Source organism: Scomber japonicus, chromosome 17 (assembly GCF_027409825.1).
Source record: "Scomber japonicus isolate fScoJap1 chromosome 17, fScoJap1.pri, whole genome shotgun sequence".
Taxonomy (NCBI): Eukaryota; Metazoa; Chordata; class Actinopteri; order Scombriformes; family Scombridae; genus Scomber; species Scomber japonicus.
The window spans coordinates 23,096,430-23,159,327 of record NC_070594.1 but is presented as its reverse complement, the minus strand read 5'-3'; the positions used below and the strand labels follow the sequence as shown (position 1 = coordinate 23,159,327).

Here is a 62,898-nt window from a genome sequence, read left to right as displayed (position 1 = left end):
TGTATTTTTATTTGTTACGTCTTTTTCTTTTCTTTTCTTTCTTTTAACCTGCATGTTTGTTCTTGTCTTTTGCATATATTTAAAACAAAAAAAAGTAGATGCTTTAAAGAAGAAGAAAAAACAAAAAAGGAACCACTCAAGTTTTATTTCTTCAGTACAACCTGGAAACTGTAATATGTTTGTGCCAGTGCCCTAAAAGATCCTGTCCTGTTTGTTTTTTTTTGTTTTTTTTTAATTTTCTGTTTTGTCCCCCCCTCCGAGCTTCCTGTGTGTTTGCGAAGAATCGGTCTTCTAAAGCCTTACTACACCCCCTCCCCACCCCATACCCCCTCCAGGACTGGCGTTCAGGTTTCCACGGTGGCTGACTGACCTCTCTTCCTTGTTGTATCAAGGCTCGCCTTCTTTTTTCTGCTGTTAAGAACGATGATGTATTTGCTGTGAGTGTGTGTGTGCCTGTGTGTGTGCCTGTGTGTGCGTGTGTGTGTTATATCGTTTCCAGACCTGGATCTAATACCATTTAAAACCCTGTTAAATACCATCATGTGGGATTGATTTATGTTTGCTAGCACAACAGCACCCCCCCCCCCCATCCTTAAAACCCAAATGGCAATCCAGGCAGGCAGAAGCAATCAGTCGTAACAAAGTCTTTGATGGGATTTTGAATGCTATTTGCTCCCAGATCTGTGTTGTATATTGTATATGATACACACTTTTGGACTCATATGTAAATTTGCATTAATTGCTGACTAACAGCGAAATAATATTCTATTTAATTCCTTCTCTCTTGGCTGTGGGATCCTAGATGTTTAACTGCATGGATGTACTGTATCTCTGCAGAGTCAACTAGCAGCTGTGTGATTTTTACACAAAAATAAAAACGGCACAATATTTTAAACACTGACTTTTTTCCTGTTTGTTTGGTAACTGGGTTCATATTTCTCAAATGTCTCAGAATTACACTAAAGGATGTTGAAAAGAGGATCAATCTTTCAGAGCAACAAATTATCACATGATTAATGATCAAAACAACATACTTCATACAGTTCCTCTACTGTATATACTGTACTATGAAAATGAAGTTCTTTATGGAGCTGTTTTACCACCACTCATAATTTATTTTAGTATTTTTCTTTGCATACTGTAGAAACATATATGTGATAAATGTGAAAATGTTAAGTCTGCATTGGAGATTAAGGTATTATGCTAATACATGAATACAGTCTAATACTGTATATTCATACAAAGAAAACCAAACCTGAGCAGGGAGGAAATCCATAGGTCAAAGGTCTCCAATTAATGGCCAGTTTTTTCATTGTTCTTCAATGAAAATACAAGCATGTATTTTTTAAATATTTTGTTATTGTATTTCTGTTAATTTAACAATATAATTGATAAAACTGTATCTGACAGTAAATGTCCTTTAATACATTAGTGAGGACCAACAGAATTAGAGCAATTTATTACAAATTTAGCAATTTTGCACCATCAGACTAGAGATTTAATACATCTTTATGACAAAAGTTTTGCTGGAGATCCACAGGTTGCGCTTTGCCTACCACTGTCATAGATAATAAGGTGAATTTAGTACTAAAATGGCAAATGGCAAGTGCAGGCATCGATGGTCCATGGTGGGTTTTTCCCAAAAAATGTGTGCTAGCTTTATTCTTATTTTTGCTCCTGAGAAATGGGCTTTGAAATCTTAACCATGTGTGTGCCTTTCAAGAAGCATCATCTGCCAATAGGCTATCTTTCATACATTAGCAGAACTTTGTAAATCATTACTGTTATTATGGGTTACTGTTTGTAGTCAAAAAAGACAATCATCATCATCATCATCATCCATTTGAAATAATATCTATAACACAAGACAGTGCGCAGAGAGAATCGGTAGGAATACTTTTTGAAGCACTATATTTGTTTATCATTCCAAAACAGGTCTCAGATGATCATCTAGAATCTTCTCAATGTAGGAGACCTCTGGACCTCTCTTAAATTAAAGAGCATTTTTAGCTCAAAAGAAACATGATAAACAGCTTTTAGTCACACATTGCCAGTCAATTTTTACTTTGGTCATCATACTTTTAGTGGTCTGATAAATACAGGTCTTGGCCACAAAGTATATAAATGCATATATGAAAAATGATTCATTCATCAAGGGTGTTAATCACTTCTAAATACACAAATTCAGAGTAATAGTCAATAGAAAGACATAGAATAGACAGATTATGTTTGAGCAGTTTTATTAATCTCTATGTATTACTTCATTGCAGGGCTGTTGTACAAAGGGGCTCAAAGCAATCCTGAACTTGTCCAACTCTGTTGGACAAAGAAACCTTAAAACATTTTCACTTATCCCAACTTTAATCAGTGATTTTTAACCCAGTTAATGAACCACTTCCACCAACTCAAATAATTATTATCAGAGATCTGCAGAAGGGTCAATCAGGTGATTAAAGTAAGTGAAACAGCCAAAATAAACTTGCTCTAACTTTAGTTTCCTATAAATCTTTGCAACAAATCAAATCTTTATTGAATTGTGATGAAGTTTAATCTGCATGTTCTGTGTTAGTTACATCAATGTTTTTTAAACTCAAGCATTCTTAATGCTTTAACCCTTTTGTGCCCAGCTTACATATGATATGAGACCTACAAGTGGTATAAAGTACTACAGACATGAGTACATCTACTAAATATCTTCTCTTACAGCAGGACGAAGAGCTCTAATGTAACAATATAAATCTCTGAGGTTAAACTGTAAAAGCAGGACTTGGAGAGGGTTTACAACAGAATCAGTGGGTTGGCTTTGGGGTTTCCGGGTTTGTTTTAATGTAGATGAATCAAGAACATTCTCTTGTCAGCTGACTGGGTGGAGGTTGGGCTGCAAATCCAACTTTATTTGACCACACTGGGGAAAAAAACAAACCAACATATGGAGATCAGAATTAGCAAAGGATGCTCATCAGTAGACGCTAGACACATAAACCAACGACATGAAAACATATACTGGTAAAATATATTGGTTAAATCTTTACAAATGCTTAAATTAGCTGCTGGACACTCACACGCTGGTTTCCTTGTAGCGGTCCAGAGCCTTCTGGGCCACCACCTCTGAGAATTTGGGGTCGGTCCAGGGAATGTCACCTGACACGCTGAAGTCCATGGGTGGTGAGTCGAAGAGCTGCACGGATACTTTGGTGTCTCCTGGCGTTGTTTCCTCACCAGTCTGCGCGTCGTCCTTGCCAATCACCTACATTACAGAAAAGAAAGGTTCAGCTGGACTTCCTAGACAGCTATAGTCAACATATGTGTATTTACATATCCTGTATACATGCAGATATAGTGGGCAGGTAATAGCTTGTACAACTCCATGAAACCATGAAATCCAATTTGCAAGTTGGTGGTCAGGCTAGAAGTAAGGTTCAAGGTTTCTTTTATTGTCTCCAAACAGAAAAAATGGCCTTGGATTAAAGAAATTGGTCCATAGAAAAGAAGAACCAGTGTGTAGGATTTAATGGGATCTAGTGGTGAGGTTGTAGATTGCAACCAATGAATACTCCTCCCCAACTTCTCCACTTCCAAGCTTGCAGGAGGACCTAAGGTGGTTGAGAAACTGTTCTGGGCTACCATAGAAACATGGCAACATGGTGGGCTCCATGCAAGAGGACCATTCCCAATGTAGATATAAAATGCTCATTCTAAGGCAAGAATGACCATGATACTCTGATTTTGGTCCAGTACAGATTCTCCAAACCAAAACTTTAACAGAGTGACTGAAAAGGATAAAGAATAGAACGACTGCTTTGGAGCTAAACTGAATGTACAGATTCAGACGGCCTACAGTACATACTGTCTGAACTTGGAAGATGTTGTCCTTTGAGTTGGTGTTGTTGGCCAGAGACGACACCCAGCCGAACTGCGTGTTGAACAGGTCCAGCATGGAGGAGGTGTTGAACATCTGCTCCTCGAACCTCTTCAGGAGGGTGTTGTACTGATGGGTGAAGCGCTCAGCCATGGCCAGTGCCTCCTCCAGGTTCTCCTTCAGGGGGCCCTCTAGAGGTTTCTTACCGGAGCAATCTGTGTAGAAAATAGGCAGAGGACAAACGTATGTCATCCTGGAGCTCAAGCAGGCTTAGGAAAACTGTTCAGTGCTAAAATGGGCTTAAATGGGCAATTCCTAAACTCTGATAGAACTTGCAGTTGCTTGTTTTATTGCAGGATCTTTGACCAAAGAAAACTTTTCACTGTAGTGTGTGAGGAACTTTAAAATCTGATAACAGCTGATAATGTTCTAGGAACAAGATTTGAGGTTTTGATGTTCTCACCAAGAAAAGCACTTCAGGTTTGCCAAAATATTAAACTATTTTTAGTCATAGCTAAAGCTAGCAGTGTGGCTCTGTAAGGGGCAATGTTGGTCTATCGGTTAGTCCAATCATAAACACAACAATAATGGGTTGGATTGCTATAAAATATTGCTCAGACATTCATGATGCTCAAGAGGATGAATCCTTATGACATGCCCTGACTTTTCCTCTAGCACCATCATCAGGTCAAAATTTTAATTTATCCAGCACTTGTGTTTACAATGAGATAACTACAGAACATTTAAATTCCATAACTTTGTGTTCAGTTCCAATTAGCAAATGTTATCAAGCTAACATGCTAAACTAACATAATGAACATAGTAACATTAGATATGCTATCAGAGCATTTGAGCATTGTTGTCGTGAGCATGTTAGCGTGACTGTATGTCAAACCAACCACTCAAAACTGTTATTTTACCAAAACTCAGTCCTTACAGGAGTTCACACAGTTTGTTGTGATTATTGCTGCCAAAAATAATTGCAAACATCACTTGAGTGTTTGAATTGTTTGGATAGGTTTATGGTCTTTTTTGTTGGCAGGTGAGAATTACCAGTCTTAGACCTGAATGTGATCCTGTATCCTTGCTGTGATGGCCTAAATTACCACGACACAAAATGCACCAAGTGGTGGAAATCTTAAGAGGTCTGTTGATCAAAGTTATACTGATTTAGTATAAATGCAAGCTCTTGCAAATATGGTGGAGACTGCTTGAATTTGCCTGCATACATATTTTAGGATTTAAATATAGATGCTTGTAACTCCAATAACCTGGGAGCTATGAGCCTCTCTTTCCAAATGTCTCTCTGTCTATTCAGAGCACTGTCCTGTTTGTTCATTGCAGAGGAACAAAAGCATCACCAAAGGAGGAGATTACATATTTAAATTGCCCTCTCGCTCTCTCTCTGCATCCCCTGGCCATTCATTTGAAGCCTGTCCTGTTTTCAGCATCATCACAGATCCTAATTGTGTTAATAAAAACATCTCTAGGTCATCACACAGCTCTTCATCTCTAGTTTCCTGCCAGAGGAAGCTGGATGAAATGACATGGCCAAATGTGTTATGACATCTTATATTCCTATTCCTACATTACTTATTGTGTTGCATTGTTCTGTTTATTTTTGCTGCATATATGTTATACATATGTTACAACTTTTGTAGTTTGTAATTGAAGTCTATACCATCATCATGACTATCATTACACCTTTATTGTATCCTGTTCATATTTTAATTGATTTCTAGCTGAGTTTTGGTCACAATAGAAACACTTCACCAGAGTCATCGTACCAATATGTTGGATCTCTTTGCACTTCTCACACTCCCCACGGAACTTGATGCAGCCGGCTGAGTTGCGGCGAATCTCTCTGCAGGTCATCTTGCCGTTGCCAAAAGGTTTGGTGATGATGACGTCCTCATTCACACTGCCATCTGCGACAAGATACACACGCACACACACACACACACACACACACACACAGTTTATAACATGTCTTTTTCCAAATCATAACTTTATGTTTATTTTAAGTCTTCATTTATGGTTTGAAAGTAACTGACCCTTGTCTTGAAGTCTAGAAGCAAAACAGATTTGTGTATCAGAACTTTCCTCTTCCATTAATCATCTCACAACCCCTCAGATTTATCTCGTGATCCTTTGGAGGGACCCCTACGTTGGGAACCACTAGATTACACTAGCGTACTGTATATAAAGTAGTTCAAACTAGCTCCACCTCCAGCTGTTCATAAAGATGAACGTTTATTAAATCAAATTTGAGGATTTTGATTAATTTTTAGCATTATTTTATTTTCTGTTCTCATAAGTCTTTAATAATTATTTTTACTTGTATTTAAATGTCTGATAATGTGTTTCCTTTGCATTTTTTTAAAATATGTGTTGTTGTTGTTGTTGTTGTTGTTGCAGTTTTATGTAAAGCACCTGGAATTACCTCGTTGTTGAAATGTGCTATACAAATAATTTTTTATATTTCTGTATTGGTTCTTTTACTCAAGCAAAGAATCTGAATATTCCTTTTTCTACCACTGGTTGTGATTGAGGTAGAAGATGTTAGAAAACGTACTATCATTAGGGATTGTGTCAGCGTCAAGGTCCATCATGGAACCCATGGAGCCGAAGAAGTTCCTGCCCATGCCCATCATGGGTGCGAACAAATTTTGGAAGCCATGGAAAGGCTCATGGAAGACTGTGCGGATGCTTCTTCTCCGGCGATTGTAGGGGCTGAAGAGACTAAAGAAACTTGAAGGGCTGTAGTGTACGCTATCAGCCACCTGAGGAGCACAAAGGACACAGAAACATGGCTGTTAGTGGTATCAATATCACTTTTTTTGACTCATAGATTGTGATTCAAGTTTATTCCAGAAATTTGACCATATCATTGACTTGATCAGACCTTTCTATTCATATATATATATCTGTAAGTGATCTAGCATGTTAATGATGGCTTAAACCTGCAGTATTTATTTGTTTTTAGGCACTTTAAGGCTGTTGTCATTCTTTCTCTCTTGAAAAATTGATCTTGATATAAAGGATTGGGGACATATCATTTAGTGTCTGTTTTCTCATCACTTTATCTCAAGATCAGTTAAGTATTACTGACTAAAATCAATAAATCACAGTAACTATGTATGTCTAGTGTTTATTCCTTCAGTCTCCAGGTGAACAGTACCTTCATACTGTCTGAAAATATGCTCTCCACTCCGTCGGCCATCTCTGTGTATTTCGACTCCAGGTCCGTGAATTCTTTGCTTTGTCGTTGTCCTTCCTGCTCCAGGTCGCCTATCTTCTCCCCGTTGATCCAGATGGAGAAGGGAGAGGTTCGGTTCAGCACGTCCTCCAACTACAGAGAAAGGCAGAATTTGGTATTTTCATTTCTAAATGTCAATCCACTGATGATAAATATTCATACTTTGCTCTTTCTTTGCTTACTGCCGCATCAGGAGGGTGAAGAAGATGAAGAGGATGAATAGGGACAAGAGGGGGTTTTAGAGGGAGTAATCTGTGTTTCATTTTGAGTCTTGCAGCCTCATTAAAGTCCTTGGGAGTAGAAAAAAAATCCCCCCTAGAGATGTAGATATAGTTAACTCCCTGCTTTGCAGAGAGGCACATTGGGTTCACACTCTCATTGCAATTGAACCCTTTGTCCTCAAAGAAGAGCTAAATCTGTCATGCTTCCTCTAATGTATGATATACAGTTGCTGCAGAACATGCCCCTTTTGATTTGTAGTAACTCAAAGATATAAACACATTCTTGTTTTTCTGTCTTGTTTTTTTCTGTATGGGTGTGGCACCTGGATATCTGGTAATCCTCGCCCCTACATCCATTATCAATAATGTTGAAGTCCTGATCCACCTTCTACCCATTGACAAATGTGCACCTGTCTTTGTCTGACTGTGTTTGCACATTTTTAAATCTATAATTATAATGCCAATACTTAAAAGACACTAGACAGTAAGTAAGGCAGTAAAGGCAGTATGTGCTCTTTGCAATAAAAAATAAGAATACTATATATCTTTTATAAGGTTTTGTTATACTACCATTAATATAGAGATGCAGGCATCATACTTTATAAAGATACAGTATACATATAAACATTTTAAAGTTTTTTTCTAACTTTAACCCACTTCTGAGACCAAATCTACACCTTGGTTGCATTTTATTGTTGTAAGGACAGAACACTGAATCTTTCTTTTCAGTGCAAAGTTTAAGATACCGATACATCATTTCATTGTATGTTTGTGTGATCTTTAAACAAATATCACAACATGCATTACAGTCCCTTCAGTTGAATGGATACTGTAACTGCATTACATCCATTATATCAGATGACAATGACAAGTACAAATCTGGATTATAATAAAATCTCCAATAGCCAGCATCACATTTAATCCAGTGTGTGTACATGTGAGTGTCTGACCTGGCGTCCCACCAGTCCAGATCCGCTGCTGCATGTCCTTGAGTAGTACTTGATGCAGGTGTTCTTCAGACAGGGCTTACACTCCTCCCACAGAGCCTTCATGGTGTCGTTACAAACCTCCTCCTCCTGCTCCAGCTTGGCCTCCATCTCCTGAGCAGCACGCATCGAATCCTGCAGCCAGACAGAGACGAGGATTAAAAAGGGAAATCGTCATAAACTGATCATTGTTTTCATTGTTGTGCAGCCTGGTCTCAAGAGATCAGTGATACAGTGTTGATTTTTGTTGATTAAGAAGGAGATATTTTGCCTCTATTTGTGTCAATGATGATAATGAGGAGATCACATGATACAAAATAACACCCTTATCAGTTTGCTATGTACAGAGAAAACACATCATGTTGCACAGGATGGATATGTAATACACTTTTTAAAAAATAGGGATGCAAGTAATGATTATTTCTATTGTTGGTTAATTATTTCATCCATAAAATGACAGATAAATGTGAACACTTTGGTTATAAGTCAAAGGAGACATCTTCAAATGTCCTATTTTGTCTGACCAACAGTACAAAACCCAAAGATATACTGTAATGGAAAATGTATGTAAACTCTAACTTCGTAAAAAAGAGAGTCACAAGATACACTTTCTGCTTGTCATGAAAATTGTTTTTCTAACTCTGTATGCAACCAAACTGCAGAACTGTATGTCTTATTTCTGCAACTATGTATCTCCTGCTTTCATTGCCAGTAACTTGTGTTTTAGTGTTTGCTAACCAAGATATACATTCCATTAGCTTGAGGTGATCATGCGCTGTCCTTGAGCGCTGATTAGGTTGACGTCTCCCTGTCATGCACGAGACGAACAAGGAATAATGGGATGATTCTTAGAGCGGGAAGGAGGCGGGGGGCTGGGGGGGGGGGGGGGGGGGCTGGGGGGGTAGCCTGAATGTATTAAAAGTGTTGCTTATCTTAGGTTCAGCGGACTTCCCTGTACAATTCCTTGTGTGCTGTATCACTGAACTCCCTCTTACAAGAATAAATCATTAAAAAAGCTGTGAACTACTGAAGCCGTTACTGAACTCATGTTTTTCCTCTCTTACCATGAATTAAGTAAATCTCCATAACAATACACTTTAATATTATATATAACAAAGTAAAGCATTAAATTACATTACATTTACATAACTCTCATGTCTCTACCTCTTTCTGCTGCCTGGTTTTCTCCAGAGCGTCCAGAAACTTCTTGTGGTCTTCTGAAGATTTCTGCATCACAGCCTTCATCTCCTTCACCCCATTAATGGCATTTTCAATCTGTTCATCCAGATATTTCTCTCCCAGCTCTGAAATCCCTGTGAAGGACAAACATATAACATGGATTTTCTGTTCAAACGTGAATGCAAAATACAATGTCATGTATTGCTCCTGTGTTTCTTATACAAAGTAAGAAGTATTAGCTCATTTTTTGACAGAGTAGGCTGACTCTAGCTTAACTTTTAAAGGGTGTTTTCACAGTTTTCTGATGCTTCAAATACACAGAGACATGCAGTGAATCTTACGGGTGAGATCCTCTTTCGATGGGGGGAGGATACAGTTGACTGAGGCCAGAACGAAAGCAAACACAGTCAAAGACTTTGGCCCCTTCTTCTTCATCATCATCATCATCATTAACATCCTCTCTGACTTTTACTGGGCCAGCAGGCAATGACAAGAAATCCCTGGAGAAATGAAAGACAAGGTTAAATCTGTGTTGTAATGTTGTTGTAATGCATCTTAATATCCACTAGATGGCGACACAAACTGTACAGAAGACAGGCAGAGAGCTACGCAGTAAAAAAAATGAGCACACTTGCTCAGCAGGTATCCACCCTCCCACAGCATAACATAAAAATAACCACACTAATCAATATATATAAATTATTCAAAGCCTCTTCAATGCATCATGTCCCTCATCTCCAGTTTCAATCTTTAAAACAGAAAGTGGGGACATCATCACCAAATTGACCTTGGATTTTTTTTTTTTTTTTTTGGTGTGACTTTGACCGATGGTGCCTTTCAAAAGCATTACATAAAGGGAACAGCAGGCCCTTTCTCTGTTTAAACATTTCTCTGACGTGTGCTTGGTCAGCTGCCCATGTATTCAACAATGTCAGATTCAACAAAGGCCGACTGTAGCTCCTGATTTTTTTTCTCTCCTTTCTTCTTCACACATAGAAGATATACAGTGATAGAGTGATGAGTGACATGGAGAGAAAGTCATCAGGCAGACATCAGCCTCCTCTTCCTTCTGCGCAGCTCCTGTCGTGCAGCATAAAGCTCTTTCTCTGTTAGTCTAATCTCTGTTGATTATTTCCGCAGCCACCTTTAATCCTCCATTTTCTTCTAAACACAGAACAGATTTTTTTAAATGAACTGATCTACCATTTTGAAGCAGAGTAATGACACTTTTACATGCATAAGAGAGCTGGTCACTTTATATTATACTACAGACTAAACATATTAGGATCTAAGTGTTTGTTACACATCTGATGCCAAAATCAATGACATTAATCTGCGTGAGCTTCAAGAGCATTAGTGAGGTTGGCCACAGATGTTCTGTGATAATGTCTGACTCTTTGTAGGTCACCCCAGTTTTTCCCCAAGAAACCACATCTTCATGGACCTTGCTTTGTCATATTTAAAGAAGAAAGACTCCAAAGTGTTTCCACAAACTTGTAACCACATTACTGTCATGCACTGGTTGACATGTTCCTTCACCACGAAGATTATGATCAAGGTAGTTTGTTTTCAGTCTCAGGAGAGTAGTTTCACTAGCTTGTTGTTGTGCTGCACGTCACTTTCATATTAAGTCCAGATATTGTGATATGTAGCACCACAAGCAAGTGAAAATCCGACAGGTGTGTCCACTTATTTTTGCCCACATCATGTAAGTTGAGTTGCAGTAAGTAAGCATGACCCTGTCCTCTATGCAATAGAGATATGTGGTGCTCATTAAACAAATAAACGGCATGTGATCTTATGCGAGTTTAGATGAGAGAAATCATTTGTTCATATCATGCAGTTAATTCTGTGCTGCTCGGTGCTCACCCACCATCTCTTGTTCCTATGGAAACCAGCACAGAGTTTTTGCATCATATCTTCTTGTATAAATATAACCAATACGTTTGACAGTCATTTCTCATTCAAACCCTCCAAACATACAATTCAATTCAATTCAATTCACACATAAACATTAAATCAGCTTGTTGCAGCTTTTGATTGAAGCTTTATGATGATTATGATGAGTCCAAATCTTTATTGCTACAATGTTGGGCTCTCCACCAGAATAAAATGACATCCGGTGACCTTTGACATAAAATTAATATCATGTATCATGCAGCACACTGAATGCTAAAGCGATACAGAACCAGAGAAACACTCGACTATCATCTAAAGCTACGTGGATGTTTTTGCTTAGCATGTAATCAGATAAATTCAGTGTACTGATGTTCCAGCCTCCCTAAATCTTCATGCATTCCATTAATCTGATGTAAAAAAAAAACAGAGGAACAAACAAAATTATCTGACCAACTGTTCCAAACCCAGCAGGAACCAGCGTCCACCTGGGAGCCAACAAAGCTCCCCACTTTCCTCTCTCTATATGAGCTCATATGTTCACGAGTTTCATGCCGCCAGAGCAGAAAACTGCAGCCCCAAACACAATGAGGTCATTATTCAAGCGACAGTAAACCTCTCACTTAATGGAAGGTTCGTAAACAGGAAATAACTGCTTCCGGATAGGCGTTTTTAATGGAAAAAAGAAAGGAATGGGTAAGTTTTGATGTGGAGAAAGTGGAAAGAACGAGCAATACCAACAGACAGATCCGTGTAGAGTGAAACAGAGAGAGAGAGAGAGAGAGAGAGAGAGAGAGAGAGAGAGAGAGTTTGAGTTAAATGTTAAACAAACGAAAACAGAAGAAAAAGGGGAAATAATTTACGATGCAGAGTCTGCGCGACATTACTTGCAGAAAAACAGCCACAGGGATCCTGGTTACACAACTGAAAGAATGCAAACCGAACAACAGTCCAGATGTTGCCATACAAGCATCAAGAAAGTTCAGTAGGCTTCATAAATTCAAATAACACTTTACACTCTGGACATCTGTCCACTTGCTATACATAAAGGAGCATTATTCATGCTTTTTTTTAATCCACAGTATTTTGAGTCCATGTAAAAGCTGCAATGATTAGTTGATTAATCAATATCTTGGTTATTGGCAACCACTTTCAATTACCTAATCATTTTGAGCAATTTTTTTAAAGAAAGAAAATATACAAATGATCTGATTCCAGCTTTTCAAATGTGAATATTTTTCTTTTCTTTAGTCTTCTGTGCCAATAAACTGAATCTCAATATTGTAGGAAGGGACCAAAGAAGACTTTTTAGTTGCATCTTAAACTTTGGAAATCAGTGTTTGACATTTTTCACCATTTAGGTCACATTAAAGACTAAGTGACTAATCAACTAATCAAGGAAATAATTCAAATGTGAATCAATAAAGAAAATAATCATTAGTTGCATAATATTACTTGAACATTTGAGTTTTACTATTTATTATTTTATGCTATATCATGTTATTCTCTTACATTTCTACATTGTATATCCCATAGCACTGTATCATTACTGTATAGTGTGTTTATATTGCATATCCTATTTATTATTCATACTTACATCTCTATAACTACACATATTGTCCAGACATCGTGGCTGCTGGAGTTGCACTACTGGATCTCTTACATATATGAAGCTTCTCTAAATTCTTCTTATTTATGTTCATTTTATTTCCTTGTTTTTTGTCTATTTTCTTGCCTCTTAGCCTGTCTCTGTGCTGCTTTAATCTGTGGATCAATAAAGTCTTCTCCTTTTGAGCTGGCATGTCTGACACACCTGCTTGTCTCTGCTTTTGATGAATTCCCTTTATGATTCTGTCTCATTCTCTCGCACCAAACGACTTCCCCGGTGCTAGAACAAGAAGGAACAATTAAGTAATCTGGATCATCCCGGTTCCATTTACAACAAATAGGACAGTGGCGCGTGTGGCCTCATTTTGGCTGTTCGGGGGATTTTTGCACCCAAAGGATTCACTTGTCATGCAGTCAGGCTGAAATTAGAATCACTTTTACAACAGAAAATGCACCAAATCTAACTGAAAATCTAGTTTGGGGATAGTCAATATCACCAAATAATCAATGTGCAGTTGAATCTGAATGATTATTACATATGAATTGAATTTTAAAAAGTATCCTCCCTTCATCCACTAATCACTGTCACTTCCATTATGTTTCTATTCTTATTTTGATTTAAAAGTATTGCTTTCTTTATTACTATGCCTTTATTACTGTTTGTATTACTGTCTATAATGCCTAAAACATATTAAAGTGAACCAACCACAATATGATGTCATCCACCCTAATCCAGTTGTTTTGATCCAAAGCTGGAGGTCACACCCATGAGTGAGCAAAAGCAGCAGTCAGCTATGAAGTCAGCATTTCTGCATGATGCACTTCACCCATGCCCTTTTCAGTAAGTGTGTAGGTGTGTGTGTGCATAGGAGCACTTTGCCATGACCTTCTTAGGAGTTGTTATACTCATATTCTGTTTTTTGATACTATGATCATACTAGTTTTAATGCCATTTTTTAAGATGTCTTTTGCATCTGTATCACTGTGATGTCTTATGTTCAAATCTGGATGCTGCACAACACATTTGAATAAATAAAGAAAACTTGAACCTTGACAATAAACATCTGTAGAGATAATTTAAACTCATTTTACAGCCTAATATTATTTAATGAATTGCATGACATTTCATATCAGAACCTAAAAAAAGCAACCAATATGATGCTCTGTATTCTATTTACTAGGTTATAATAAGACTGTTTTCATAGCAGCCTGCAGAAAAAGACTCAGTTTTCTTTAAAAGCATCAACCCAGCTGCAGAGTCAAAAAAACAAACAAACAGAGCCCCCCTAGCAGTGACTCACCTCTTTGTGTTTCCGGAGGCTCCAGACAGTCTGAGGCTGCTTCAGCTCTGCGCTGCAGCTTGTATTTATACCAGCGGATGACCGGGACGGTGCAGACATGTGATTCACTGAGCAAGCATGCCGCGCGCTGCAGCCGCTGTCAAGCTGCTGCAAGACACTTCCTGTAGCTTCCTGCAAAATAAAAGCAGCATCAGACGTGCTTTCTTATATACAGTCTATGTTTCAGACGTGTTTTTTTTCCTTCTTAAAAGTTTTAAGATGAAAGCTGTCCTGTAGGTGGAAGTGGGCAGTTTGATTTCGTTTTATACAGATTCAGATCCTATATAGTAAAAGTATATTTAAAAAAAATGCTCCATTATGAATAACAGTCTGAAATCAAAATGTGCTTAAAAGTATCAAAAGTAAAAGTACTCATGCAGACTAAAAGTTTTGGAGTGTTATAATATATAATGTTTGTTTTTATCACTAACAAATTCATATATATATTTTAATATTATTGATGAGGAGCCAAATTTAAGAATGAATGAATAAATGAATGAATCTATTTGATGATTTAAAAAACACACATAACACTGCACTGCAGTCTTTACACACACTGACAGAAAGATAAAAACATAATAAACAGTGAAGGTGTATTTCCATCTTCTAGTCTAACATTTAACATCACAAGATTAAAGCAAACAGCAAGAAGACAGCTGGCAGAGGATCATATAATCAACATATAAATAGCTGATGGCTGAGTAGCTGCTTTATGTCAACCTGCTCCTGTTTTCTTGGTCATAAAAGGTTAGTATTAAAATGAATATGCTACACGGTACTTTGCAACTATTTTTTTAAGGCCTCTCAATTTTAAGAGTTTTCCACTATACTGCTACAATCTACTCTACATCGGTAGTTTAATGATCCCTATATATTTATATAATATATTATTTTATATTATATGTTTAATTATATGTTTTCTATAATAATGATGATAATAACAACAATTTCCATAGCACCTTTCATACAAATCTTGTAACAAATTTTAAAAAATGAAAATGAGAAACAATTTAAACTTAGAAATAGAAATATATTATTTTATGTTAAATCGTTATCTGAAAAGTAATTAGTAACTAAAAAGGGGGAAAATAAATGTCAAGTACAAAGCAGCAGAGAATGGAAAAACTCAAATGAAGTACAAATACCACTGATGTGTACTTAAGTACAGTATGGGTACATGTAGATACATTCAACTAGTTTTGCATAATATCATTGTGTTTTCTCATGTGTTATATAACAAAAAAGTAAAAAAAAAAACTATTAAATGCAGGATCATTTAAGTTACTTAGAGGCAAATGGATCTTTTGAAGAAAAACCTTGGAAAAATTCCCATGTGATATAATGCTGACAGATAAAACCTAAGAATAATGAATAAGACTTGCTTAAAAAATAGCCTCCGGGATCTTTATGCAATTGAAAAAGGCAAACAATTTAAAATAAATATTTGTCGATGCATTACATATGTATTAATTCTCATTTTATAACATCTCCACATCTCAAGTCATGTTTTAGCCTTTGTATGAAATAAATAATATAATAATATAAAGGGTCAGTCTGTGGTCCACACATATATAATTTACAATAAGTATAGTAATAATACCCATGATACATTATTGTGGTATTTTCATCATTAATAAATCTCTGACATTCATTTCACTGGTTTAATGTAACTGTTTTGCTCCATATAAAGCCAGCAATACAGTTTTTATGTTCCTCTATGATGAACTGATGTTAGTGTTCACTCCTATGCTGCACCTTCATTTTGCTTTATTTTGAAGTCAGAGTCCAGTTTCCTGTCCTTTGCTAAACTCTACCTGACATTGACAGTTTGAGCCTGAGGACTTTTCCAGAAGTTTTGTAATTTATTGGCAGCTACACTCAGAGCTGCTGAGCTGAAAGACAAACACTTGATTCATCCTGTGACTCAACATTTACTAACTTCACTTTCATACATCTGTATCTGCATATTATCAAACCAGATCAGTAAGTACCATTTAAAAACAGCAACACCTTCCTGAACTGAAAGTGAGGATTAAGCAAATCATTCAGGTATTTCATAATAAATCCATCAGTTCAGTCTTATGCAAGTGTGTGAGTTTTGTGCTTCAGTGCCTCCAAACACTGAAACTCATCAAACCTTTATGAATGAGTTGCAAAACAGACAATGTTTGCATTCACTGTTAATGCATTATTTGAGCTGTTACAGCATTATTTTATATAATGTTTTTATATGCAGAGTTTGCTAAGATATACTTTTCTCTTCTAATCATTTAAAGTAATTCAAATGGAATTCTGAAATAAAAAGTTAAATGAATACAATACAATACAAATACAATCCAGTTCTCACAGCTGGTGTGAAATGTTTATTTGCAGCAAACAGAACATTAGAATTGGACGCCAAGGCTCCAGACCTCATCACCCCCTGCAGCACAAAGATATTGGAAAGTGATGAGTAAATATCTTCTCTTCTAGTCAGACCCTGCTGCTGGATGCTGAGGCTGAATGAGCAGGCAGAATACTGTGGTGCACAGCAGCAGCAGCAGCAGCAGCAGCAGGAGCCCTGGTGTAACAGAGGAAGAGATGGGAAATTTTATAGCTTAAACTTGGGAGCCCTTTCCGGGAATCATGAAATAGGCCGGTCACGTGGAGCAGTGCAGCTCAAGTTGACTGCCTGAGTTCCTTTTTTAAAATCTCATATATAGTCACATTAAAAGTAGATGCATGTTTCTTAGCTTTTTTTTAAAGCAATTTTTGGATTTCTACAGACGTACTGTATTTCACTGCAGACATTATCTCACTGAGCAGAACGAGCACAGGTGTCATTAATAACATTAACGATCTTCCTTCTCTTCTACATTTATGTGTCCCAATGCACTATACCACAGAGCATCGTTAATGTTATTAATGACACCTGCTGTGAATACAGGTCTATTGCTTGCAGGTATCTGGAGAACAGTGTGGACAGGAGGTTGTGGGAGTTATTGAAAAAAAATGGTCATTAAGGAGCAGTTGCTGTCCAATGAAAAGCATGTATTTCTAAATCTGGTGATTATAAATGTTTCTGATGAACTGTAGAATGAAGTTGAAGAAGAAAATTCTCCTCCTTCTTAAGCAAAAATAAGCTACTAAAAAACATTATTACATAGCTGAGTATATGACAGATGGTTTTTACAGTCAGTGTAATGCAGAACTGACTCCTCTCCAAGTCTAAACAGCTCAGCGGTCACTGGCCTGTTCTGACTGAATATCCGCCTGCGCTAACATGTAGCTTCCAGTAAGTGTAAGTAAGGAGGCTTTTGGGAAGTCAAAAACAGCAGTGGGAAGAAAACCAAATTTTACAATGACTAATCGTGCACTTTTAAAAAACACAGACATAAACACAGAAAAACACCCACATAACAAGACTAGGTAATGTGAATTGAGTGAAACCGCTGTCAAATCAAATGTCAAAGCAATCAAAAAGTATTTGCAATAAATAATGTGAGAGATGTGTCATCGTAGAGGATGGATGTTTCCTGTAAATCACACGTTCATACACTCACACACAAATTCCTTAGTTCTGTGTCAGCAGCGCCTGTCTCTCTGCTTAAAAGTTCACCTACAGATAATATCTGCACTACATGCTGGTATAGCATACAAATATCTACATAATGTCTATGTTTATTTCACAACATGCATCCAAGTTTATAAAGAATAGACCAGGAGTGTCAAACGTACGGCTTGCAGGCCAGAACCGGCACGCCAAAGGGTCCAATTTGGCCCACTGGATAATTTTGCAAAGTAAGATACCAGGTTTCAGTCTTCATGTAAAATACTGTTTGTTCATGAGGTTTCTTCAACCTGAGCCAATTAATACATATTGTGGTCATATTTAAAACATTAATATATTGAACATCAATCAGTTGCTTCTTTGCAAAATAATCTACAAAAAACTGAGACATAATATCACTGAAACTGCACTTTAGCATCTCAAGCTGTTCTGTTTTGTAAATAGATGGCTTATTATAGTCTTAAGTTATATTACATATCATATATATTATATATTATTTACAGGTTATTTATACAATGGTTTTTGCTTTTCCGGCCCACTTGAGATCTAATTGGGCTATATGGGGAGAAATCTTGTAGCCGAGTGGTTACAGTGCCTGCCATACACCCACAATGTCCCTGGTTCCACTCTGGCATGGGACCTTTGTTGTTCTCTCTCCCCCTTGTTTCATGTTGGCTTCTCCACCATCGACTGTGCATTAAAGGCAAAAAAAATATATATAATAATATATTTTTAAAAAGTGGCCCTTGAACTGAAATGATTTGGAGAGCTCTGGTATAAACCTTTAAACTCTACAATTACAAAACTGTTATACACATGCATGTTCGACAGAAAGAGATTTAAAAACTGAGACCTTGAAAAATGTTAAATTTCACTTCACAGAGCTCACTCATTAAAAACAAATAAACACAAAGCTTATATTTAAAGGTTATTTTTAGTTGTTTGTCTAAAAACTGTTCTACTGAATCTGGTACTGGATGGTGTTTTTGAACTCTGTTATCCATCCGTGCAAAAGCAGAAAGTGACACTAGGTGGCAGGAACTCCATTCTTATAAACTCTTGTCCCTTGAGGTCTTAACACAGGGCTTCTTACTTAACTGTGTACTGTACACTCACCGAGCACTTTTCAATGTAACTCAATGGAAATAAGCTTCATCAGTTGTGTAACCAGTATTTTTCCAGTGCAAATATGATACATTTTTTAGTGCTTCAGAAAGTTATCCACTACTTTTTTTTTGTGCTTTTAACAATTTTCCAGTACTGGAGACTGCTTGGTTTACATCGTCACACTGAATCTAAATACATAAACATAAGTGACCACAACATCTGTGTAGAGATGATGAGGATGTGGGAAATACTGCTGTTAAAAATGTGAATGAGACTTTAAAAAAGAAAAAAAAAAAAAAGTCCTTTGTACTCCTTCCAATATGGCCCCCGTGTGTGAAATTCCATCCAGTCGTGACACAGCGTCCCTCGTTAACGCTGATCCGGCTGTTGGCGTGACAGCAGTTTTATCCCATTTCATCTATTAAACAAAGGTTCTGTCCGTTCAAACACAGCACGGAAATATAACAGTTTTTAAATCATGGTGATTGTGTGGTGTGGAGTGACGCCAGGCAGATATTCAACCGCATTCAGAGCCAGATGTTCAGCTCTTATGTTGTTTCTAGAACTTTGTGTCTGTCATTCATTCCCCTTTTCCTTCTTCACTGTCTCTATTTCTGGAGTCTTGTTCCGGATGGAGCTTCATCAAACCAAGATGGATGTTGTTGCAAAAGAGCAAATTGTATTCAGAAGGCAGTCCAGAAGACAGGATTCTTGGCGATTCTTGCAGTGTTTGTCCTCTACACTGATTTACAGCCTCACTGCAGTGTGAGCCAAGGTCACACAAACACTGGCTCACGCACAACATTATGTACACACAACATGAGAATCACTCACCACATACAGAACATGCAATGCAAACTGTTAAAAGATAGAAGAAATGTACTGATATTTGTACAAGTATAGGAATGAAGTGACAGGAACACAGTGCATGCACTATTTCATCCAATATGAGTGTGCCAGATTGTCAACATTCCTCAGAATAACCTGTGGTTATTTTTTCCCACAGTGTTATTTTTTAACAGAACTGAAATCAAGTATTTTTTGGGGGTGGGCTGCTGCTGCTTTATATTTTACTGTTTGGACATTTTACAGATTCAAAACCTCAGAGTTGAATGATTTTGTTTTCAGTAAGTAAGTCAAGCCAGACCAAGCTGTCACAAAGTGAAGTCTCAAAGAATCATCTTCATCAGTATTTTCAAAACAACTGATCAAATGAGTATGTGACATGATGGAATGTAACATAATACAATGACTCATGTTTGTTGCTTGTGTACAATTTTAGGATACTTGAGTATTTCCTTTTTATGCTACTTTATACTACTGCATTAGGTTTATTTTACAGCTATAGTTACTTGTTGATGGTAAGAATAAAACAAGACACATTAAATCTACTTTGATTCAATGTTGTAAGACAATAACGCATGAAACATACCAAGGAAGGTGAATGCTTAAATATACCAATGATGGAGTATTATTATTTATAGTATTTCTTTCTGTTTTTTTTATGTAAAAGTAAAAGAGCTCAAAACCTTTTCCACAACTGGCTATGCATAATGTGAAAATGGATACTTATAGTAGTGACTTACAGAGTTATCACCTGACTTTGAAGTTCCTTTCAGCTTTAAAGAGCGTTTAGTGTCATTCAGCTCATTGTTTTGGTCATTTTACTGTTTCGTACAATTTCACCACTGAAAAGTCTTTTTTGGCTGCAGCTGGCAGCTGTTTTCAGTGAAGAAGCTTTAAAAAAAGAAAAAGAAAAACCACTGTAAACTACCAGCCCAGCACCAAATGACAGCTGCTAGTTACCTGGTGAAGACCAAAACAGAGCCAGAAGCACCATGAATATTGGACTTAGATTTGTCAGGAGGTCAGGACTCCAAATGAATGTTGCTCTATGTCTCCTGGGGTTATAAAGAGGCAGCTGTGTACTAACTTGCTTGCCATATCAACTTAAAAGGTAATAATATGTCAGTACTGTGTTCACATCTTGTTTGCAATGTACACAATGTTTTTGCAGGTTTTGGTTTGGTTTGAGTCCAAATCTTGAATCTCAAGTCTTTACATGTCTGGCTCTTTAACGTGAGCTACGGGCAGCCAATCACATCGACTACTACTGCCTTTGTTTCAGTTAGACAATGACATATGTGTGTTGAAAAAATTCTACATGGCAGCAACTTATGTAAGCTAGGTTTCAACATCACACAGGCCAACAATGCACATCTGGATCTAAACCTCGCTGGCCTGAAGGTATGTTCAGCTTGTGTTGCTCAGTGTTGACAATTTACCAGCAACACATCCAGTGTGTGACTAATTATATATTGCGTGACCCGCTGCAAACTTGTGTTCTGATCCAGTTTCTCTGTGTGTGTGTGTATAGGCATCCTGTGCCAAGCTGCTCTGGCATTCATTCGGCCAACTCGGTGAAGTGAAACCACGTAGCTCTGCAGCGAGTCCTCACCCGATGGCATGAATGTCAACACACACACAGTCACATGCAAAGAGAAACCACCGAATAGCTTTCCACACAAAATATAATTATCACCAGGTTTAAAGGGTTGGTTTGGGTTTTTTGAAGTGGGGTTATATGAGGTTCTTATCAAAAGTCAGTGTATGATGCAGATCAGCTGTGACCCAAACAGCTGATCTGCAAGCAGTGTAGGATGTAAGTTATAGAAAATGTATTCTAAATATAGCATACACTATAGATTTTTTTTTTTTTTTTTAGATGGGCCTTGTTTTAGGAGGCTAAAATACCCTTTGCTACTACAGTAGTACATTGTGTAGCTTGCCTGCTTCTCCAAACTGGGCAAGTGTTGAATTCTGACTACTGTAGGTAATACATTATGGATATCTACCATATACAGCCCTACCTCAAAAATTCCAAACTAACCCTAATTGGTCCCACTGAAGGTACTGAATGGCCCACTGCTGACAGGCTACACATGGACTTCAAACATTTAGATGACTGGTATCAATTTTGGGGAATTTTGTTTGTGATGGCGTGTTGAGCCACATAGATATGCGAGTATGGGCTTAAATGTGCATGAATTATGTTCATTATGAAATGATGTAATCAAAGGCCTAATAATTGGGGTTAATCTTTGACTCCTTGTGGTTGACTGGTTTGCATGCATAGTAAAGCATGGTCACACTCCAGGGCAACTTGTCAGGTTCATTATCCATCATAAAACATTTGTGTTACTACACACAATATTCTGGTGTGAGGTAGGTCAACACATGGGGTTGGCTATGCAGAGCTACTTGTGGTATGCATGGTAGTGAGATGTTCACTACCCTGTCTTAAAGCTATAACATGGAGTATGCGAGTATTCCTTTTCTAGCATTCAGCCAGTAGCATATGTTGTGACCACCAAGTGGAGGCCATTTCCATGTTGTGCCATGTGTGGATGTCCATAATCCCACACTGATGCTGTAGGGACCAATTTTTTCCCCACGGGGATAAAATCTTAGTCAGATGTCTCAATTTTCCACTACTGTGTAGCCTAGTGGTCATACCAGGTATTGTGTGAATTTGCACCCCATGCAAGCCTTTTAGTAGTAACTTAAGATTTATGAAAACATTTTATAGAATTAAGTCATGAAACTGGTTTTTGCCTGGAGTAGACTACACACCTATAACAATTTGTAAATGGGTCCTGTAAGGGTGAAACTGGCCTAAAGTTTCTAAAGGTCAATAATGAGAAAGGAAGGTGACCACTACTACAGAGTTTGTCACTATAAGATTGCTTGACTAGATTTAGTACATCATCAATTCTGGCACTGTTATACTCAACATGCCAAACATGACCACTGCAGTTGTTGTGTAGAGCTGTGTACCCTATATTAAGCCAGAGATATTTAAATTTTGCACAACAAGACAGGTTTCTTAAAGCCATCTTGGCCACTCATTTTGTAATATGCCTTCTGGAAAGCCAATAGTCTGAAGCTGGAGTATTTGAAAAAAGATCTTTATTGCTTTGTTCATGTTGATGAGATCCACCACTAGTATCTACGGCCCTGAAACACAAGAGCAAAATTAGTACAAGTAACTGGATTTCATATCCTTGTCTGACAACTTGAAACTTCCAGCTTACCTTGCCCAGGTTGTGTTGGCCAGGTGCTGCCACACCTTTTCCATGAGGAGCCTTCACAGGTTCAAATATCTGGGGGACTGCTGAGGTCTCCTGTGCAGGGTAGTATCTTCTGTAGTGAGCATCTTCCCAGTTGTCATGCCCCTGCTCGTAGCTCGCACTAAAGTCAGTGTACGTGCCTGGAGGATACTGGCCTGTTATGAACATGTAGTCATAGTAAGGGTAAGGGCCCCAGTGACCAGCCATGCTGGGCCCTGGCTGAGGTTGGCTGGTGAAGGCTAGTCCAGCAGATGCTTGCATAGGAGCAACTCCTGCACCAGAAGAAGGATAGAAGCCTTGGTCCTCAGTCTCCGTCTCATAGTTACCATGCTCAAAGGCTTCCTCAAGATTAGACAGCTCTCCTGCCTGGTACGCAGGATAAACGGGTGGGCTCACATTCACAGGTCCACTGGAACCAACACCATAAGCACCAGCTGACCTTCCCTCACCGGCAGAGAAGGAGGTGAGAGGTGCAACAGCCCAGTTCATGTCTGAACAGAGAAGATAGTGAGCAGCAGTTTCCCCATCACAGATTTAACACATTAAGAGCCACAAGATTTGTTACCTCCTGCATAAGGTTGCAGTGCAGCGCCAGCTCCTACTCCTGCATAAGGTTGTAGTGCAGCTCCAGCTCCTACTCCAGCTCCTGCTCCTACTCCTACTCCTACTCCTGCTCCTGAGTGTGCTGAACTGCCAGCACCTGAAGAATGACCCCAGTGTCCAAACAGAGCAGGACCAGAAGAGGAACCAGAGCTTAAATGTGCTTCTGGTGCTCTCTGAACCCCAACACTAGGGGCAGCAGCATTGTTGGTGTGGGAAGCACTGGGATTAAAGCCTGGGTACAAAAAAAAAAAAATTAGGAGAGTTCAACTGAAAACATGCAACAGTTTCCTGTAGTGTATACTGTAGCAATAGCTTACCTTCCTTAACAGGGAGGCAGCATATATCCACAATCAGCAAAGCAAAGAGGGAAGCCCTGTGATAGGTTAAAAAAGACAACCCATCAACAAATACTTCTCAAACATTCAGGAGACTTGTTGAAAAGACAGCTACTTACCCTGAGAAGAACCGAGCAGTCATCATGTTGAAGGCCAAGAGTAAAGAAACTGTCAAATGTGAAGGGTTATAAATGTTGCCAAAGACCAGCAACGACCAATCAGAGCCTAACGAGTTAATGGTGGACAGCTGCTGGTGAATGACTCTCAGTCTGATGTGGAGAAACCTTAAGATCTATTGTGGAAATCAGATGTATTAATTAAACTTAAGAAACTAAGGAGTAAGAATGAATTGAAATTATTCTCAGAATGTGACAGTAGGTATGACAGTAGGTAATGGGATACCTCAGGAGAGTTATTCCAATTTTAGTTTTGATAATGACAAATGGCATATATGAATCAGGTGATACATCAATGGGACGATCTTTCTTTGCTGATGACGGAGCATTGTGGCAGCTGAGTTAACAAAAAGCCATTGATATAGTTGAGTCATGGTCAACAAATTGGGGATTTAGGTTTTCTGTGGAAAAGTTTCAGAAAGTTCTTCTTCTTCTTCTTTACACAAAGGAACATAGCAGAGGTTCAAATTTAAATGATTTGGTAAAAGTTTAGAAAGAGTAAAGGTTGTTAAGTTCTTGAGAATTCGGTTTGATTCCACAACATGAGGAATACCTGCTACACACACAAAGACACACACACACAAGTTTTCACTGGAGAGTACAACTTTCGCGAGTGCACACAAACAACAAGAGGCAAGCTTGAGTGCAGGAAATCCCTGTGAGCAGCAAAAGTCTGAGTGCAAGCACACAGTTGGAGCACAAGCAAAGCAAATTTAAGCGAAGCAGTGGTTACTTGAGTTTGAGGGCAAAGTTTTGAGAGACAATATTACAGTTAAGTCTTTCAATAAATAATGCTCTCAAATCGATATACCACACTCTCGAATTAAGATTGGGAAAAACCTCCATAAGTGCAGACCATTTGGCACCATTGGTAACTTTACTGTTTAACATTTTCAGCCACACACACACACACACACACACACACACACACACACAGAAACACAGATACACACTCTCCAAACTGGGGGTGTGTCGACTGTCAACTACTGTAGGTAATACACTGACTATGGATAACTACCTCATACAACCCTACCTCAAAAATTCCAAACTAACCCTAATTGGTCCCATTGAAGTTACTGAATGACCCGTGGCTGACATACACACACATACACACATACACATGGACTTCAAACATTTGGATGACTCTGGTATCAATTTTGGGGAATTTTGTTTTCTGTGAGTGTGTGTTGAGCCACATGGATGCGTGAGTATGGGCTTAAATATGCATGAACTATGTTGATTATTATCATGATCAAAGACCAGCTGACTCACATTTGTCATTAAAAGCACCTAATGAACTCCTTGTTTCTATGTATTATAGCTTCCAGAGCGGCAATAACCTTTACTTTTCTAATTAAAGAAAAGAGAGGAGTGAAGGATGTAGCCTCAAAAGGGCCTTATTCACGCTTGGTTACGGTTGCTATGGTGATGCAATACAAAACAATTTGGCAGCTCTGAAATGTCCTGATACAAGTAATCACTGCAAATAATGTCCTGAGGGATATTAGAACTTTTGGTAATTTAAAGTGTTTATTGATATAGTTTTTCTTGATTGGTTGACCATGATGTCAGCATGATGTATTTATAAAGTTGTGCCTGTGTGATGATTTTACTTCATCATGTTAGCCATTTGCCTGAGGAAGAAGGACCTTTTGTACCACTTGAAGTTTTACTACATGCAGGGTTTACTGTATGAGGAGACTCAGCAGTTATTAATGAAACATATGCTAATGTTTTATAGACCTGTAATGAGTCATTTGTGAGAAAAAATCCCTTTGACTGTTGTGTATAGTCCTCCAGCTTTAGGCTCAAGGGGATAAACTCATTAAACTTTCATTAATCCTTATTTGCCTTGTTGTCTTTATTATGTTCTATCACTACTCCATGATTTGATGTATGATCCATTAACCATTTATAAAGCCAGACATTATAGCATATAAAGTCTTGTGAAGTATCCTTATTAGAACGTGGTATTATGGGTGTTTACTGTAGATAGAGCAAATACAACAACATTGACTATCTGACAAGGGATGAATGAATCTGGGCAGGTGTGTATGCTAGTGTGGATATTATGATAATGAACAGCAGATTGGGATGGTTTGTGAAGGAGGAGCACATGGGCAGCATCAGATGACTGGGATAGGTGGAGGGTCTGGGGGCGTCTGGTGGGCGGGTCTGGAAAGTTCTTAATAAACGAACAGGCCAGATTGGCAGCAGCTGGACACTGGGACAGAGGGCCAGACTGAACAATAACAAGAGGACAGAGAGAATCTTTGTGACAGAATCAACCTTGTTTTCATAACTGCTGTTTCCTACGTCAGAAATGATCTCTGAACTCCAGCTTGTGAGCCAACATGGAAGATAAATGTTTAAAGTGCCTGGAAAAATAAAAATGTGAGAATCTAAAATTTCATGACCCTTGGCCATCTCCGCATCAAAAGATCCAGATCCACCAATCAATAGACCGTCTAACTTTTGACATTTATTATTGTGCATGCTCATTCACTGGCATGGCTTACTGGAACAATTAATGGAAAGGAGCCATCATTAATGTTATTATTTACATCTGTGCTTTTCCTGCTTTGTCAACTCTACAATCTATTGGCCATGTGGTGAGACTGTTTTATTAACTCAATGATGTGTTTGATATGAATTAAATGAGTCATAAATGAGAAATTTTCAAACAAATGACATAGAAGAAACTATAAAGTTATGCTGATACCAACAACAAGCAAAACAGATTTTAAGCACAAGTATACTTTTACTTTTTAATATGAAGTAGTTCAACTGGAGAAATAGTCTGTTTTTAAAGCCTACCCACAAACACATATATGTGGTCACATTGCACATGTACATGCATGTCCATACATATACTTTTACATCTACTTGCCGACACATGTGGTCATGCATACATATACAGTATAGATCTCAACATACAATGGTATTTAAAACTCTTATTTAGTACATCATAACCATATCCAGGTGTCACAGCGAGTGCAGGAGAGGAAATATAGGAGCTGAAAATCCACAATGCCAGACAGCCGCTGGAGCTGCTTCGTCAGCTGGACGGCCGGATGCGTGTGTTGGTGCAAGAGTTACACCTGCTGTAAGTCTCAGACACTGGTAGTCGAGGTTAGCGGGAGCACTGAGGAGAGTGCAAACTGGTGCCAGCTAGGGATTATAGCTTTGACATGTGTCTGTGTGTGTTTGTGTGTAGGTGTGTGTTCACAGAAAACTATTTCCTGTCTTGCAGGCCAAGGCCACAGATATTCAAGGTGCTCACTCCACGATGTTAAAACATTTGTTAGCAATTAGCCTCAGCCACAAAACTGACTATCAACAAAACACATGGACCTTCCCTCCCTCTCTCTACCCCTCCCTTTTCTTGTTTTTTTCTCATCCTGTCCCTTTCCCAGTCCCTCCCTCATTTTCCAGTTTCTTTGTTCCCCTCCCATCTGTCTCTCTCCCTCTCTCTCACTTTCTTTCTTACCACCCTTCTTCCTTTTCTTCATCCCTCCTTGCTCCATTTCTCTCTCACTCCCTCCCTTCTCTAGAGTTGGACATGGTTTCCGTCTGAGGAGGTTTATTTTCCTCAGGCTATGGAAAGGAGTGGGATGATGCCAGAGAGCTGCAGGCAGACACAAACACAGGTTAAAAACTTTGACTAGTTTTCAGCACAAGAAGATTTTAATTCATCTAGAAATTAGTCTGTCTTCTGAAGTTGCAGAAGTGCAGCTTTTGCTCATACAGGCTGGTAACAAATGCAGCTGGATCCTGCATTCATGAGCTGAGCTGAGGTGCTGCTCCTCTCTCTTCCTTTGCTTTTCAGATCTGTGGAAGTAAGACATTTTGGGACTTTTTTCATTTTGGAGATTTGCAGACAACTGGGAAATGAATGCTGACACCTCAAACACAAATTGCTGACTACTTTAGCTGTTACTGGGGGGAAAAGGTGAAGAAGACTGCAACATCACCACCATCATTACTGCAACAATCAAGCTGAGCATCAGCAAACTGGACAAGTTGTTCATACAGAATACTTGAGCAAGGAATCATGAAAGGTAAAGTGAGTTTCTCTTTTTTCAGTGTTATTTCATCCGTAGCACCAGCACATTTCCTACTACATCTTCCTTCTCACCAAAACCTCAAAAACAATTTAAGAGTGTATACAGGAACAGTATCTGTCATGGTGGCATGCAGTCAGGCACCTGCACAGGGTACCAGAGACCACATATGCTTCTCATCTGCGTTCTGCACCAAAACTTGGCAGCGTGGATCCTGAGAAAGCGTTGGTTTGTTGTTCTTGGATGTGAAACTTTGATCAGTCAGCTTTAAATCTCTATATATGTGTGTCTGTGTATGTCAATGTGTGTGCATGTGTATCTATGTGTGCACACCACAGCCCGTTTAATAAAACATAAAATGTTCTCTAGCCCTGCCAATCTGCCATAGATTGACTTAATACCCCCGTTAAAAAAAGGTTGGGGGTGAAAACATAACATTTGAATTTGAGCGTTCTCATAACATGGCATGAAACGAGAGCTGTCGGTGACTTTGAAGAGGGGCAGGGGCTCTTACATGGTTTCCGGGCTTACTGTAGAGTGTGCAGAGCTGCAGAGGTATGAGGAGTGAAAGGCTGACAGAGATGGGGGGGCAGGGGGTCGTACAGTGGGAAAGAGGGGGATAATAGAGAGGAAATGAGAGGGAGGAGGAAGAAATCCCACATTTGGGATAATAGCTTGAAAATATGTTAAGAAGTGACATGATGTATTTATTACCAACGGTAATTAGAATAGGATGGATTGATTTACTTCTTTGTGTTTATTGTAAACTGCCTTGCATTCATTGCTGTGGTGCTAAACTGCTGCCTTTCCTGCAGACACTATGGCATCTATGTGATTTCATCAAGATCTTGATCTTTGATTTGTTTTGATAACCCTCTGGCACCTCGGTGGCGTTTCTTACTGTGGCCATTGTAATATGTTAGTGACTATCACTGCTCATGTTATGTTTTATCTACTGTTTCTTCCAAATTAGAGGAGTTTTCTGAGAGTTTTATCTTTTCATACTGATGGGGATAATGCTTAATTCTACCATCCAGTGGTACTTACAACTAGGCCTAATCCTACAAGGGTCAGTTTATGGTTGATCAGAAGTAGTTCATATGATGTGTTGTCCAACCATGTCAGAAACTGAAATTGTTTACAGTTCTGAAAGGTCACAATTGACAGCAGAGTGAGAAACCAGTCACCACAGAGAAATGGCAGATGTGATATCATTCATTATGGCTGCATATTTTCAGATAGGGACAGGCTCATTGGAAAGGTACTCATTGAGTTGCTCTCAATTCTACAGATGAAAAGTGAAAGAAATAGTTGTGTGAAAAGGAGATCAAGAGAGAGAAACTGGCCAATCACTGAAGCGTGTGGGTGTAAATGTGGAATAGTCAGTTCTGGCCCTACACAGCCTCTTCTAGTCCAATGTTAAACAGGTGTGAAGGAGAGGGGGTTTCTGAAGCTATTCGACTACCCAAAAAGCAGTTCTGATGGAGTATTCTGGCCCTTTAACCCAGGCTGTCTTTGGATCATGAATTATGTCAACAGAAGCAGTGGCCAAGAAAGATTTAAGTCATCATTTTATTTACATCAAAACTGTGTGCCCTAATTACAAAGTGCTGTAGTTTACTTAATTTTAGTCTAAATAAACATGATTTTGGATGTGCTTGTAAAGTGTGTTTAAAGTAGCCTAATAATTCAACAGTTTGTGCAATATGCTTATTAACTCCCTGTCCAAGAGTTATACAGTTAGATACCACAATCGATGTCATGTTGGTACACTAAATGTAGGGCTAGCACATGACTCGCTTAATTAAGCCTAACATACAGACTGAGCAAAGGGAAGTCTGGCTCTCTCCAAAGTTCAGAATATGACTCCATTTAATCTGTTCTTTATTTATTCCATTCACAAACTGAAATGCTGTTACTGAGAGGTTTACTTTCTGATTTTTGTATGGACTAAATGCTTTTTACCCTTTGAACAACACCAGCCTAGATGTTTCTCCCTGCATCCAATCTTAATGCTAAGCTAAGCTAACCGTCTCCTTGCAGTAGCTTCATTCTTAGCACACAAAATGATATCAATCTTCTCATCTTGATCTTGCCAAAAGTGAATAATGAGAACGTGTATAACAAATCAACACAAAAACCAGACCATTACATTTACAGTAGCTAGCAACTCAATTTAGTGTATTATTACAATTAGTGACATTTACGTTATGTTGTAATTGTATTTCAGTAGCCTGATATGGTTTCTAATCACTGATGGAAAATCTGGATTTGTACCATGTTTCACATTGATGACTGTGTTTGGATTTTACCAGTGTTACATTACGAATGAAGGGAAATCACAGTAAACTTAGCAATAAAAACTCCAACCCAAATCACCATGTTGTCTTTTCTCTTGAAAGGTCTGGGGGAGTGAAGCTGGTTTGAGCCACGAGGCGATACAGCAAATTAACTCCAAAAACATATACAGTTTACTTCTCAGCCAAACAGTACAGGAGGTCTGTTAATGTGGTTTCCAGTCTCGCAGAGAATGAGTCCAACCAGCCTGATCAGAACAAAACATGCTGCCTCATACATTCCTACCAGGGCCGGCGCTCACAGGGGGGACTGGGAAGATGAGAGACAGGTGTACAGTTGGCAAAAGAGAAGGAAAAACTGAGCAAAGAAGAGAAGGAAAGGCAGATTTTGTTTGTTTCAAAACAATTTCTGCGGAACTGTTCCCGAAAAATATCTGTTTGAACTGCACAGCTAGCTGGTGCAACTGGCTAACATAAGGGTTTACTAAGTGGAGATTTAACATCTTTCAATTGAAATTGGTTGTTACTAAATATTAACAGCTACTACCTGTCTGGTGTATCTGTTGTGTAAGATAGCTGAATCAACCAACTGACAAAACTAACATTAACTTGCTAATATTGAACCAGTTAAGACCAAAGATTAAACAAGGCAACATGTAATATGTTCATAATATCTGACCTGAAACTTGAAAAAAACAAGCTGAGCAGCCCTCAATTAAAGCATTAGAACCTAGGATATTGTACACACCCTTTGGCCTCACAACCCCATAAACCTAACCACCTCTGTGTCTCAGCTTTGCTGTCCCAAGCAATTTAGTCCTGAGAAAACATGATGTGTTTATGGCTTTGTGACTGTAAAAATCTCCAGTTTCAGTGCTGAACCACAATAAAAGAACATTCTCTTGTAATGGCTCGACTATAACTTCAGCTTTGCAATCTGCAGCAACACATACCAGGCGTTTATAGTTTTGTGAGGAGACCACACATTCCAGTCACAGGGCACCTAAATGACTTGGATGTCAGCAGAGGTTTGCAAAGAGATTCATTTGGCTTTATGAGTTATGGTCAAGACCTCCACTCTGATCTGGAGAAGAGCCCATCTTTTGACTCCTGGTTCCATTTAAGGCTGCGATTTTCTAAAATTTCTTGAGGGGGATTTTGTGGTTAGAATAATTTAACTCAAGCTAAGTGAAGGAAAGGTACAAGTATACACTGTTGTTTCTATGCAGCTTCATTTGGAGTAGATCTCTATTTGCATGTTAAGTCACATCATGTAGTGATGTGGTGAAGTTAGAGGACACTCAGGGTATGCTACTCACCAAGGATAATATTTTGCAAAACCTGGCGAAAGCAAAGTCCAGATGAGGAATGAAGGGTGGAGGAGGGTGGGGAATGGGTTTGGAAAGTCCAAAGCCCCCTGAGAGGAACCACCACTGAGGAACCACAAACACGGAGTGGCACTGTCGGTTTGCTGACTCAAGAAAAGGCCTGGCGCCATGCTCACAAACACCAAAGGTTCAATGGTTGATTGACTCCATGTGGATGAAGACTAACATCCTGAAAATATTATTTTGAATTTTAGAATGTTTATCTTCAAACTGTGCTTTCACTCACCCATAACTGTGTGGATAACTTTATGATATCCAAATTCACCTGCAGATATATTCTTACGGAACTGGTTAGAAACCATCAGGAATATGTTTTAAAAGCTCTGTAAAGTGGCCTGTAACGCATATCTCTCATGTCCTGTACGTGTGCTGTTTTAAGTTGCTGCTAGCCTTGCTATTTTCAAAAGTGTAGAGGTTAGCCACTGTACAGCATCTGGACCTGAGGAACATGTACAGTAACACAGAGAATAATAACTGGGAAATCACACTGACAGCTAAATTCCACCGGATCCAGATCCGCTCCGGAACGGCTGCGCTGCGCTGCGTTCCGGCTCCGTCCTCCGTCAAAACCATAGACTGTATAAAAGAAATGGACGTAACATCCATGACGTCACCCATTGGTTTGTGGACTGCTGATCGGAAGCCAATAGTTTCGAATCTAGGAAGCGCCATTTTGAAAATTTTAGGTGCATGCAAAACAAAAACACAGATTCTACTTATATGGGCATGAGGCGGGGCCATGGGCGGAGCAGGAAGGTTGCGATTGGTTGCGAGGGCTGGATCTAGAGGACATTGGTCAATCAACCTGTCAATCAGGACGTAGCCACACCCTAATGCAAACCATGCTTTATCGTCAAATATAAAATCAGGGAGGCCAAATTTCAATCATACCGCATTGAAGAAGGATTTAAACTAGCGATTGAGACCATAAACACATTTTGAAAACGTTAACTGAGGTTAGAAATCAAGTGAGAAGTTGGTGAATTCTCCATTGACTTGTATAGAGATGGAAGTCCTTTTGACACCAAAACGGTCGCCCTCTGGTGGCCTTTTGATAGAATGCAGTTCTAAGTTACTTCCAAGTTGGCTTCATTTCAGAGGACCAGAACTCCCCGCCTGGTCAAAACCCACTGCCTCCGTCTGTGCTGCGGCTCCGGCAGGCAGTGAGAGCAGTGAGGACCCACGAGATCTCCCGAATTCACAGATAATTGTGCAATATAGTGGCATGTACTTTCTATAGATAACCACAAAACCAACACATCCATTCGGAGGAGTAGTAGGGGTGCTGACATGTTGATCTGCCTTGTCGTTTTCAAGGTAAAGTGCTGGGAAATATGATCCACCGTGAACACAGTGTATTTTATTTTGAAACCGGACATTTTTATTTTGTATTTGTGCTTGACTTCCTGTCCCCCCACGATCTGCGCAGTGCTGAATTGCTGCGCCGTGATCCGGCATCCGGCAAAAATAGAAGCTCTGCATATGTGCTCCGGAGGCCTCTGGACTGTTGGAGCCGTTCCACAGCCGGTGGAAGTACACACATTGACTAGAATGGAAACGGATCGGATCCGCTGCCGTGCCAGAGCGGAGCCGGACCGCAGACGCATCCGGTGGAATTTAGCTGTAACATTCACAGAAAACTCAGAAAACTTCTACATGGAAGTTTAAGAAGATAATGTTGTCTTTTAAGGCTGAGCTAATTGTCTTGTGTAGGAACATTGTAGCCTGCTGTTTAAACCATTTCATACAGTAGCTTTTAAAGGCTCACTAAGGTGCAAAGTTTGTGTATCTGTATCATCAACCTTGAGAGATTGATGTATTGGTAAATGTTTAGTTTTAGTAGATTTTATTTCAAGACATTTTTCAAGCGTCTGCTGCCAATACACACCCTTACACTATATTTGCTTCTTGTCAAAGGTAAGTGAATACTTCTTGGACTGTCTGGCTGTGTATTCAAAGTGCAATCAAACCATCAGAGCATTTGAATGTATTTCTCAGTTTTCCTTCAACTCGGTTAACCTCAATTTATGTGGTTTTATTTACAGTACCATCACATACAGTATTGCACCTAACTGTCCATTGTTAGACCTTGTTTTATGATATGTATAATGTTATTTAGTTTCTTTATGCTGCAGGTTTATTTCTGAAACAAACTGAAGACAGTTTAGTTCAAATCAGGTTTTTCTTGTACCTTCAGGGTTGTTTATTTACCAAACCATGGAACTCTCTTGTACATGTAGGACATGACCTTTGCTGACATCAAGGACATGCTTACATTAGGATCGGTCAGACTCATTATTCAACAAATCTAAGCATTTACTTTGTGATTTTTATACTAAGGCATGATAGCTATATTGCCTTACCACTCCAGTATAAACAGGAATTATGGCGATGTAGGAAATAGCAAGCCTGAAAGTAAGGGAATAAAGGTCAGGGTGGTGGATGGGTGTAGCACATCTGACTTTCATACAGGGGATCAGACCTGACATTAATGTTGGATGTTGGCATTTTTATTAACTGTAACCAAATTTTAGAGCAAGAAGTTAAGTTAATACTGCCACTGAACTTAATCCTAACCCCTGATTTATTGTGTTTTTGTGGTCAAAAGGATAATTAATTATCCAACATTTAAAAAAAATTGAAGCAAAGATGAAAGAAATTTATTTTTTACACATAAACATTTCTTACCACATGTTGTGGAGGTCTTGACCCTCAGATTGGAAATTATAAATAATGATTAATGATTGATATTGACACCTAGAAGAAGTTTTCTGCCTGTTTGTTTAGTGAAAGCTGAACAGAGACATCCAAACCTTTTGGACTGAGGAGGAGTTATTTGATCCCACCCTTTTATAGAAAACAAAGCTTATTATCTTTTAAACAGCTCATGTAGGATTAATGCAGAATGCTTGTTTAAGCTGGGGTAAAAATCCTGCACTGTACCAATTTTTTGACCAGTGAGGTTGTTGAAGTATGATTCACTTGATTTCCAAGCACATCAATCAAAGTGTAAATTTAACAAAGAAACTGTTTGTCTACTGATTCACACTTTTTTTAGTGGTACCACAGTGTCTGTGTCATGACCTGTCTACTTACAAAACTGTGTGTGACCTGGTACGGCTGTGCTGTGTTGCTCTGCTGTCAGCTTAGTTCTGCTCTGTGTGTGTTGGACAGGTCGGCTTCCTCACTAACGAGGCAGACATGAGGGTTTTTCCACAGAGAGCAAGGAAACCATGAGGAGAGAAAAGAACAACAAACATGAGGAGGGAAAAACAGAGAGGGAGATGAAACAGGCTAGAAGAGAAGGAGATGGATGATCAGGGCAATTAATCAATGGGTGGAACCAATGAGTAGACAGATACTTGAGGGTTGATACAGATTGTAAAATTTTGATTTAAGCTTCCAGTAGTAAATAATGTGCTGACACTCAAACCTCAAATATGACCATTTTCATGCTTCAGAAATCCAAAAAATTATAAGAATTTTGTTTTTTCCACTAAAAATGTATCTTAATCAGGGTGGGGTAGTGTGTGAAACAGAATTGGATCAGTATGAAAACATTCCTCTGAAACTGAGTATAATGATGGTCCATAATGTTAGAACACCTACTATACTCCTGTACAACTCTACTACTACAGCTTTTGAAGTCATGTGTTTACAAGAAAATACTGTTGTTGGGCAATTGACACAAAATTGATACTTGTTCCCTTTTAAAAATGGTGAATAATTGTGTGTGTGTGTGTGTACCAATTGATTTTATTGGCCTTCAGTAGCAGTGGAACAGATTAGAATCATCTTATTAAGTTGTTGTGGTGAACATGTTAACAAGCAGTTAACCATTTACACATCAAGCAGGTATAGAGCAACATTTGCATTTGAGTCAGTTTGTATTCCCCTTGACATTGTTTTAGTCTCCTTCTATTCCAGGGGGAGCAAATATTTGGAGTTTTAGCTTTTACATGCTCCACAAGCCCTATTGTGTTGGCCACATTGCATACAGTTGGTATTGTCAGCTTTTTTTTTTTTTTTTTTTGCTGAAAATAGCTCTGCTGGAAATAGGTAGAGTACTGAGTCTGAGCCAAAACAGTAAAGCTGCAGGCCATAAAACCAAAATGATAAGTTGAGAGACACTTAAATGTTGGGGAACCACAAAGTTGAGTGATAATCCTCTGTGTGCACAGCGGTGAGTGACCCTTTTCACATTATACATAGTCATTTGATCTGTTGGATAATCTAAAATAGATTTGAGCAGCTTTCAGGCCAAGAGCAATACAGTAGGCCACTGTATACAACCAATAATAAATGTTGGTTTCTATTCCATGCCCACAATCCTCCTAACCATAACATCACCAAGTTTTTAAGGTGGCAGATGAAAGAAATAACCTTACATCATAGTCAAATGCAATAATGTGCTCCTTGTAATCTGTGAGCCAGCTGGTTAATGTTCTAATAATTCTAATAAACGACCACTTCTGGCTCAACATATGAACAAACCAACACTCCAGTTTGTGCAGGTGAGGTCTGGGTTTTTAGTTCTTTGGATATGGTCGTCTCCACCTCTCCTTCGGTTTTTCCTCTCCCTCCTCTCTCCTTCCTCCATCATTATATCAGCCTCAGTGTCCACCCAGACCTGACCTCAGCTGTTCCACTGCTACTTCACATAAACATTCACCTCATCATTGCTTTTGCAAGCCAAGCGTGTTGCTTTGGTCTCTCAAGACTTTTAATTCACTTGTGGAAAGCCTAATATTAAAATCTTAAACTTCCTTCTCAATGTTACTCTTGTTTGTGTTACCACCTATTCCCTTATGGTATTTGCACTGCCATTTGCTTCTCTCAGTCAATGAATGGAGGTAAGGTGTTCACTGGAGAAAGAGGAGCACTTCCTGCTACTCTCAGCAGCAGGAATGGAGAAAAGAGCAGTTGCTGGATGGATGGATGGATCACAAGCCACATATGGTGATGCATGTATAAAGTAGTTGATGCCAATCAGCTGATACCTACATTAACGCTATGTCCCATTGAATGCAAAAGGGAGAACTCTAGAAACCTTTCAGAGTCACATTTTCAGCTTAGAGTGCTGAGTATTAGTACATAAACTTTTGGTGCAATATTACTTTAAAACGCACCACATCTGTCTAGAGTAAGTCAACATATTTTGCGCATTGTCATTTCCACAATCGGAAACATCACAAAGTCAAACATGTTTATAATGTGACTGCATACATTATATTATGTAGCAGGGTTTCAGCAGTTTGACAACTCAGTCTGAAACTCTTTGCTCCTTTGGCTGCATCAACATCGGAGCATGGTAGAGTGTCCAACTGTCTCTCTTCAGCTAGTCAGCGACCTGCCAAACTCTCTTTTTCCTGTGTATGAGTGTTTGTGTCTTTTCCAGCTCTTTCCCCTCAGTGACAGCCTCCTCTGCAGCTCCACTCAATGTTTTAGTTTCCTGACATTCAGTGTCACGCCCGCACCGCCTCTGGTGTGGGGTTGGGTAGCACTTTGGGTGGTGACGTGCGGTATATGGCCCACATGTAATTGCTGTTACATACAGTTATTAAAACATAAAGCTGAAGTCTGGGATTTTATAGTAAACTGGCCTTGTGTGGTTTATTAGACTCTGTGGTTATAATCTGTGGAGGTTGCTTGCATGCTTCTTACTTTAGCCAGAGTATGTGGTGACAGCCTCCACAGACACACAATACTCCCCCTCAGAATTAACACACAAAACCAACATCTCTTCTCATGCTTTGTATACCACTATGGGACTGTTTCTCCTGAGTGTGCAACAGCTCAGAGAAAATATTTGAGCAGAGCAAAAACATGCAGTTTAGTTGAGCTATGCTAAGCATGAACATGCTGAGTACAATAGAGGGAGACTCTGGAGGATTGTGGGGCAGCTGGTTTGAATGATTTATGACAGCATTAATAAAACTTGTTGGTGGCTCCAGAAGAATTGGTTTAAGTCAGCTTTATTTCTGAAAATGTCTTCTTTATGTCACTTTGTTTCTTTTCCAGACAACTATGGAGGATACGAGAACCAGCTTTTCAAAGGTAATAGTCAAACTGTTCTATTCAGTATACATGATGTATTTCACATGATAAATATTGCACTGTCTATTGAATTCAAAGTCTGTCCTTTTCTCTACACACAAATTCTAACCATGTACAGGCTTGATTTTAAATATTAAAGATTCGTCTAAATTGGGTTCAAAGAAAAACTTAATGAGGCTGTTTATGCTTTCAAGGGGCTTCATCTTAATGTACGTACAAACCTGCAACTTGAGTTCATGATGAATTAGTGTTTTTCAGTTTTTTCCATGATCCTTAAAAAGAAGATCACACAACACTAAAAACTCCTGTTACTTGGTCAGTAGTGAACAGTAAAACATGTTTTCAGTATCTCTTTCTTCCTCGTTTTGTATTTCAGAGGAGGATCTCACTGGCGAGGAGGAGGATATACCTTCATTCAGAGGTGAAGGTCACATGCACACCCACACAAGTCTTAACAACAACAAAACAAACATGGAAATCTGTTTTGTTTTTTTAAGTGTGTGTGTGTGTGTCTGTGTGTACATCTGCCAATGACAACATTGTTATTTGTTAATTCCACATCTGCTCCATGTCTCACCACATTTAGCCTCTCAGTTTTAACCCTTTTACTTACTGCAAGTATAGTACTTAAATGATAATTCCAGTTTAATACAACTCATGTCTTACTTATCCAGATAGATTGTAAACAAAACAACAATATAACACTCACTGCACATAATATGTCATAGTGTAACAAAGAGTCAGTCTGTAAACTGTGAGGGATGTTTACAGTGGACAGTACTGGTAATAATTTTACCCTAGGCCTTTGTTTTCTCTTTCAAATTAGTCCAGGTCATTAGTCCAATTAAGTGATCAGGTTGCCCCATTAGCCCTCTTTTAAGTAATTTTGTTGCATTCCCAACACTCAGCCATTATCTTGGTGAGTGCAATTATTATAAACAGAAATTACAAACCAGAATTGTCAATGCATTACAAAATTGATTATTTTTAATTTGTGGTATTGCAACTGACAGTAAGTACATGATGTGAATACTTCTTCATCCTCTGGTAACAATTATCTGCATCAGTGTTTAGTAAGTCACTCACATTTTCTCATTGTGTGCATCCATCCATTCACTGTGTGTCCAGGTCGTAACAGAGGTGGCTGTGTGAAGTGCCAGCCGAGCCACTCACTCCAGCTGGCTGTCAAAGTCCTCTATGGATTTGTTGCATTTCTCATCATCACCATTGCAGTGCTGGCATCACTTGGTGAGCTGTTTAATTTTAAACCAGCAATCTTTGTACTTATTGGGCAACCAAGGCTAGTTTATCTCTGGTATTTAGCGTGCAGTAAAGTCAAACGTGGGCTGTTACCACCAACTGAGCAAAACACATTAGTTTAAAATGAAAAAAACAAAAACAAAAAACTCTAGATATTATCTCCACCTCTGAAGGCATTCCAACCCTTAAAAGCAGTCGTTCCCAACAGTGACCCTGTGATTTGTCAGATATTCTCACTGATGAAAGCTGACATAATGTATTAAGAAAATGGAGAAGTAGGCTCGTCGTGGGAAAATGTTAGACTTTACTTTGTGTGTATTTGTCTTAATAAAACACAGCACATTTAACTCCCGTACATTAAATAGGTCCTGTGTGCCATGTTTTACCTGACTACTTCTCCATGCCGACAGATGCTGTTCACATTAACATCACTCTTTATTGGGTTTGAAAGCTATAAATCTTATTCTTTTACAACCGTTCAGGTGTCTCAGAGGAGACTTGGTAGAGTGATGCAAAATCCCACAACACACACACGTGCACACACACACGCACAGGGTTGCCTTCACATACATGTACAGAAAGGTAATAAAGTCTCGTTAAAGTCATACTGTAAACTGTGTGTGGGGATTTCATTAACGTTTTATATGTGCTGGAAACATGTAGACCTACTGTACATGTGAAATTACCACCAGCAGTTGGCTTCAGTTGTACGTTATGACACTTTAGGAATCGTTACAGACACAGTTCTGTAGAAATTGCAGTTTAACTGACATTACTAGCTAGCTTCAGTCACCATTTTGTCCATTCATGACCATTAAACAAAGACAACCTCCATTAAAATGTCCTATCCTATGCCCCCTTTTCTGTAGGTAGCTATTTTAAGTCTAATATCTGAATATTTGAAATATTAATTTTTTTCAGTTTTTCTGTGATAGGTTGAGTGCAATAGCTATTGCATTAAGCTACATGTCTGACGCTAATGTGTCGCTAACATGTATCTGTTTAATTAAAATTGGCCTAACTGTTACTGCTATTTTATTGACTTTGAATGGGGCTTGGCCAATGTTGTTTTTTTATGGTGGTAGCTGTTTGTTTTTTCCTGACAAGAGAAACAATTTATAGTAGCTAGCATGAACTTTAACAGCCAGTTTGATATTATGCTAGCAGGTAACTCTAATTACTTTACTTTTCAATTTTGCAGAACCTTAAGTCTGGTTAATTGTTGTTTGTGGTATTTCTTATTGCAATTTGGGTAACACTCATGTATGGATTAAGAGCTGGATGGCAACATCACTCAGTCTTGAAGCCAATTTTTCCTGGTGGTCACTCGCGGCAGACCACCATTATAAAACAAATTGAATAAAACTGTTGACAGGAGAACCTTGACCTGCAAGCAAGGTTCTTTCTATTATGAATTTTTCATGTAGGTTTTATTTTACTGAGTATTTCAACAATCTGTGAAAAAAAGATATGCCACAAATTATATTCTGGGAGAAACATAAACATAAACATTTTTCCTTCAGTATTTTGAGCGCTAACAAAGACAACTGAGAAACCAAATGACTAAATCAGCATTAACAAACTTTCATCTTGCCCGAATGTGTGCTTACACAAATATAAGACTACAATACAAGCAGAAACACAACCCAGCTGTGCAACCCCAAAGCACTAAAAAACTTCAATATCAACAGAAAACATATTGTACTTGGCTGGAACTCCCAACTGTGCATGCACACAAGGAAAAACAGACACCAGTAACCTTTGATTTTCCATCCCCTGCTGAACAGCTGTTTTATAATAAATAATAAATTAATCTGTTTAGTAAAAAACAAACTACAGCACATTTTGTAGCACTGTCCTTTATAAGAAGAAACAAATATTTCTTTGGGGAAATAAATATTTTCAAGTAATGTGGTATAATGGTCTGTAGTGGCAAATTAACACATAATCTCTTATAAAGTATTTTATGGAATTCATTCATTCAAATACTTGTATTGCTACTTTTAGCATCATTGCACAGAATCTTGCAAAAGCCATTAGTCATGCTTAGCATCACTGTCACAGGAGCTAATACAGCAGAGCAGATGGTATGTGCAAATCGCATGTGGAAACATTTATAAATGCAAACAGACCTACATTAATCCCCTGAGTCAGGAACTAGAATGCAGAAAAAGTCTGCAAATACAAACCATACAAAGTTACACTCACAAATGTACCCTCAACCACACAAAAACCTCACACTCACAAACTTGTTGCTCTCTTGAGAAATATGTTGGGAGGGGGCAGGACCTGGCCAGCTGGTTAAACCATTTGTTAACTAATGAAAACTTTATATGTTTTCTTATCAGGGCTTAAATTACAGCATCCTGTTTTTACTCCTTAAAATACTTCCTATTTCCTGTTAAGAGCAAAGAACTGCAGATGTCAAACCTTTCTTTATCTATTCCTCCACATTCAGAACCATCCTTTCTTGGTATTTTCGCTCATTGAGTGCCACTATTAGTGGTAGTGTTCAGTGCTGTTTTTCATTTACATTAGCATTTTTCTGCATTTATAGGTTAATATAATTTTTTAAATTTCTTTTAATTTCAGGTTATGTTTCCATAACTTTATATTTTCTGTGTCTGCAGTATTCAGGAAGGTTGACAACCTGGCTGACGAGGAGTCTGTCTACCACAAGAAGATCATCACTGTTCAGCAAGGAATAGATGGTAAAATAGCTGCTGGACTCAGAGAATATCAGTTTTTATACTGAGTCAGCATTGATTTTATACAACACTTACAAATATAACACAGACAAAAAATAAATGTATACATTTCTTTAATTAATCACTCAAAACAAACACATAAAAATTGAATTTACTGTGCGACTGTTATGAGGAATTTCATCATGCATTCTTTAAATATATGACAATTGTAAGAAACATAATACATTGATTAATTTATTGCACCAAACAATCTAAAGTAGCTGTTTGTTGGTACTGCAAAGACTAATCAAAAACAACAACATCAAAAAAAGCAAACTGCATAGACCCTTGAGATTTATCATATTCATTTGACAAAATTGTGTTATTTGGCAGCTTTTGATTGTTTTGCTAGTTGCAATAGAAATGAACGCTTCACTAAATGCAACTGAAACAGACTCAGAAGGTAAAAATCAAGAAGGGTCTCCGATTCAGTGTGGATTGATACACTTAATAAAATGGAAGTGTATCTGTTACATTAGAAAACATTTTCGATGTGAATTGGCCATGGCATCTCTCTCCCACCATTTAACAGGTGCTGTAGACAGGACTATCATGTCCTCATTACAGACAGCTGCTCTGATGATTTCCCTCTTTCCTGTGCATAAGCACCAACACCACCTGTTGTTTGGTTGGAATTGAGGTGTGGAGCTCAGTCAGCACCACTATGGCTATTCTTTTCACAGCACACACAGAACAGACATCTACTGGACCATGAGGAGATATTTACTTTGACAAAGTAACAATATTTCTCCAGAATCACTGACTCTATCTTTAAAGCTCTAAAATTGTTTTGTCAATTAGAAACATACTGCATAAAGTACGTATCAGGTTTTTAAGACCATTCTTGAAGTATGAAATAGATGATGGAGTGTGATGTCAGAGGAATTCAGAAGATATTTTTCTCTCTCTCTAACATATGGTAGCCAGAGGTTTTGCAGTATAACATATACAGTATATGTTTTTTGAATACTGCCTCACAACCTTATGTCCCCTCTCTTTCTTATCTTTCTCTGTCTTCCAGATCTGAGCTCTACCTCTAACTGTTCAGGCTGTCTGGATGCAACTCTGTACAGTGAGGAGATCAGCAGGCTGAAGAGAGAGTTTGAAGACATCCAGAGAATGATACTGGGACAGGAGCAGGTACAATGGATCACTATTAAGTTGTTGTCACTCAATGTATAATTATGTCATACAAATCGCCACATTGGAGAAGCTTAAATTAAATATAATTAAATATTTTTTAAATCTTCTGCTGAAATGAAAATTGATGACTCATTTTAAATACTAACTGCAAGACTCACTTTTTATGAAAACAGTGTCACGTGACATGTTTTTCTTTTTTATTATCATCCCATTAATAGAAAAAAATACATGGATACTCTGTCGCTCCTCTTTGATCCCCCAGGTCCTGGACCAGGCCTCTCAGACCCAGACCACTCAAAAAGCCACCAGCACCCGGCTGACTCGCGACATGCAAAACCACCTAATGTCAATCAAACTTCTCAACCAGTCGCTGGTTAGATACCTGGGTCAGGTGGAGGGGTGGAAGGATGTGATCGAGGAAACTGACGAAAAGTTGAAGACTCTGATGGAAGATCAGTATGACATCAAAGCTACCACACAGCAAGTCAACACCACAGTGGCGCTTAGGTGAGTAAGGGGAGAGATATTTGGACAGATAACATAGCTCTCTGAAATGAGTATTTGATACTGAAAACCTGATATTAGCAGAATTATTCTTCAGATTTATTTTGTTTGGAAGGTAAAGATGCTTTTTGGAAAAGTCATAATATAAATAAACTGTAAGAATGTAAGAAATCTAAAAGCAAAGCATTATATTTCCAAAATCTTTAATTGGAAAAGTGCAGAAGGTATTATCAGAAACAGCACATCTGGTGGACAAGTATACCAGCACAAACATTCACATCATGTGTTCCTGACCTTTTAATGAAGTGGACAAAGTGGGAACTTCAATGGCTGACAATAGGCAAGAAGCCAGAGTCTGTCATAATTGCCATTTTGGGACAAGCCTCATGAGCAAATCTTTGTTTATGTTGCCAAACCACGGTAAGAATAGGAACCAGGTTTTCCCATTTGAAAAAGACACAGCTGTGACTTTAAACAAAGAATATGACTGATGGATTTTATTATCCTTACTGTTATGAAATGCAACTAGAAATTTGAATTGGGTGCTAAAATTGTTAGATGCCTTTTTATTTTTGCAATGTGTAGCACATTTCTGAACAAGAAAAATCTATTTCCTCTTTACAACCAAGCAGGCAGGTAGGTAAATTAAGCCACTGTACCTCACATCTCCTTTCTGCTCTCCAGCACAATGTGGATAGATGCCCTGCAGATGAAAGCAGATGAGGAAACTCTTGTCCTCCAGAAGCTGACCAGTGACTGGCAGAACTACACCCAAGTTCTGAATGTGATGAAATCCAATGCAAGTAACACCGTGCAAAACATGCGCTTTCTCCAAAACAACATTGTCGCAGATCACCAGAGAATAGCCATGTCCACTGAAGTGTTCTACGACCTCACTCAGCAGGTATGTTTAGACCTATAAATTCATGAACAGGTTGGGTTCAGGATCTGGATGCAAGTTCAATATTTTTCTGTCTAGATAAGTACTATGAAGAGATTTTATAGCGTGAAGGGAAACACTGATAAAAAAAACAAACAAACCCACACACAACTTTATGAACTATGCACGCTGGTTGAGAATTAAAAATGTCTATAAGTCATGTGTAATCTTGTACTCGTGCACTGGTTTGGGGACCAATTTGAACTTTGATAGTGACAACATGTTTTTGGAAGGTGAGGACACTTTTAAAAAAATTATTATTAGATTCAGGTTTGAACTGGGGAAAGGGTCAGAATTAATTATGATGGTTAGGGACTAGCATGTCAGTGGGTCCTCACAAGTATAGAAGTACTACATATGTGTATGTTTTCAGGTGATGAACCTGCAGATGCAACTTGATAATGTAACCTCTTTCATGGATGAACATGAAGAGAACATGCATGACCTTCAGTACCATTCCAGGTAATACACATGCTTGGACACTAATGCGTGCATGGTATGAAACATTGTTGCTTGAAAAATTACTAAAAAGATTAATATATTATCAAAATAGTTTTTTTAGTCTACCTTAACTCTAAAATGAACCCTACCATACAAAAAATAAATTACCCAGTTTTTGTGCCCAAATGAGAGGTAAATCCTGACAATGATTATAGTACACACAATCAAGTAAAAATGAGTATTATATAAGTAACTAGAGCCTAGAATCTAGTATCTGGAAGTAACAATATTGATACAGGGAAAAACCCTCATTTAACAATCCCTTTAGGTACTACGAAAATCGGACAGGTGAACGTTTCTCTGCCTTGGATGGTCGTTTGAACTCCATCGAGATGGAGATCGACACAATATCCTCCAGCATCAACGCCACCGTCAGTCACGTCCAAAGCATGTACAAGTATATCAACATTGAGAGCTCAACCTGTCAGGGCCGCCTGAGCAGACAAACAGAAGATCTACAGGTTGGAACTACACAAGCCATACAAAAACTACATTTTTTCACACAAAAGATATGTAGGTTAAAGTTGAAGTCCTTTCAACTTTACCAAATATGGTGTCATCTGCATACAACATTATACACACTCTTTACTTAACTGGCAGCTAACCCTAACCCAAACAGTCCAGACAGTGGATACAATTTGTTTAAATATGTTTTCCTACTGTCTCATGCTTGTTATTTTTGTTTGTGTTCTTGTGGATTTCTTCTTTTACTTCATACCTTCATCCTCACAACTGTCTATTTTCTGCAGAACATGAACCATACAGTCTTGTTACTCCTCACCTTGGCCGACACACTGAGACAGCAGAATATGTTGTTGAATGTCCGACTAGATATGGATGTCAGGAATCTGTCCATGGTGATGGAGGAGATGAAGCTGGTAGATACACAACATACACAGGTCATAAAGAACCTCACTATACTAAAAGGTACAGTGGATGTTGTGGTATATAAATACAATCTGAATGCCTCTGTACAGTGTCCTTTGCAATGTCACCATGCCATCTTCTCACAACAGGCATTCCAGGACGACCAGGGCCCAAAGGGAACCGTGGTGAGACTGGTTCAAAAGGACCCATGGGATTGACCGGAAGCAAAGGTGACCGAGGCCCCATAGGAGGTCGTGGATCTGCTGGAGAGAAGGGGTTTATTGGACCTAAAGGTGCACCAGGTGAAACAGGCCCCACTGGCAACAGAGGTGCAGTAGGCATAAAAGGAGCCAAGGGATCTCTTGGTCAGCCAGGACCGCGTGGTGAGAGGGGCCAGAAAGGTGACATGGGCCCCTCTGGAATAGATGGGCGCCCAGGACCAACAGGACCTCAAGGGAGCAAGGGCTCTCCAGGAAAACAAGGCATGTATGGTCCGCAAGGGCCACAAGGAAAACCTGGGCCAGTTGGGCCGCCTGGCCCACCAGGAACTCCTGGACCTCCAGGATTGCCATATCCCCATGACCAAATCAATGTCCAGCAGCCAAACGAGTCTGCTGATGGATCCAAGACGCGTTAGAACTCAGAGGTGATTTATAAATCACAGAAGCATTATTGACAGATTGATATAAACAGAAGGAGTATATAGCCATTGTGACTGGTGATGCAGCAGTTGATGAAGGGAAAAACTCTTTTCAATTTTCTATTCAATTTACATGAGATTGTGCAAGATGGCAAAGAACTTCACATACCAAGTGCAACAGGCTTTCTCCTGATAAAAAAGACTTGAGGTAAATCAAGAGAAAGGTCTAAAATTAGAAGACAGAACTGCTGCCACAGAGTGAACTGTTGTTTCCTGTGTTTATCATTGACTTTTAATTGACCATTTTTGTCTTGAGAGTACCCAGAACAATAATGGACGATTTTGTTAGACTTTGTTGGTAAGAGGAGAAACTACCTTCATCCAACATTGGGATCTCACCAGTACTTTTGATGGGTCTTCCCTCACCCACCTGGTAATCCAGATACAAATAACAAACAATGGGCTTTTAATGGAATGAAAACTTTCAATAGATGGTGGGAAATCATTCCCATTATTGAATTTGAATGTACTGGAAGGGAGGAAGGTGTGTGCGGTTGTTGTGGAGCCACCAAAACCACAGAGGGCATAATAAATAGGAGAACAATTGGTCTGAAGTAGTGGTGGTTTCCCATCCACGCTACCAGACAACTCAAGGGTTGACATTTCCATGCACTAGTAGTAAGGACACAAAAAAGTCTGCTTTTTCTTACATTATATTCACATATTCACATTGACACATCCTTTTCTGGTGGACTGCACTTTATTGGTTCTTTAAGAGTAAAATTTAAGATTTTTTTGTCCATTTGATTTCAGAGCAGGTACTCTGAGGCCTTTTTCCATCTGTTGATAAAACAGTAATTTTATGACGTCTGTTTGATGAATTGAAGATTTGAAAATACACAGTTTAGGCCCTTCCAGTTTGAATTTTCAGTTGAGTGCTCTGATGACCATTAACCTATTTTACATTGTATAAGATGTTTACTACTCTTGTTGCTGTTGTAAGCAAAAAATAAGAAAATAACTTGTTGGGAAATACATTTTTTTAAATTCCAAAAATAAGATGGGAAGATTGAAACCACTGTCATGGCTGTGCAGTAAGAAAGGAGCGAAAGCCAGGAGGTGACGAGCCTAGGCAAAGCTTAAAGACTTGGGGCGGGGGAGCAGCTAGCCTTGCTTTGTGCAGTGTAAACCTAACCCTAATTAATACATATCTTGTTCGTTTACAGTAGTTCATACACAAACAAAAATGTAAGAATGGCAATTTGTGGTTATAAGGTTGTTTTTTGTCTAGCGCATCTTCAAGAAGCTGTTGTGTCACAGTGCATGCAACTTCCTCTGAAATCACAAGTTGTTGTTTTAACATTTCTGTGTATGTACAACGTAAAAAACGAGATAGAACATGTTTATTATTATGAATTTTGAGCTATATACAGAGCCAGGCTAGCTGTTTCCTAATGCTAATGTGTGATATTGATCTGTGAAGTGAATCAAAATGTACTGTTTCTTTCGGAGGTATGACGGACACAAGGAACTCATTCAACTCATTCAAAATGTTGATACTTGTGTAAAAAAGTGAAAACAAAGATGAACACAAAGGTAGCGCTTACTTACAGGTGGTTTTCATACAACACAATTTTTACATATGCCACAGTTTCTACTTAAATCACTTGTGATAACGGAGTAATGACTTTTAAGGGGGTTTACATCTTACAATACATACATAAATACTCATTTATAGCTAGTGGCTTTACAAAAAGGGAAACGTACTAATTTTTTGTAAGACTGTGTGTTGTTATGAAATGCGACTGGCTTGCATTGAACTCCAATAAAAGCTTCTTTTTTTAACAGTTGTGGTCCTGTGAGTATACATGTAAGCAATACATTTCTATTGTTACTCTGTAAAGAAAAGCAGTTTTGTCATTAATTTAAAACTCATCAACCCCTCCCATTAGATTTTTGAGGTTTGCTGATATGATTGTCTAGATTTACCCTGTTGTTTTAACATAGGCAATCTGCCAAAAAGTGTACTGTAGAATATATCAAAATACAGGGTACCAAAATCACCTTTTCCTACTACTATCTGATACTGATCTCAAAATTTGGGATTTGGTTTATGCAGATGTGTCGTGGAAGAAAACAGATGATGGCCTTCTTGCAGCAAGCTGTGGCGATAGTCCTGATGTCCTGCTATAATTATATTTTTCAGTATTTTCCAATTTCTCCATGTTGAAACTTGACAGGCCTTGTGGGATGTGAGGAACCTGATCTCTAACAAAAACGTCCTTCAAGAATCCACCCAAATCCCTTATTTCTGCAGTCCCTTGCTAGTTATGATCATGGGACATTTGCTCTAAATCACAAGCTGTTTTCACCACAAAAACCTGAAGCAGAAGCGTAAAATCGGTGTAGTTTCTGATCTTTGAGCCTGAGAAATATGGCTGATATAAAATCCAGGCTAAGGCTAAGCTGAATGCTTATACTATATCCTTCAATCTGACTCACACCATTTCTTTGCTCTTTTGTGGTGAGGGAGACCTCCAACAGATAAATATGAATTTTTTCCCACATGTGGAATCAGGGCAGGGTACTACAGATGTCACCACAGCCAACCACAAACTGACACTAAGAAAGCAAAGAGACAATGGGAGAAAGAGAGAAACATAACAGAATAAGTTAAAAAAAGAAAAAGAAGAAGGAAGGGATAGAAGATTAACAAACTGGTCAGTTTGATACTTTTGCCCTCACTCACTATGCATTCTGTACAGCATATTCCAATAAGGTTTAAAGACAGGAGGTGGCATTTTTTTCACATCTGAAATCTTAACAGCATAGAAATGAGGGAAAACAAATATAGCATATGTTCCCTTTAAAAAGGGGGGGGGGGGGGGGGGGCTAAATCAAATGCTAATTTATTGTGGGAAAAATACCTCTGAACTCCATTGTTCATCTAACTTTTCAGATATGCTGCTATTCAGTGTCGTTGGTTTAGGTAGTGTCTGGCTATCTATTGAAGTGACTACAATGTTTCGTGTTAAATTAATGTTACATTTTCACACACTTTCTCATTAAAGTGTGTCCAAACCTTTGACTGGTATTGTGCATTCACCACTTTAGCAAACACTTAAGCCATTTTCAAACAATAATAAGTCAGAGCTGCAAGCTCGCCATCTTGTTTCTGCCCAAAAAAGTAAATTAAGCAACATTCAGAGTGGGAAGTTGGAACGTGACAATTCACAAACTACAATACTATTTGCACAACTCTGCAAAAGTGTTATCATTATATGTATTGAAATTTTAGTTATTTCCATCCTGTATTTGCTAAACAGACTATTATTCTGTCAGTTCACCATAAATACACAACAGCCCTTACACAACTACACCTTATTAGGCTGTCACTGTGGAGATAAACACAGTTATTTCATTTTTTCTCACAGTGCCTTAACCAGCCTTAGCACTATCCAGACCTTCATCAGTTACAGCAATCTGCCACGATTCATGTTTCAGACTGTCAGGCAGCCACAATCAAACTTGAGGTTCACTTGAGTAATATGGGAAACTGGGAGGGGAAACCAAAGCCTGTTTAAATTGGCAAGACTCACTTATTAATTTCGGTTTGCCTTGTACACCACATGCTTACTTGTTAGTGTTGCAGGTCCCAGGCATGCAACCATGAAAAAAGTTACACTGATAAAAAGGTTAACTGACAAACAGGACAGTGTTACTGTACAGTTGTTATTGCTGCATTGACTCCTCCCATTTTATTTGTATTTTTATTCTTTATACTTACACAGGTATTAACAACAGTAAATACTTAAAATAAGGAGCAGGTATACACAAAGAAACAACCTGTTGACCGTCATGATAACTGAACCTATGGGAGGTGCTGGTCTACAGTTCAGAGGCACAAAAATTAATAAAATACTACTCTTAACTTTCTTACAATCCCCCGTAAATACATTCAAATATTCTACATACAATTATCATGTGTTTTTTGAGCTAATACATGACACTAAGGTTAAACAACGTTAGGCTGTATCTGCTTAGACTCCTCACAGAAGAATGATGAGAGCCAACAAGAGTCAACAAGAGCACACAATAGAGTTCTGCTCGGCTGCCCAACATCCTGCTGCCACCTGACATCATTGGGTATTGTTCCAAAATAACAAGTCCACAAAGACTGGATAGGACATTAACAAAAATATGACCACATTTTTATGTGCTTCACACAAGGTAGCTATATTTGAGCCAGAGGGTCACTGGAGGGGGGTTTTGGGAGCAGCTTAATTATTGTTTTTCTACTTATTATAGTGGTTCATCATATCTAATCCTAGACTACTGTAAACCTACTCCCATAGAAAACACAAAAAATCTACACAAATGTTTGTGAAAAGTTATGGTCAGGTGGAAACCTCCAAAGTGTCATCTTTAGTGACTCAGAAAAGCAGCTGTGTTTTTATCTTGCAGTGTTGAGTTTATCCAGTGGGTTTTGGAAAGGGTTTCATTAACCTGAAGGTTGTATAATTTTGTCAAAAATACAGCAGCGAATGAAATAAGGACATGAAAATCTTCCAACGTGGAGAGAGAGAGAGAGAGAGAGAGAGAGAGAGAGCGAGAGAGCGAGAGCAGCTCTTTGTCAAATGGAGTGAGAATGTGTGAGAGGAGGGCATAGTGTGTTTTAGCTGTGCTATAAAAAACACCAGGCCAGGCCAGCATAAACCAGAGGGCCAGATGTGCTCTCTGGAACCTCTGCCAGGTCTGGCTTTCCCAGGTGGAATATTTTTCAACATTTCATATACCTATAATTCTTTCTTTCCACTGGCTTAGCAACAGGCTGAAAGCTTTAACATCATGACTTACCTGGTTTATGTTTTTTCTTTCTAAGCTAATAATGAACAGGATGTAACGTCTCTCTCTCTCTCTCTCTCTCTCTCTCTCTCTCTCCCTCTCTCTCTCCACATGACCACTTCAGGGCTGATTGGCTATGAAGTGAATTGAGTAGCTGTGATGTGCTGTAATGGAGTTATGGTTTGTTGCCTAACGTGCCCCACAGGACCTTTCTGATGATTCGGTGATATGATGTCATGCCTGCACATGGCTCAACTCAGAGTGGAAGTGAAGGAGCGCTGAGTGTCTGCAATTCACAAATGTTCCTACTTCAATAAATAAAACAAAACTGCGGGCTAATCACTGACTGATATTAATGTATTTACTTCTGCACGCTCTGAACAATAGAGCTGTTAATACAAACTGTACTAATACTTGTAGGGCTGCTATTAATGATTACTTTTTCATTATAGATTAATCTGCCAGTGGCAACTTAACATGACTCTGTTACAGCTGCCCCTCGTTACAGAAAGCTGACCAATCAGAACAGTGTGGGCTCCATGGGAGGGGGGCCTTAAAGAGACAGGAGTTAAGACTGCCTGTTAGAGACAGAGGCTGAACTGAAGGACTGCATAAAAAGACAGGATAAGATTTATTTATTATTATTAATATTTTAACAACTATTGATAAGACTGCCATGAAAGGTTTTACAGACATTCATCCCTGATGATGAATCATATTGGGATTTGGTGAGCCCCTGACTTTTCCTCTACTGCCACCGTGAGGTTAATACTTTGTGATTTTTAAGAAAACAGCAAACAAAATACCTGCAAAAATTAACAACATTCTGTACATGTTAAGTGCTCAAATTTGAGCATATTCATATGGACGCCTGGCTGTTTTAAGATATACTTAACATTTTGAGCCTGGAACTCACATTGCCTATAACCACTATGTTATTCAATACATAGACACATTTTATTCCTAGAATGTTTAATCATTTTCACATGCAGAATCTCAGGAGAGGGACCATCCTTCAACAGACAGAGACATAGAGTCAGTAGTTATTGTAGCTGGTTTCTCCCCTATTCGAGAGTCTAAGGATAGTGTTGTATGCTGTGCAGATTGTAAAGCCCCTTGAGGCAAATTAGTGATTTGTAATATTGGGCAGTAGTCACACAGTCAAGTCTCATAAAACTGACTTGACATGAAATGGACTTATGTTCCCTTTATAAATTTCACGCTTTCTCACAGCCTTCTGTCACTTTGATTCCCAGGTCAAGATGTATAATTTCAGTCATAAAGACATTAGATGTGCCTGGAGATGGGGGGGTGACATGGAGAGACATTACCTAACCCAAACCAACACACACACACATATACAATTTGAGACGTTAGCTAACCATTGACTTGACAGGCCCCCAAAGAGCTCATTATATAGACAGCTGTAAAAACACACTTGGCCTTTGACTTTGGTTCAGGTAACAGTTATTCAATGTGTATGTGTATATGTATGTGTGGGTGTGTGTGTGTGTCTGTGAGAGAGAGAGAGAACAGGGATCACACCTGCTGTAGTGTGTGTAGTGAGTCAGCAAATTACTCTAAAAATAAATATTAGATTGGTTGAAAAGTACAGTGACGGTGTCATGAGTGTCTAAAAGCTCTGAAACTCACTTTGAGTTTTTCAGTCTTAGCTCAATAATACCCCTTTTCCACCGAGCTGGAGCTGGTGCTGGTTTGGAGCCAGAGCCTGACTAAGCACCAGTTCTTTGCTTTTCCACCACCAAAGCTCAATAGTTTCGAATCTAGGCAGCGCCAATTTCAGGTGCATGCCGGGTAAAAAAGAACATGGATTCTACTTATATGGGCATGAGGCGGAGTCATGGGCGGACGTCCCAATGCATACCCTGCTTTATCGTCAAATATAAAATCAGGGAGGCCAAAATTTCACAAATGAACATCATACTGCATTGAAGAAGGCTTTAAACTAGCGATTGAGACCATAAACACATTTTGAAAACGTTTACTGAGGTTAGAAATCAAGTGAGAAATTGGTGAATTCTCCATTGACTTGTATGGAGACGGAAGTAGTTTTGAAAACACAAAATGGTGGCCCCCTGGTGGCCTTTTGATAAAATGCAGCTTTAAGTTACTTCTGCGTTGGCCTCATTTTTAGAGGACCGGAACTCCCCGCTTGGTCTAAAGCAAGAACTGATTACGTCAGTGGACTGGGGGCGGGGCTAATGCTTATTAGCTGGCTAGCGGGGCTAACGTTTATTAGCCGACTAGCGGGGTTAATGTTCATTAGCTGACTAGCGTGGCATTTACAGAGGGTTAAAGATTTGTTGATTAAAAGCACTATTTTTATCATTTTTTTGCCAGAGCTGTCGTTTTCTTCTTCTTATTATTTTTTTCTTTTTCTTCTTCTTCTTCTTCGTTTCCGGCAGGCTAGATGCCTTGCGCCATGTTGCTGCCCCTCACTGGTGAATCATGGAAGTGCTTCAAAGGCGTGCACTGGCTACATTATACAGTGACATAATCACGTGTCTCCTTGCCTCCGTGCTCCTAATCAATCTTCTCATCTAATACTTAAAACTGTGAATAAACATATTTCCCCAAATGTTGAACTTTTCAAAACATTTTCAAAGACCCAGCAGCAGAAAGAAGCACCAGTGTTGCCTTACCTGTTGACATGATCCAAGCAATGTTGAAACTTTAGGGGCTTGGACTTTGGAATTTCTCTGTACATATATAACTGGGTGGAAAGATGGTTTCACTTTGATTGAATGCTGGCCAAAGAAAAACCAACATCAAGGCACAAAAAACCCTAATAATACACATGAAAATACAGACTTGCACTTTTCACGTCACTCACCTGTTTACCTTGAGCAATCGCCCAGTTCCTAATCCGCCCTCTAAGACTGTTTCCCTCCACCAGAGGAAAAATGGCTCTCCTGCAAAACACCTTCCCTCAGACCATGAAGTCAAGTTGTTTTAATAAGTCACTGAATGTTTAATACTGAAACTAAATTAAAGTATGTATGTTTGGTTCCTTTGCATGGCAGCAAAGGAGCAGGAAAAAAATGAGGTCTTGTATTATTATAACCATATGTTTGGAGTTTGGAGTGAGGTTGCAGCCCAGCGAGGAAGATTAGTCCACAGTTACTGGCTGTAAAACTTTGGCCTGTTTTGTTTCCTTTATTTTTTTTTTGACACTTTGATACAGCAAGAGAATTACTTCTATTTTCTAGATGCTATTTCCAATAAAATGTTCTTTATGAAGAATAGAAAAACAGACTATTTTCATTACACGTATTTCATGTTTGTTTGTTTTTTTAAGTTTTGCCATTCTTCTACAGTCCAACAATTTAAACCTTTACTTTGCAAAATCATATCCAATATATCACTTCAACAAATAGGTTCATGTATGGATCAAATGCTGGAATAATGTTTGGTTTGTCAGTGGAAAGGCTGCTTTTCCATAAACTCTTGGATTTTGTCCTCAAGGTAGGATTTGATTGTCCCTTCTGTAATCTTCATGTTTCAGGTCTTTACAACTTTCTCCAGCTTTTCCAATTTGGATGTAATAGCTGAAGCTCTTTGTCCTGGGTATCATCAATGGGATCTAACAGTAACATGATGGTGGTCTAGTTGTGGGTGGGTGGGTTTTCTCTTGTTTAGTAAAGGAGGCGTTTAGGTCAGATTCTGTATGTCTCATGCAGGACCCACATGGCAGATAGCTGTGTCACCTGCTGAGCCATGACTGTTTCTCATCATTGAAAACCAGCAATTTTATTATTAAGAACACATTTCCTCTTCCACACCCTTAACAATTTGAAAACTCATCAGTACACATTCAAAAAGCAATTCCACACACTTCAGGGATTTCTGTCCCTGCTGATGTATTGTGTTTATCTTTAACCCTTTCTCTCCAAATCCTGTGAGTAATCTCAGTGTCACTACAGATAATAATTTCAGTAAGCTAAAGCTAAAACAGAGGCAGTGTGTCCTTTGTCAGTCTGATGCAGCATCTGAATAGTGTTAAGGCTAGGCTAGTGAACCCAAGTGCAGTACAAAGAGACAGGAGGCAGTAAATCCGGTTGCATGGAAGTTTATTGCTGAGCTTGTACCAGGGAGACTGGGGTGAAGGCTTGGGCAGCTAGTTGGAAACCTGGGGCAGGTACTTGAGGATGAAGCTGAGAACAAGCAGGGGGGGACTGCTGAGGGAGCGATGCAGAGCAGAGTTCCAGAAAGCAGGAAGCTGAACTAAACCAAGGAAGGAAACCGAAGAGGCATGAGGACTGAAGATGGACTGGAGTAAAGGTGAGGTTTTTGGGATGCACACAAAAACAGCACCTAGGCAAATGCAGGATACTAAAAGAATAGTGACAAGAACAAGTTAGGTTGGAAGTGTGATTGACTGTGAACACAGTCAACTATCTGGGGACAAGATGTAGGTTGAACCAGGTATTTATGCAGGGCCTATCATGACTGTCTGACTCCCTCACACCTTTCTCCACTTCTGTACTTAATCAGACACAGAAGGAGGGGAAGACGCTTGGTGGAGGAGGCAGAAGTTGAAGGTGTAGCAAATAATAAACAAGCAGTTTCAAATGAAAGGAATTTGTGTCTTTAAAGCTGCACTCATCAATATTTTTTTATTAACAGTGGATGAAATGTATGAGGTGAAAGCAGTGGCTAATAGCCACAGCAGACAATTCAAGTTTGTGACAACCTAGTAAAGATATTTTATAGGGCTGTGGTCAAAAAATCGATCCGCGATCCGATATCGATTCACGCTGAAAAAGCACGATATCGATCCAAAAATGTCTGGATCGATCTTTTCCAGGTGACTAAAGGCACTATTTTCTTTGACGCGCAAGGCGCACTATAAAAAGCGAGTGCCGGCTAAACGAAAACGAAACTTAAGATAGCGAGATGGCTGAAGCGGCACCACTGAATTCACCCTCTGGGATGAAGTCTGATGTTTGGCAACATTTCGGATTTAGGCGTCACTCGGACAAAGACGGACTAGACAGGACAAAAGCGGTGTGCAAACTGTGTCAGACAGAGGTCAAATATAGTGTGGCAATACCACGAATCTCCGCAACCACTTATCCAGGCACCACAGCGACCTAGCTAAATCTGCCGCGAGCCAAACAGCACTGGAAAAGGCATTTGGGGTTAAGTTTCCCTCGAATTCAACGCGTGCATTGAGCATAACCGAGGGTCTCGGAATATTTATTAGTAAAGACCTCCGACCCTACAGCGTAGTGGAAAATGCTGGATTTAAACTACTGATCAAGAGGCTAGAGCCACGCTATGTCCTGCCCTGTCGCAAACATCTGAGCGAAACGGTGATTCCACAAATGTATGCTAAAACAAAAGATGCCCTTCTGCAATCGCTGAAATCTGCCGAGAGGGTGGCGTTGACATGTGACTGCTGGACCTCGAGAAATACTGTGTCCTACCTGACAATCACTTGCCATCACATCGACGAGGAGTGGAGACTAGCCTCTAGTGTCCTTCAGACCAGAGCAGTTGAAACGAGCCACACTGCAAGCAATCTCTCAGACCTGCTCGCTGAAGCCATAGAAGAGTGGGGAATTTCCGACAAAAACCCTGCTCTTGTAACGGATAACGCAGCCAACATCGTGAGAGCGGTGCATCTGATGGGTCGTTTTCACATGGGCTGTTTCGCCCACCTCCTCAACCTGGCATCCCAAGCAGGACTAAAAACTCCTGCTATCGCACGCTTACTGGGGCGGGTACGGCGGATTGTTGCGTTCTTCCACCGAAGTTCCACTGCGAGCCAAGTACTGAAAGATAAGCAACAGCTACTTCAACTGCCGCGACATAAACTTGTGATGGATGTCACTACCCGGTGGAACAGCTCGCTGGATATGCTGGGCCGTTTCCTCGAGCAGCAGCCAGCCATCTCAGCAGCGCTGATGTCCCCCGACGTCCGCAGGAGGGAGAGTGACCTCTGCACATTGACTGAGACGGACATCACTACTGCAGAGGACGTGGTTAGATGCCTCGGACCCATGAAGACCGCCACCCTCGCCATCTCTGAGGAGGAATCCCCTACCATATCAATGGTTGCCCCGCTGCAATTTCAACTGCTTAATCAGATGGCATGCACTGCCGAAGACACGTCCATCATTAAGGAGCTCAAAACTGCTGTCCACCAGAACTTGAGTCCAAGGTATGTTCATTTAACATGGCTGTGTGGTAGTAGCAGCACTGAAATGCATATGTAGTTTTAAAATTAAATTTGTCTCTGATTTTGTTCTCATATTCTTACATAGAATAGAGCAGTGATTTTAAACTGTACTATTCATAATGTTTGCATGACTGTTCCTGAATTTACTGTAGACCTACCCTGCTATCTATCTAAAGTGATATGTGTTCCTCTATATAGATATGAAGGCCTGAAGGAGACCTTGTGTGTAGCATCATCCTTGGATCCACGTTTCAAGACCCTACCGGTCCTGTCTGATGAGGCACGGGATGCTGTCTTCTTGAAATTGACCTCTGAAGCTGCTCATCCAAACCCATCAACCGATGTGAGTTTGCAGATTATATAGTGTGCCCATTTGAATATTTAGACTATTTTACTCTTAATTGAGCTGCAAAAGACTGAATTCAGGTTAACTTTACTGGTTGGACCATCACTGTTACTTGTCCTGTCTTGCACTTAATGTCAGTCTGTAAATGTCAGTCCCATACTATGTCTGTCTATGTCCTTCATGGTACAGAGAGAAAACGTAATTTCAATTTCCTTGTATGACCTGTGCATATGACGAAGCTGACTTGACTTGACTAATTTGTGTATTATTTTCTTTTGTAATATTATTCTGCATCAGAACACTACACCAGAGCAAGAGGACACCCATGGTTCAACGGATGTGGCTGCACCTGCACCTGCACCAACTCAACCAAAGAGGCCCAAAGACTCTGCTCTGATGGCTTTACTGGGGTCGGCGTACACACCACCAACTCCACTACAGAACAAAACAACAACTGAAATGGCAGAGGAAGAGGTCACCACCTACAGGAAAGTGCCAGCTATTCCTCTTTCACAAAATCCACTGACATGGTGGCAGGCGCATGCAGAGGATTTCCCTCTTTTGGCAGGCCTTGCAAAGCAATATCTTTGCATACCTGGGACCAGTGTCCCATCTGAACGAGTTTTCTCAACAGCTGGAGACATTGTTCGTGCTCAAAGGAGCTGCCTCACTCCACAGCATGTTGACCAGCTCCTTTTTCTCCAGAAAAATCACACAATTCCTGAAGACTAGGACTCTTCTCAGTCAGGCATATTTTTTTCCCTTTGTTCTTGTTACTGAGCTGGTTGGTTAGTTCATGTCTATTGTTTTACTCCTGCCATGGATAGGCCTATGTTATTCTTTAGCACACTTTTACATACATTCAGCCCAAGGCCTCTCTCTCTCTCTCTCTCTCTCTCTCTATCTCTATCTCTCTCTCTCTCTCTCTCTCTCTCTGTACAGGGGGTTCTTGTAGTTTGTACTTGTAGGGCCACTTAATTTTAATTTATTTATATTTTATTTGGTCATTGTTTTAATGCCATGGATATGTTATTGAAATTTAAATTATACTTGGATTTTTGTCTAAAATAAATACTTGATACTTGACCCTTCTCTCTCTGTGTCCCTCTTACACATACACAATCATAAACACATGGAGCTGTTTTGTCTATGGGACAGTATTTATTTGCATTATGTCTGTAAATAGATCGATATCGAATCGAATCGGATCGAATCGTGGATCGAATCGGATCGTGACCTTATGAATCGGAATCGGATCGATCCAGGAAATTCGGATCGATTCCCAGCCCTAATATGTTATGCATTTAGCAGATAAATATAGACGTCATGAGAGCTCCCCAAAAGTGAAGCCAAAACATCTTTATCGCCTCCTGGTGGCTGCCTGCCGCGTAGGTCATAAATCCTTCCCCCCAATGTTAGAGGATGGGACATGAGCCAAACAAAAAAAATTAGTACACGTCAAGTAAAGTTTTCTCAAAGATTTCTGGGAGTTTCTGTCAATACAGTTGGTTCCCTTCATGCTGATGCTTGTTCCAGAGCCCATTTTTGTTAACAAGGGGGTGTGACATCATGATTGACAACTATAACAGCCACTCAAACCTCCCATCAGGGAGCGGCTGGCTGAACCTATGTGTCCCCAGTCACCCTCTGGCCCAACTCTACTGGCTCCAAATGACGGCACATAAGCAAGATGGCAGCTCCCAGAAAAGAACTCTTTGGCTTCACTTTTGCATAGCGGCAGGCAGTGAAGACGGATCGTGCATATTCATATACAGTCAATGTTGGTAAACGAAATAGTGTTAATAGGGCAGAAAATATTAGATTTATATTCACCAGGCGGAGACAAACAGGACTTGCAAACAAGTGATAATAAGGTTAACCAGGTTTGTTGTAAAGAAAATAATGAACTTCCAAAATGGAACTTCCATGTTTCTTGTGAGGGTGGTGAGGAAGCAGAGATTGTGCAAAACATCAGCCTACAATAGACTTTGTTGTTTCTTTCTCAAACGTATGAGACAAAAAGAAAAACAACTTATTGTCACTGAAAGAATTCCAATTGAACATTCACTAATTTACTGTGTTCAAAAGTCAACGGCCTACCAAATGGACGATACATTAACCTGTTAATCACTAGATGGGGTCAAGACCGTCTCGCCATAAATAAACACAACACTTAAGAACAGGGACACATGCTATAACTTAATGGGTTAATTGACAGTTTAATCTACTGTACCTAAAACATGGTGCATTTCTTTAAAATCTGCACCCAGAACATGATAGTTAGGCCCTTGGTTAACCCTCATCCAGTGTTTTTGGGTGGAGATGCAGTAAAACAAAATCCTCTCTTCATTTCCCTCCCTGTGTTTAGAATAACAGAAGTCCAGCTGCACTGAATTGAAACTGCTGCTTTCAGACACTTTGCTCTCTTCCTTTCTGTTTCGTTGATTCAGTGCAGCAGCTGTGCCAGAAAAGGGATATTGGTCATTATAAATTTAAATAGCCTCCTGTCTGTGTTACGCAACCAGGTTCTGCTCTCTGCCATACACTGAGATTACGTCTGTTTTTCATCCATGTAATAGTATAGTACTGCCCTTACAGTATTACTACACACTGAACATACAAACAAGCAGAGATAGCACTGTGCATAAAATTGCTTCATTATCTGGAGTTAACTTGCATGTAGGGAATTACAAGAAAACAAAAAACAGGAAAACTGCAATCATGTGTGCTTATTAATATCACCACAATAATGTAATGAGTCAAGGTCAGCTAGCGAGCAGCAGCTGTAGAGCAGGTAATGATTCAGCATCTTGCACAAACAACAGGGACTTTAAAAATTTTAGTTAGTTCCGAGAACCTTTTGGTCAAAAAGGGGCTAAATACGCCCCTTAACAAAGTTTGAATGATTAAGCGTTTTACAGGAAGCAACTCAGCAGCCGATATGTCAAATAGAAACACAAGGACATACTATTTTTTCTTCTTTTTTCTTTCCTCACCCTAACCAAATGACTGCCTAAACATAACCATACAAACCATTGGGTTGGGCTGCATCCCAATTTCGTTGTAATGACAATAAAGATCTATTCATTAATCATGTTCAACACTACAAACATTTTGCAGCATGGCAGATGAGTTCATTAAAAACATTCCACATCATGTTGATATAAAACATGCATTACATACATGGCAAAACATGTTTGCTGTTGTAAATTTACAATGAGTAGGGGGAAATTCATTCCCAGTAGTGCTCTATTACTGGGGGTGTCAAACTTCGGTGTCTCACTGGGATTAATGGACGGTCGATATCAGTGTGATCTAGTTCAGTTGTCAGAGTACTTAGGAGGAAATGTCTTATTCACATGTTGTGTACTTTTAGCTGGTTTGCTAACGTTAACCAAGGGTACACCTGCACTCAGGAATTGCCTGCATGTGTGAGTTTTGCGGAATGTTCATAATCATGTGCACATTTACTGTAGGAGATGTCGAGGAGGTCCTGTACAAACAAATATGGGATTGTTGGAGAAATAAATGCATAAAAACAGATTTGCCATGAACCCAAAAGCTACGTCTATGTCTGTGTTTTCATATCAAAATATTCCCTCTTTCTGCTTCCATATCTCTTCCTCTCTGGATCTTATGAATGTATGAGCCAGTTAGTGTTGTGTATCTTCAATATGACAGCTAAAATCATACACTCATTTACTTTGTGACAGTTTAATAAAGCCTCTGTGGGTCAGGTAGGGGCTAAAAAACTTTGGCCAACATTTACTTCAATCCTCTCGGAGCATTAATTCGAGTAGAGGAAGTGTCAGCAGTTTTACTCGTGACTTCTCAGCAGGCTCCAGGGTACACAGGCCCTCTCGATCAATCACAAATAGCTGAAGGGTTTCCAAATGCTAATGTGAGCCAGGTCGGCTCAAACCCTGCCTGATGGGGGAGAGATTCCTGTGAGTCTGAGAAGGAATGTTTGGACAGTGAGACGATGCTGTTAGAATATAAAGTAGAGCGATGTGATACAATGCAGAAATAATTACCTGTAGAAAAAAAGTATAAGTTTGGCTTTCCACTGGCACTTCTGCAAAGTGGATTTTCAATGGAAATCCATCATCTGGAAGAATGAAATCCTCTTATGGATATGAATACTTTAAGCTCTTAAGAATCTTGAGGACTTAGGCTCTAAATGCTCTAAAAACCATTTGAGATTTTTCCTGAAAGGTAGGCTTTGAATCCAATCTTATGTCATTTGGTCTGTGTTTACATGACTGTGTGTGCGCAGGAATGTGTTGTGTAGGTGGGTGCTTGTGTGTGTGTTTCAGGCAATGACATCCCATAATTATCTCTGATTGCCTCGGGGACCCCCTGATTCCTACAAACCCACAGTTGTACATCTATAATCATGATATTTAAGTTGCTGTTGTGTTTACAGCTTCACCGTAATCTTCTCCCCATGGAAATGATTATCTGTATCCAAATGTGTTTATTAACATAAAAAGACTCTTGTCTATTTGGCACCCAAACTTTTCTTTATGTTGGAAGTGTTGCATTTGAAATACTACGATGCATCACCATCATGCTACGCAGTACATTGCTGTTCTGACATCGACACACAGCGAACATCACATCTGGTTCCACTGAAGATTATATACTGTAGGCTACTACTTACAAATAAACACACATCTACACAGTAGGGTCCAAAAGTCTGAGACCATTTTCCCATGAATGTAAAAGTTTTCAGTGAGACACTGAACACAGACCCCCAAGTTTAACAGTAACAGAGCACTACTGGGATTGAAATTCCCACTACTCATTACTGAAAAAGCTAATTATATTACTGTGTTACAGTGA

General features: G+C 39.2%; 2 protein-coding genes across 2 annotated transcripts; one reads left to right on the top strand and one right to left on the bottom strand.

Moving 5' to 3' along the window:
• Positions 1 to 2,590: 2,590 nt before the first annotated feature.
• On the bottom strand, positions 2,591 to 14,361 carry clu (clusterin). The gene is made up of 10 exons (XM_053336947.1): positions 14,310 to 14,361; positions 9,846 to 10,004; positions 9,490 to 9,638; positions 8,290 to 8,460; positions 7,041 to 7,211; positions 6,435 to 6,642; positions 5,647 to 5,787; positions 3,848 to 4,074; positions 3,063 to 3,247; positions 2,591 to 2,905 (listed from the first exon to the last, which is right to left on the bottom strand). Exons 2-10 carry the CDS (start codon positions 9,958 to 9,960, stop codon positions 2,893 to 2,895), a joined length of 1,380 nt encoding a protein of 459 aa, XP_053192922.1. The 5' UTR covers positions 9,961 to 10,004; positions 14,310 to 14,361; the 3' UTR covers positions 2,591 to 2,892.
• A 13,737-nt stretch (positions 14,362 to 28,098) lies between these two features.
• On the top strand, positions 28,099 to 46,654 carry LOC128377004 (scavenger receptor class A member 3-like). The gene is made up of 12 exons (XM_053336877.1): positions 28,099 to 28,310; positions 38,020 to 38,055; positions 38,432 to 38,476; positions 39,184 to 39,303; positions 41,946 to 42,026; positions 43,084 to 43,202; positions 43,468 to 43,712; positions 44,394 to 44,613; positions 45,023 to 45,111; positions 45,419 to 45,611; positions 45,900 to 46,077; positions 46,167 to 46,654. Exons 1-12 carry the CDS (start codon positions 28,304 to 28,306, stop codon positions 46,652 to 46,654), a joined length of 1,821 nt encoding a protein of 606 aa, XP_053192852.1. The 5' UTR covers positions 28,099 to 28,303.
• Positions 46,655 to 62,898: the final 16,244 nt, after the last annotated feature.

Coding starts and splice junctions, on each gene's coding strand:
- clu (XM_053336947.1), bottom strand. CDS start 9,960: ATGTTAATGATGATGATGATGATGAAGAAGAAGGGGCCAAAGTCTTTG. Junction 9,639..9,845: donor ATCGAAAGAGGATCTCACCC/GTAAGATTCACT, acceptor TGTCCTTCACAG/GGATTTCAGAGCTGGGAGAG. Junction 7,212..8,289: donor CTGGACTGGTGGGACGCCAG/GTCAGACACTCA, acceptor CTTTCTCTGTAG/TTGGAGGACGTGCTGAACCG.
- LOC128377004 (XM_053336877.1), top strand. Junction 43,713..44,393: donor AACACCACAGTGGCGCTTAG/GTGAGTAAGGGG, acceptor TCTGCTCTCCAG/CACAATGTGGATAGATGCCC. Junction 46,078..46,166: donor GAACCTCACTATACTAAAAG/GTACAGTGGATG, acceptor TTCTCACAACAG/GCATTCCAGGACGACCAGGG.